Source organism: Chlorocebus sabaeus, chromosome 1, assembly GCF_047675955.1.
Source record: "Chlorocebus sabaeus isolate Y175 chromosome 1, mChlSab1.0.hap1, whole genome shotgun sequence".
NCBI classification, from domain to species: domain Eukaryota; kingdom Metazoa; phylum Chordata; class Mammalia; order Primates; family Cercopithecidae; genus Chlorocebus; species Chlorocebus sabaeus.
Window position 1 is genome coordinate 53,973,958 of NC_132904.1, and position 72,089 is coordinate 54,046,046.

Consider the following 72,089-nt stretch of genomic DNA (forward strand, 5'->3'; position numbering starts at 1 on the left):
AGATCCATCCAAACTAGTGGAAAGTCCAAATTCCCATTATTTCCAAATAGAATAAATACTTTTGGATTTAAGAAAATGATAAATGGAAAAAAAGTTTTTCCACTTCTTCCAAAAATGCCATTGAAATAATAAAGATATAAAAAGAAGAAAAATAGCAACACTAAAAAAAATCAGGAAGAATGTTATGAACCCCAAATAAATGTTGAATTTCTGGAAGATATGAAGCAGACAGGACAAATATAATTCTTGATGTATATTTTTTAACATATGTAACATATGTCTAAATATAAATATTTGATTAATTGAGCAAACTGACAAAAAGACAGTTAGTGCCAAGGGTGAGCACTCAACACAGGCAGAAGAGAATAGGGAAGTAAGTAGATAGGTTTCCCCAAAAGACCTATAGAAAAAAAAGTCAGACTTAGCACAGCAGGAACATAAAAAGTAGGCTGGAGAAAGCTCAAGAGAATTACACTAAAAGACTTACATTTTAGAATTGTGTCACTGTCTCATATGCTAGACCTATAGACCAGTACTTCTAAATGTGTGAGGCCTGTGAGATAAAAATTATTTTCAAAATAATACTAAGTTGTTATTTGCCTTTTTCACTGTATTGACATTTGTTTTGATAACTATTGCGGGAAGTCAGGGACCAGACCCCGAATGGAGAGACTGGCTGAAGCCACAGCAGAAGAACATAAATTGTGAAGATTTAATGGACATTTATCAGTTCCCAAAATTAATACTTTATTATAATTTCTTATGCCTGTCTTAATCTCTGAACACAAATTGTGAAGATTTCTTGGACATTTATCACTTCCCCAATCAATACTCCTATAATTCTTATGCCTGTCTTTACTTTAATCTCTTAATCCCATCATCTTCATAAGCTAAGGATGTATGTCACCTCAGGACCCTGTGATGATTACGTTAACTGTACAAATTGTTTGCAAAACATATATATGTGTTTGAACAATATGAAATCAGTGCACCCTGAAAAAGAACAGAATAATAGTGATTTTCAGGCAACAAGGGAAATAACCATAAGGTCTGACTGCCTGTGGGGTCGGGCAGAATACAGCCATATTTTCCTTCTCACAGAAAGCCTATAGACGGATATGTGAGTAGGAGAAATATCACTGAATTCTTTTCCCAGCAAGGAATATTAATAACTGATAGCCCTGGGGAAGGAATGCATTCCTGGGGGGAGGTCTATGAACAGCCGCTCTGGGAGTGTCTCTCTTATGCAGTTGAGATAAGGACTGAAATACGCCCTGGTCTCCTACAGTGCCCCCAGGCTTGCTAGGATTGGAAAATTCCAGTCTGGTGAATTCTAGTCAGACCAGTTGTCTGCTCTCGAACCCTATTTCCTGTTTAGATGTTTATCAAGACAATGCATGCACAGCAGGATGTGGACCCTCATCAGTAATTCTAATTTTGTCCTTGCCTTGGGATCTTTTATTGCCCTTTGAAGAATGTGATCCTTGTGACTTACTCCCTGTTCGTACATCCCCTCCCCGTCTAAAATCCCTAATAAAAACTTGCTGGTTTTGTGACTCAGGGTCACCATCATGGTCCTACCAATATGTGATGGCACCCCCGGAGGCCTAGCTGTAAAATTTCTCTTTTTGTACTCTTTCTCTTTATTTCTCAGACCAGCCAACACTTAGGGAAAATAGAAAGAACCTATGATGAAATATTGGGGGCTAGTCCCCCAATAGATAATGCAAAAAAAAAAAAACTGTGGGTGGAAAAGTGACTGTACCAACCTAATATAACAGAATAACTGAGATTAGATGATTTATAAGGAACAGAAATTAATTATCTCACAATTCTGAAGGCTGATCATGGCACTGGCAGGTGAAGGCCCAGTTTGCCTGCTTCCAAAATGGCACCTGAGTGCTGTGTTTGTTGGAGGGGAAGAAGGCCAGGTCCCCACATGGCAGAAGAGCAGAAATGAGAGAAAGCCACTCTTGTTCCTGTGAGCCCTTTTATAACGTCATTAATCCATACACCTCCCATACTGTTGCCATAGGGATTAAGTTTTCAACACATGAATTTTAGAGGAAACAATAACATTTAAACCAAAGCAGACACTTAACTGATACTAATAGTCATTATATTCTTTATCGCCAGGTACTCACAGGAGTAGGGGAAAAAAAAAAAAACTGTTTCACATAAGAATGCCCTGGTGAAGCAGTAAAAATGATTAATGTCATCGAAATCTCAACCTTTGGGTCTTTTTAATATTCTGTGTGACCAAATGGGATGTATAAGGCACTTCTATGGAATACCAAAATCTAATGATTCTCTCAAGAAAAAGCACTTGTACAATTAATTGTTTGAGCTGCAAGCTGAATTAGCTGCTTTTTTTATGGAACACCATTTTTTTCTTGAAAGAACAACAGACACCAAACTACAGTAATTCAGAATTGGGTATCTGTCATTTTCTCAAAAATGAATGAAGTGAGTCTGCAAGAAATACAACTGGCAGTATTTGTATCCAATGATAACATTCTAGCTTTCAAGCAAAACTTAGAATTTTGGGAAACTTGTATATGCCACTATAAGCTTGACATCATCCCAATACTATGACTTTTTTTAAATGAAATCAGTGGTAATATTAATGAATGTGATTTTTGATGCTGTACAAAGAAATGTGTCAACATTTGAAAGATATGAATAATTCAATGAACCAATATTTTCCAAATGGCCAGTGCATCATGGTACAAAATCATGCACGGGTAATAGAAATTTTCAAGGTACAAAATAGGGCACTAGATTTTAATGTAAAAGACTACATAACCTTCACTGCTATGGTTTCAGATTTCACGTTGAAACCATCCTTTAAGAAACTAGCTAGGACTCGTCCAGTTTTGGTGTAGTATCAAAGAAGATTATCCCCATTTATCTGAAAAAGTTATTATAATACTCCTCCTTTTTTCAAGTACATATCTGTATAATGCTGAATTTTATTCATATACTTCATCCAAAGCAATATATTGCAATAGACCCATTGCAGAAGAAGATGTGAGAATACAACTGTTTTCTGTTAAGTAGTCATTAGGGAAATTTGTAAAAAATGTAAAACAATGCTACTCTTCTAATTTTTCATAAAATGTGTCATTTATATTAACTTATAGTAGGTTTGCTATTGTGTTTTAGGATGTATCAATTCTTAAAAATTTATCTCATTTCAATTTCTAATACAGCAGCTATCAATAGACATAACACTCACAAAAGCCCTTTGAATCTTCAATTTTTAAGTATGCAAAGTGGTCTTGAGATAAAAAATGTGGAGAATTAGTGCTGTATTCATTCCATGTTTGCCATGGCTAGGGGTAAAAAGGAGACGGGAGGGCTGGAAAAGTGAACATTGATAGTGTCCCAGTTGCAACCCTAGTGGGAGAGTTGCACATCAAGGAAGTGACATCTCTTAACTTTATCTGCTACTTGGGTAAATCTCTTCATACCATTTATGGGGCTAAATTTCTTAAGAAACATGAACATCCCTAAGATCCATCAGTAGATGCTAGAAAGTGATCATTTGAGAGCAGGTTTAGGGGAGAAAATGAAAGCATTCCCATACAACCCACTCATGTGCAGAGCTGCTGGCCTGGCCCCATACAAATTTGAGAAAAGTAGGGAGATCAAATGATAATGAAAAGAGAAGAAAATCACCTGCTGCCAGTTTATGACTCCCTACCCTTAGACAAACGTACCATGAGTTTGTATACCCTGGCAGGTACTTTCTTCCCCTAGCGCCCTACGATTTACAAGCCCTGAGTTGTAAAGATGGTAAAGTAGTAATATGCAGGATTTTCAGGCACAGACAAAGCCTCAGAACAAGCATTTGGATTTTTACAGATGATGATGGTTAAGCATTTAATCACCAAGAGTTCTATGTATTAACCAAGGTTTGGTGCATTTATGTACAAGAAAAAGTTGGTATTGAATTTTGTAAATTTAGATATATATGAATCTGCTACAAGATACATTCTCCTTCAGACTATCACAAATTTTCTTTTCCTTTTAAAAGTGACTTCTTATTTTCAGTGAAGGAAACAAATTATTACTATGTCAGTGATAAGGTCCTTCAGTAAATCAATAATGTTTCAGTAATTCTGAGAACACGTAAATCATTCTACTAAAATTATCAGTGAAATGGCTTGGCTCTCCAGAAAAATTCAAAGTAGTTTCTTTGAAGAGTGATAAAATTAACTACTTTCTCTATCTCAATTCTGGTGACTTAATTTGAAATTTTTAAAAGGTTGTCATTGGTGGAGTTACAGGTCCTGGGAGAATTGGAAAAATGGAAGTCCTAACTGATAACACATTATCTTAGTTTCTTGTATAACTGCCCTCATTTTTCGTCTTCATTTCAGTAACTAAGAGTTAGGATTTGAGAACACCTGGGCCAGGTCTGCTATTATCTTCAGCAATCTTTGAAATTCCCACCTCTCCCTAGAGTAGCTAGACAAAATTTTGCGGCAGTTAGTGGCAAAAATAATAGAGATCTGAAATGCAAACACTTTTCACTTCCTCTAGCAATTCCTCTTGCTCCAGGAGAATAGGACTTCATGTGTGTTTATGAAAGAAAAGTGGGCAGAGAAATATTATTAAGGTGAATAAAAGGTGGTATTATGTCCAGTTCAATGCCAATATCTTCCGTGATCATTCCTGGGCTATAAAGAACAGACACCACAGAGCTTGTCAAGGATCCTCTTATCTTCCTCACTAATGTTTTTCTTTATGCTTTAGGGAAGGAAATCTCCTCTGAGATTTCTTGAAAGATGTAGGAGAGAGAAATGGGTACACTGGTCTCATATGAAAATCTATTCCAACATTCCTACCTCTTTAGCTTTTGGAGTCCTTTCATATATTATGCAAGAGAAGTTCTGGCACCAAACTTCATTGAATGTTGGCCATCAGTGAGTCAAAAATTTAGTCATTCCAGCAAGCTATTAGAGCCATTTCTAGCTTTATCTAAAACATTAAATCTAGACTATCTAGTAAATGTTCTCATATCAATATATTAATCCCGAGACAAAATTATATTCTGTTCCTTTTAGCCTAACACCCTTGGAATCTATTCTCACACATATTTTCTTGGTTTCTTCTATATGAATTATCAAAATCCTGCTTTTTTTTTTTTTGGTATAGGCCATTTCTACCCAGGTCTGAATCCCCATTCTGTTTGATCATGCTGAGCTCTAACTCAAGTTTAGGTCTAGACTAAAAAATAATCAGCAGTGGGGATGGGTCTTGAGGATAATAAGTATCCCTCGTAAGTCAACTGCTTCAGATGAATTGATTATAGAGTTTTCAAGAAGGAAAGGTCAATCTTCTCTGGTTTTTCGTTTGTTTGTTTGTTTGAGATGGAGTTTGCTCTTGTTGCCCAGGCTGGAGTGCAATGGTGCGATCTCGGCTCACCGCAACCTCTGCCTCCCGGGTTCAAGCAATTCTCCTTCCTCAGTCTCCCGAATAACTGGGATTACAGGCATGTACCACCATGCCCGGCTAATTTTGTGGTTTTAGTAGAGATGGTGTTTCTGCATGTTGAGGCTGGTCTCAAACTCCTGACCTCAGGTGATCCACCCACCTTGGCCTCCCAAAGTGCTAGAATTACAGGCGTGAGCCACCTCGGCCGGCCTTTCCAGCCACCCACACCCTTCCCCGCCCTGCGAGACGGAGTTTCAGTCTTGTTGCCCAGACTGAAGTGCAATGGTGCAAGCTCGGCTCACTGCAACCTCAGCCTCCCAGGTTCAAGCGATTGTCGTGCGTCAGCCTCCCAAGTAGCTGGGATTGCAGGCATGTGCCACCATGTCTGGCTAATTTTGTATTTTTTTTAGTAGAGACGGGGTTTCTCCATGTTGGTCAGGCTGGTCTCGAACTCCCGACTTCAGGTGATCTGCGCTCCCCAGCCTCCCAAAGTGCTAGGATGACAGGTGTGAGCCACCGTGCCTGGCAATCTTCTCTGTTATAAGAGGGGCTGCTTCTGCTTATTCTGAGAGACTTGGGCATTTAGCTTCAACCAAGTCCAGTGCAAGTCTTAGAATCCTGCTTGCTCCCAGTGCCCTGATTGTCACATAAATGATTTAATGAGTCTCTAAATTTAATTTCCATTTTAATTCTGCAACCCACCTAGTTATATTTTTAATAATGACCTTATAGCTATAAGAAATCAGAAACTTTTTTCAAAGTTGCTATAGAAGTTCTCTGTCTGAATTTGACTTGAACTTAGGCTTCAAAGCCTTCAATTTGTCATTTTCTGTCTGTAAGGTTTCCAGTGCAGTCATAGATGTCATTCCACTCACAGTCCTTGTTGTTATCTGTACTACCACAATGGTAAAAGGCAACAGCCACTTGATCCCTGAAGACAACTACTTCAATAGGTACTTTTTCCCAAGAAACCATAGATGATACTTTAATTAATCATGATCCTACTTACATTATAGATTACCAGAATCTTGTTTTCCATTGGCAAGGAACTAAGCACTTCATTCAAGGCCAGCAATATCTACAAATTAATCTCAGAATTTTTGGAGGAGTGAAAAAGAATGAATATACTACTTTCATAATTAAGTGGTTCTGAGCTGGCATATAATGAGCAGTCCCTCTTTATGTCAGAGTCCAGTCAGAAAAACAAACAAACAAAAAAATACATTAGGTATTTCAATGGAGGAAATTTATTTATTACAGGGAAATTGGTTACACAGGCATTAGAAGGCTGAAAAAGCATGATACAAAGGCTGAAAAAGCAAAAGTCCTCTAGAAATAATAACTTCAGGAAACAGCTACCACCTCTAAGGCTGGAGGAACAAAAGGAAAAATATGAAGTAACCAGAACTTAGAAGCCCAGAATTGCAACCACAATCTTTGTGGAAGGTAGAACCATCTGGCTGCTGTTGGTAATCTCTGAGTAGGTAAAGGCAGAATCACTGAGGCTGATTCCGGTAGTGCTGAAAGAAGCTGAAGGCTAGAACCAACTGCCACTGCTGGGGCAAGTGCCTCTAGGTGAAGAAGCATTGCTGGCCCTGTAAGCAACATTAACAAGAACAGAAAAAACAGGAAACATGTTCTCCTCTCCTTCTGCCTCCCAGTCTCTCTCTAGTGACCCCTATTGGCAGAACCGAACAGGAAGCAAGCTTACAAAGAAGTCTGAGAAACAGTTTGAAGATAACTAGTCCCATCATTACAGGGAAGAGTACAGAAGGTAGATTTAGAGGTGAGGGGCAATAGGTAAATGACTTGAACAGATGGTGTTCATGCTCAATGTTTCTATTCTGAACAATTTTGAGATTTGGTGTTAAAGCACCTTCTGGCCAGGCATGGTGGTTTATGCCTGTAATCCCATCACTTTGAGAGGTGGGGTTGGGGTGGGGATTGCTTGAGGTCAGGAGTTTGAGACTACCCTGGGCAACATAATGAGATGCTCATCTCTATTTTTTAAAAAAGAGAAAAAGGGCCCAAGGCCATATATCTGTTTCATTCCTAGAAACTCTCCACAGCATCAGAGGAAGACTGCAAATCTTTTGGTATTACTTTGCCTATGTGGGCTCTTTTTTGGTGCCATATGAATTTAAGAATTGTGGTCCTACATTCACAGATCATTCCTAGCCTAGTGAAAACAGAGAAACAGGAATAAACAACAATATTAGTTTGAGTAGCTGGAGAGGATCAGAGGAGTACTTAAATATTCTTTGCTCTCCTCTCAACCCCAGAAATTAAAAGAATAATTGTAGTATTTCATAAATAAGAAGTATTAAGCTCGAAGTAGTTTCCTAGTCACTGACTTACATCATGAACATTAGACACTATAATTCTCAATGTGCCTCAGTTACCACATCTGAAAAAAATGATGATAATAATATCTACCTCACACCAATCTCTTCAGAAATCTTATAGGGAGACGTTACTGTGGATAACATCAAGTTAGCAGGCTAAGTATCTGTAAAGATTAGCACAAACCTGATGTCAAAGCTGGAGGACAATAGACCATGAAAATGAAAGAAGAAATTTCTGGCAAGTCTCAATTACAAATATGAATTTTAAAACGATAAATAATGTATTACCTAATTAAATCTAACATTATAATATTTTTAAAAATCAATTCATCGTGACCCAACAGGATTGATTCTAAGAACGTGAAGTTGCCTCAACACTGGGAAATGTATAATGAAATTAATTACATAAACTCAGATTGAAGGAGAAAATCATGTATTCATCTTGATAAATGCTAAAAACAGTATTTTAAAGATTAAATACTTATTTCTAATTTTAAAAAGAGAAATTCCTTCACAAAGAATTATTAGAAGCCTACACAAAATATCATGCTTTCATGATGAAACACTGGAAGTATTCTCACTAAAGTCAGGAACAAGACAAGGATACCTGCTGTGTCATCTCCAAGTTTAGACTATACATTGTAGACAATGAGATTTGATAAGAAAAGTAATTAAGAGGTACCAATATGAGAAAGGGAAATACTATTTATAGCTGAAATATTAGAACTAATAAGATATTTAGTAAAGAATGGGCAAATACAAGATCAACACATAAATTTGTGGAAATATACAAGCCTCCTAGATTCAATCAGGAAGAAATAGAAACCTGGAACAGACCAACAATAAGCAGTAACAATGAATGAGTAACTTTTAAAAATTGCCAACAAAAAAAAGTCCAGGACCAGATGGATTCACAGTTGAATTCTATCAGACATTCAAAGAAGAATTGGTACCAATCCAACTGAAACTATTCCAAAAGTAGAGAAAAAGGGAATCCTCCCTAAGTCATTCTGTGAAGCCAGTATCACCCAAATACCAAAACCAGGAGACGACTTAACAAAAAAAGAAAACTACAGACCAGTATCCCTGATGGACATAGATGCAAAAATCCTAAAAAGAAAAAAAAAAAAAACCTAGCTAACCATATCCAACCACATATCAAAAGATAATACTTCATGATCAAGTGGGTTTCATACCAGAGATGCAGGAATGGTTTAATGTATACAAGTCAGTAAATGTGATACATTACAGAAACAGAATTAAAAACAAAAATCATAGGATCATCTCGATAGATGCAGAAAAAGCATTTTATAAAATCCAGTATCACTTTATGATAAAAACGCTCAACAAAATAGGCATAGAAGGGACATAACTCAAAATAATAAAAACCATATATGACAAACTCACATCCAACATAATACTGAATGGGGAAAAGTTGAAAGTACTCCCCCCGAGAACTGGAACAAGACAAAGATGCCACTTTCACCACTTCTATTCAACATACTACTGGAAGGGCTGGCTAGAGAAGTCAGACAAGAGAAAGAAATAAAGGACATCCAAATAGAAATAAAGGAAATCAAACTGTTGCTGTTCACTGATGATATGATCGTATAACTAGAAAACCCTAAAGACTCTCCAAAAATCTCCTAGATCTGATAAACGAATTCAGTAAAGTCTTAGGATACAAAATCAATGTACACAAATCAGTAGCCAACAACCAAGCTGAGAACCAAATCAAGAACTCAATCCCTTTTACAACAGCTGCAAAATGCAATACAATACTCAGGAATATACTGAACCAAGGAAGTGAAAGATCTGTGCAAGGAAAACTATAAAACATTTCTGAAGGACGTCATAGATGACACAAACAAATGGAAACACATGCCATACTAATGGATAAGTAGAATAAATATTGTGAAAATGACCATACTGCCTAAAGCACTCTACAGATTCAATGCAATTCCCACCAAAATGCCATCATCATTCTTCACAAAACTAAAAAAAACAATTCTTAAATTCATATGGCACCAAAAAAGAGCCCACATAGGCAAAGTAATACTAAGCAAAAAGAACAAATCTGGAGGCATCACATTGCCTGACTTCAAATTACACTATGAGGCTATAGTTACCAAAACAGCATATTATTGGTATAATAATAGGCATGTAGACCGATGTAACAGAATAGAGAATTCAAAAATAAGACCAAATGCTTACAGCCAACTGATCTTTGACAAAGCATACAAAAATGTAAACGGGGGAAAGGATACTCTATTCAATAAATGAAGCTGGGAAAACTGGCAAGCCACCTTTAGAGAATGAAACTGGATCCTCATCTCTCAGCTTACACAAAAATCAACTCAAGATGGATCAAAGACTTAAATCTAAGACCTGAAACCATAAAAATTCTAGAGGATAACATCAGAAAAACTCTTCTAGACATTGGCTTAGGCAAAGAATTCATGACTAAGAACCCAAAAGCAAATGCAACAAAACAAGAATAAATAAATGGGACCTAATTAAACAAAGAGCTTCTGCACAGCAAAAGAAATAATCAACAGAGTAATCAGACAACTCACAGAGTGGGAGAAAATATTTGCAAACTATGCATCCAACATAGGACTAATAACCAGAATCTATAAGGAACTCAAACAAAGAAAAAAAAATAAGCCTATTGAAAAATGGGCAAGGAACATGAATAGAAAATTCTCAAAAGAGGATATACAGGCTGGGCATAGTAGCCTGTAATCCCAGCACTTTTGGAGGCTGAGGTAGGTGAATCACTTTGGGCTCAAGAGTTCAAGACCAGCCTGGGCAACATGATGAAAACCTATCTGTACAAAAATTAGCCAGGTATGGTGGCTCATACCTGTAGTCCCATCTATTTGGAAGGTTGAGGTTGGAGGATCAGTTGAGCCCAGAAAGCAGAGGTTGCACTGAGCTGAGACAACACCACTGCACTCCAGCCTGGGTAACAGAGTAAAACTCTGTCTCAAAGAAAAAAAAAAAAGAAAAAAGGAGGCAATAAACATATGAAAAAATGTTCAACAACACTAATTATCAGGGAAATGCAAATTAAAACCACAATGAGATACCACTTTAATCCTGCAAGAATGGGCATACTTTAAAAGTCAAAAATCAATAGATGTTGGTGTGGGTATGGTGAAAAGGGAACACTTTTACACTGCTGGTGGGAATGTAAACTAGTACAACCATTAAGGAAAACAGTATGGAGATTCCTTAAAGAACTAAAAACAGAACTACCATTCAATGCAGCAATCCCACTACTGGGTATCTACACAAAAGAAAACAAGTTGTTTTATGAAAAGACACGTGTACATACGTTTATAGCAACACAACTCACAATTGCAAAAATGTGGAACCAACCTAAGTACCCATCAACCAACGAGTGGATAAAGAAATATGGTGTATATTATATATATACCACAGAACACTACTCAACCATAAAAATAAAATAAAATAATGTCTTTTGCAGCAACTTGGATGAAGCTGGAGGCCATTATTCTAAGGTAGGTAACTCAGGAATGGAAAACTAAATATCATATGTTCTCACTTATAAGTGGGGCGGAGCTAAGCTAGGAGGATACAAAGGCATAAGAATGAATTAACAGAATGTTGAGACTTGGGGTGGGGGAAGGGTGTAAGGGAGATAAAAGACTACATATTTGGTACAATGTACACTGTTCAGGTGGCAGGTGCACCAGATCCCAGAAATCACCACTAAAGAACTTGTCCTGTACTCCAAAAACTATTTAAATGTTTTAAAATTAAAACTTTTTTAAAAAGATCAACACACAAAATTCAGTAACTAGGGACTTTCATCTGCCCATACTGGCAGAGTACCTTGGTTATACTAACCCTCGTTTAGATAACAATAATAAAATCTGGAAAAAAATTTAAATTATTCAAAGGCACTGGAGGCTGGGTGTGATAACTCACACCTGTAATCCCAGCACTTTGGGAGTCTGACGGGGGCAGACCACCTGAGGTCAGGAGTTCAAGATCAACATGGTGAAATACCATCTCTACTAAAAACCCAAAAATTAGCCGAGCATGGTGATGCACACCTGTAATCCCAGCTACTCGGGAGACTGAGGCATGAGAATTGCTTGAACCCAAGAGGCAGGGTGTGAGCCGAGATCGTGCCACTGCACTCCAAACTGGGCAATAGAGTGAGCCTTCATCTCAAATAAAATAAAATAAAGTGCCTGACAGATAAATAAGTGCTTAATAAGGCAACGAGGGGAATTGCTAAAGGCCAGGAGTTGTAGACCAGCCTGGGCAACATAGCAAGACCCTATCTCTATGAAAAATAAAAACTTAGCCAGGCCTGGTTGTGTATGCCCATAGTCCTAGCTACTTGGGGTACTGAGGCAGATGGATCCCTTGAGCCCAAGACATTGAGGCTGCAGCGAACTATGATCACGCTACTGCACTCTAGCCTGGGTGACAAAGATAGACCCTGTCTCAAACCACACACACACACACACACACACACACACACAAACACACACACGAAACAACACCTCCAAAGGAACACAATAATTCTCTGATAACAGATCTGGAAAAAAAAGGAAATTTATGAAATGCTTGAAAAGAATGAGAAACTCAGTGAGTTACAAAAGAACACAGGTAAAAAACAGAAATCAAGGAAACAATTTATGATTGGGAGGCTGAGGCAGGCAGATCACGAGGTCAGGAGATCGAGATCATCCTGGCTAACACGGTGAAACTCCGTCTCTACTAAAAAAAAAATACAAAAAATAGCTGGGCATGGTGGTGGGTGCCTGTAGTCCCAGCTACTCGGAAGGCAGGAGAATGGCCTGAACCTGGGAGGTGGAGCTTGCAGTGAGCCGAGATCATGCCACTGCACTCCAACCTGGGAGACAGAGTGAGACTCCATCTCAAAAAAAAAAAAAAAAATTCAACAATGCAATAGGTATCATTTAATAAAAAACAAATAGGTGACCGAGCGTGGTGGCTCATGCCTGTAATCCCAGCACTTTGGGAGGCCGAGCTGGACAGATCACGAGGTCAGGAGGTCAAGACTATCCTGGCTAACCCAGTGAAACCCCGTCTCTACTAAAAAATACAAAAAAATTAGCTGGGCATGTTGGTGGGCACCTGTACTCCCAGCTCCTCAGGAGGCTGAGTCAGGAGAATGGTGTGAACCCAGGAGGCGGAGCTTGCAGTGAGCCAAGTTCACTCCACCCTGGGCAACAGAGCCAGATGCCGTCTCAAAAAAAAAAAAAAACCACAACACACAGAAATCCTGGAACTGAAGAATTCAATGAATGAAATAAAAAATACTAAAATACTATAGACAACTTCAACAACAGACTAGATTAAGCAAAAGAAATAATTTCTGGCTGGGCACATTGGCTCATGCCTGTAGTCCTAAGACTTTGGGAGACCAAGGTGGGCAGATCACTTGAGGTAAGGAGTTTGAGACCAGCCTGGCCAACATGGTGAAACCATGTCTCTACTAAAAATACAAAAATTAGTTGGGCATGGTGGCACACACCTGTAGTCCCAGCTACTCAGGAGGCTGAGGCAGGAGAATCACTTGAACCCAGGAGGTGGGGGTTGCAGTGAGCTGAGATTGCGCCACTGCACTCTAGCCTTGGTGATAGAGTGAGACTCCATCTCAGGAAAAAACAAAGGAAGAAAGAAAAGAAAGAAAGAAGAAAAGAAAGAAGGAAGGAGAAGGGGAAGGGGAAGGGGAGGGAATTTCTGAACTTGAAGACAGCTCAGAAAAAAAAAAAAAAAATGAAGAAAGCCTACATAACATATAGAACACCATAAAGTGACCAAATGTTCAAATTCTGGGAGTTTCAGAAGGAAGAGAAATGAGCAAAAGCATAGGAAATCTATTTAACAAAATAATAGCTGACAACTTCCCAAGTCTGGCAAGAGATTTAGACATCCCAGATACAGCTCAGAGATCCTCGAATAGCTTTGACCGAAAAAGGTCTTCTCCAAGACATATTATAGTCAAACTGTCAAAAGTCAAAGACAAAGAGAGAATAAAAGGGCAAGATAAAAGCATCAAGTCACGTACAAGGGAATCCCCATCAGTCTAACAGCAGATTTCTCAGCAGAAACTTTACAGGCCCGAAGAGAATAGAATGGTATGTTTAAAGTGCTGAGAGAAAAACACTATCAGCCAAAAATACTAAACCCAGCAAAATGAAGAGAAATAAAATGCCAGACAAGCAAAAACTGAGGGAATTCATCACCACTAGACTGGTCCTATAAGACAGGCTTAAGTCAGTCCTATATCTGAAAGCAAAAGGACAATATTTGCCATCAAACAAACACATGCAAATGTAAAACTGGTACAGTAGATACATAAATAAGAAAGAGAAAGAAGTCAAACATTACCACTACAGAAATCCACTAAACCTCAATGATAAACAGTAAAAGAGGAAGAAAGGGACAAAAGATATACAGACAAGCACAAAACAACAAAATGACAGAAATAAGTTCTCACATATAAATAATAATTTTTGTTTTGTATTTGTTTGTTTTTAGACAGTCTCACTCTCTTGCCCAGGCTGGAGTGCAGTAGCATGTTCTCGGCTCACTGCAACCTCCACCTCCCAGGCTCAAGCAATCCTCCCGCCTCAGCCACCTGGGTAGCTGGGACTACAGGCGTATACCACCATGCCCGGCTAATTTTTGTATTTTTTGTAGAGATGAGGTTTTGCCATGACATCCAGGCTGGTCTCAAACTCCTGGACTCAAGCAATCATCCCACCTCAGATAAAGAACAATGTTATCTCCATTATCTGGCAAACGGCTTTACTAAATCGGATGCCCAATAAAGAAAGAAAATGTTGATGAAAGTGAACAAATAAAAATGGAATAGGGAGTTTCCTATCACTCATTGATTGTTATGATACCATTTGAATTAATATATCACAGTAACAGTTGCATCACATCAAAAAAACTATATGATTATCTCAACAGATGTAGATAAGCATTTGATCCCTTCACAATAAAAAACTCTCAACAAATTAGGCACAGGAGGAACATACCAAAACATACTAAAGGCCATATATGACAAACCCACAGCTAACCTACTCAGTGAGAAAAGCTGAAAGCCTTTCCTCTAGGAACTAGAACAAGACAAAAATTCTCACTTTCACTACACTTATTCAACATAGTACTGGAAGTCCTACCCAAGCAATCATGCAAAAGAGAGAAATAAAAGGCATCCAAATTGAAAAAGAGGAAGTGTGGCTGGGCACCGTGGCTCACGCCTGTAATACCAACACTTTGGGAGGCCAAGGTGGGCAAATCACCCGAAGTCAGAAGTTCGAGACCAGTCTGGCCAACATGGCAAAACCCCGTCTCTACTAAAAATACGAAAATTAGCCAGGTGTGGTGGTGCGTGCCTGTAATCCCAGCTACTCAGGAGGCTGAGGCAGTAGAATCACTTGAACCCAGGAGGCAGAGGTTGCAGTGAGCAGAGATTGCGCCATTGCACTCCAGCCTGGGAAACAAGAGCAAAACTCTATCTTAGGAAAAAAAAAAAAAAGTAAAAGAGGAAGTCAAATTGCCCCTCTTTGTAGATGACATGATCTTATATATAGAAAAACCTAAAGGCGCTGCCAAAAAACTTTTAGGACCAATAAATGAAATCAGTAAAGTTGCAGGATACAAAATCAACATACCAACATCAGTAGCATTTTTATATACCAATAACAAACTACACAAAAAACAAATCAATAAAATAATCCCATTTACAATAGTTACAAACAAAATGCCAAGGAATAAATTAGCCAAGGAAGTGAAAGACCTCTACAAGGAAATCTATAAATTACCAATGAAAGAAATTGAAGAGGACACAAAAAAATGGAAAGACATCTCATCCTCATGAATTGGAAGGATTAATATTGTTAAAATGGCCATACTACTTACGGCAATTTACAGATTCAATGCATGCCCTATAAAAATACCAATTACATTCTTTTTGTTTTTTTTTTTTTTTTGAGACGGAGTCTCGCTCTGTCGCCCAGGCTGGAGTGCAGTGGCCGGATCTCAGCTCACTGCAAGCTCCGCCTCCCGGGTTCACGCCATTCTCCTGCCTCAGCCTCCCGAGTAGCTGGGACTATAGGCGCCCGCCACCTTGCCCGGCTAGTTTTTTGTATTTTTTAGTAGAGACGGGGTTTCACCGTGTTAGCCAGGATGGTCTCGATCTCCCGACCTCGTAATCCGCCCGTCTCGGCCTCCCAAAGTGCTGGGATTACAGGCGTGAGCCACCGCGCCCGGCCACCAATTACATTCTTTATAGAAATAGAAAAAAAAAAAAAAAAAATCCTGGGCTGGGCGTAGTGGCTCACGCCTATAATCCCAGCACTTTGAGAGGCTGAGGCAGGTGGATCACAAGGTCAAGAGATAGAGACCATCCTGGCCAACATGGTGAAACCCTGTCTCTACTAAAAATACAAAAATTAGCCGGGTGTGATGGCAGGCACCTGTAGTTCCAGCTACTCAGGAGGCTGAGGCAGGAGAATCACTTGAACCTGAGAGGTTGCAGCGAGCCAAGATTGTACCACTGCACCCCAGCCTGGTGACAGAGCAAGACTCCGTCTCAAAAAAAAAAAAAAAAAAAAAAAAAAAAACCCTAAAATGCGTATGGAACCAAAAAAGACCCTGATTAGACAAAGCAATCCTAAGCAACAAGAACAAAGCTGGAGGCATCATACATACAAAAATCAATTCAAAATGAATTAAAAACATAAACTTAAGACCCAAAATTATAAAAAATACTAAAAGATAAAATAGAGGAAATGCTTCAGGACATTAGTCCAGGCAAAGATTTATGGCTAAAACTTCAAAAACACAGGCAACAAAAACCAAAAGAGACAAATAGAACAATATTAAACTTCAACAAAGGACTAGCATCTAGAATATGTAAAGAATTCTCATGCCTGTAATCCCGGCACTTTAGGAGGCCAAGAAGGGAGGACTGCTTGAGACCAGAAGTTCGAGACCAGCCTGGGGAACATAGTGAGACTCTGTCTCTAAAAAATACAAAATTAGCCAGGCATCCTAGCTACTTGAGAGGCTGAAGCCACATGATCATTTGATCCCAGGAGTTTAAGGTTTCAGTGAGCTATCATTGCACCACTGTACTCCGGCCTGGGTCGCAGAGCCTGATCCTGTCCCCCCACCAAAACAAAAAAAAATTCCTAAAACTCAACAGTAAAAAAAAAAAAAAAAAAAAAAAATCCAATTAGAAAATAAACAAAAACAAAAGACATGAAGAGACATTTTATCAATTAAGATATACAGATGGCAAATAACACATTAAGAGATGTTCAACATATTAGCCACAGGAAAAAATGCAAATTAATACTACAGCGAGATATCACTATGCACCTACTAGGATGGCTAAAATATAAATTGTAACAATGCCAAATATTAGCAAGAATGTGGAAACACCTGATCATTCATACATTGCTAATGGAAATGTAAAATGGTACAGCCAAAGTGGAAAACAGTTTTTCAATTTTTTAAAAAGTTAGACATAAAATTACAATCCATTATACCATGCATATAATTGCACTCTTGGGCATATATCCTGGAAAATGAAAACTCATGTTCACACAAAACCTGTACCCCAAAGTTTATAGCACTTTTATTCATAATAGCCAAAAACTGGAAATAACCAAGATGTCCTTCAACATGTGACGGGTTAAACAAGTTGTGGTATACCCATACCATGGAATACTGATCAGCAATAAAAAGGAATGAACTATTGTTATATTATCTTGGTGAATCTCCAGAGAATTATGCTAAGTGAAAAAAATTTCAATCTCAAAATGTCATCTAATGTATATAAATGATTCCACTTATTATAACATTCTCTGTAGCCCAGGCTGAAATGTAGTGGCATGATCTCAGCTCACTGCAACCTCTGCCTCCAGGGTTCAAGCAATTCTCCTGCCTCAGCCTCCTGAGTATCTGGGACTACAGGGGCTGGCTAATTTTTTGTATTTTAGTAGAGATGGAGGTTTCACCATGTTGCCCAGGCTGGTCTCAAACTCCTGAGCTCACGCAATCTGCCTGCCTTGGCCTCCCAGTGTACTGGAAATACAGGCATAAGCCACTGTACCTGGCCTACATAACATTCTTGAAATGGCAAAATTACAGAAATGCAGAACAGATTAGTGGTTGCCGGGGTTAAGTGGGAGTGGCAGAGAAATGAATGTAACTATAAATGGACAACACCAAAGATTCTTGTGGTGATGGAAATTCTCTTTATCTTGATTGTATCAATGTCAACATCCTTGTGATATTGTACTGGAGTTGTATAAGATGTTACTACTGGGAAAAGGAAAAATGTTACTACTGGGAAAAAAATAACTGAGATCTCTCTATTATTTCTCACAACTGCATGTGAATCCACAGTTATCTCAAAATAAACCGTTTAAATGTTTTAATCTACGAGGAAAAAAAGAACTGTAAAAAGTAAGAGCAATTTTGGGAGTGGAAAGTAGGAAGGGAGTCAAAACAAGAACAGCAGAATGTTGATCATTGTTGAAACTTTGGGGTGAGTACGTGGCAGCTCATAACTATTCTGTTTATTTTGTATATATTTGAAATCTTCCATAATAAAAGAAAAATTAAATTATCAGGTAGGATATAGAAAAAATATTAATAATAATAAATAATAACTTCTCTCATCAATAATTAACTATTAGAAAATAGAATTTTACAACTGTATTCATGATAAAAACCGTAACTATAAAATAACAGAGAATTAACTGTGTAATAAACATTAAGACTCAGATAAAGAAAATTACATAAATATACTGAAAATCCTAAAAAAAAAAAAAAAAGACAAAAGCAGACCTAAATGGTGGCCTAAATAAATGGAAAAACACACCATGATCCAGACTGAAAAGACCCACTACTATAAAAATGCCAACTCTCCTACATTTAATGTATGATTCTTAACCAAAATCCCGGTGTTGTTATTTATAGAGCCTAAAAAGCTCATTCTAATGTTACTATTGAAGAAAAAATGCACAAGATTTTGCCCTGCAATTTAGGGGGGAAAAAAGAATGAGGAAAAACATTGTATATCAGATATCAAGATAGATTATGCAGTTACAGAAAACAGTAAAAATTAAATAATGCAATATTAATACTGAATTAGGCAAATGGCTCTGTCTAGAAACAGAATCAAGAATTACGAATCTTTGATATTTTTGAAAGATGGCATTTCAAATTACTGGGATTAAAATGAACTAATTAGCATATTTGAAGCAACTGGCTAAACATTTGGTAAAATAATAAAATAGGTTCCTTTCTCATAGCTATTCAGAGTACACCTCACAAGGATTAAAGAGCACTTGATGCTTTTAAAAATAGCAGAAACAATATGAGGACACTATTTTATAATCTTAAGGTAGGGGTGATAGAAGAGTTTCCTTCTTAAGAAGACACAAATCCCAAAAGTCACAAATGTGTGAGGCAAAGTAGCAAACATCTGCCTCTGGCTAGCCACACGGTCCGCCCTTGCTGTGAAGAACCACGTTTGCTCATTCTGCTTGTCAGCATAAACTTCCCAAACCCCTGACTCAGTGACTGAGCTCAGCTCTCTGGAAAAATGCTTGAAGACCATAAGTAGGATAGAGCACAGTTTCCCACGTCTGAATCACTGCATTTGTGGAAAAGATAAGTTCAGTGAGCCCTTACCTTTTCCTATCCATAAGATAACATCTGACAGGATTAATGAATATGCCTCTGTGATCTATAACTGAATGTACTCTCGCTCCTGGACTTTGATGAGATTTTGCACTAATGTAACCTCTGAGCACTTTTAGGTAACTTCCAAGCACATGCAGAACCTCCACCGCCTGTATAGAAGCTGAGGGCTGAAACGCTGCTTTGGAGCAGTCTAACAGAGACTCTCTGAAAGACTCTCCTGGGTTGCAATGCTCAGTAAGACTCTGAATAAAACTAACGTTGTAACTTCTGAGAATTAACTAATGTTAATTCTTTAAAAGCCTGACTTTTTTTTTCTTTAGTTGACAAATGAAAAGATTGATTTCATTATTTTATTTTATTTTATTTTATTTTATTTTATTTGAGACACGGTCTTGCTCTGTCACCCAAGCTGGAGTGCAGTGGTGCCATCATGGCTCACAGCAGTCTCAACTTCCTGGGCTCAAGCGACCCTCCCTGCTCAGTCTCCCAAGTAGCTGAGACTATGGGCATGCACCACCACACTGGACTTGATTTCATAAATATTAAAATTTTTTTCTTCAGCAAGAAAAAAGATAACAATGTAACAGCAAGCTGGGAAACATACCTAACCCAGTATTCATAATCAAAATATTTTAAGAGATTTTACAATCAATAAGACACAGACCAGCCTGGGCAATTTAGTGAGACCTCGTTTCTACAAAAAAAATGGAAGTAATAAATAAATAACAATTAGCCAGACATGGTGGCATGTGCCTGTAGTCCCAGCTACTTTGGAGGCTGAGGCAAGAGGATCACTGGAGCCCAGGAGATTGAGGTTGTAGTTAGTCATGACTGCACCATTGCACTCCAGCCTGGGTGACAGAGTGAGACCCTGTCGAAAGAAGAAAGGAAGGAAAGAAGGAAAGAAGGAGAGAAGGAAGGAAGGAAAGAAGGAAGGAAGGAAGGAAGGAAGGAAGGAAGGAAGGAAGGAAGGAAGGAAGGAAGGAAGGAAGGAAGGAAGGGAGGAAGGGAGGGAGGGAAGGAAGGAAAAGAGAGAGAAAGAAAGGAAGGAAGGAGAGAGAGAAGGAAAGAAGGAAGGAGAGAGAAAGAAAGAAAAAGAAAGAAAGAAAAGAAAAGAAAAGAAAAGAAAGAGAGAAAGAGAGAAGGAAAGAGAAACAGAAACAGAAACTCACCCCATGGGGAAAATGAGAATGTCTCTGAACAGGCAGTTCACAAAAGAATAAATGTAAATGGTTGATAAACTTACAAAAAGATGCTCAACCTCATTAGTGGTTAAGAAAATTAAAATGCATTTTTAATCTGTTACATGGCAAAATTTAGAGAGACTGATAACTATACAAAGCAATGTTGACCATAGGAGAAAGACACTCTTGTGTGCTATTTATGGAAGTACATTGGTAAAGCTTTCTGGGGTACAATTTAATACATATCTTTTCAGCGTGAAAGTTTAAGCCATGTTAGAAATCTAACCTACAGCAATACACACATAGATGTGCAAAGATATATATATAGGACATTCATTGTAGCGTTGTTTCTAATGTTGAAAAATTAGAAACAACTCAAGAATCTTTTCCTAAGGGAATGATTAAATAAATCAACTGGGAAACTATGCACCTATTAAAAAGAAAGATTTACATGCTGACATGAAAATTTCTTCAAGGCATATTGATAAGGTCAAAACATTATAAATATTTTATAAGTTGTGGAATAATTTATAAAATATTTATATCAGTCATATACATTAGTATGTATACATATACATCTGGATATATACAAAACAATTAACTGTGATTACCTTTGGTTAATGGGGAGAATGGGATGGGAGGACACAAAATGAGAACTTTTTTGTGGTATGCTCAATTCTGCAAGTAAAAAAAAAAATCACAGTAAGAATGATTTATTGTGAAATGTTCGTAATTAGTTTTTTGTTATAGAATATATGTTACATGGGAGGCACTCAAAACCTCAAAGTAATGATACTGCATAAATTCCAGGCACTGATATTATCATACTTATTATTATTGTCAGCGTTCTTATCCTCCACAACTATCAACACTGATATGTCTTTCATCAGAGAAATTTAAACAAGATTTACAAATAGAAGTTCATTTAATCACAGAACACACCTTTGAGGCAAGGCTATAATTCCAAAATACAGACATAATAAATGACTTACTCAGAGTCTCAAACAAGTCAGGAAATGATCCAGAGCCAAGATTCCACTCTCGTACAAATAAATATATATACTGGCTCTCAGCACAGTACTATAAATAATCCCATCCGCTGGCATTTCAGTCTCTCCCCAAGTAATTGAGTGTTTAAATGACTTGTAAACCTTCACTTTGGCTTTAAAAATTGTCTATATCTAGCATTCTTTTTAAAGGGGTGGCTTTTAAAAGTTTAACATCAACCTTCCCGAGAAAGTTAAGGGAGTAAGATTAGTTTTCACCTTCTATAAGAGGGTAACTCTGGAAGAACACAGTGTTTTTCCAAATGACAGTTCTGACTATATTATTTAGCCCAAGATCAATAACTTAGCAGAACTACTCGGTAACTGCATTATCCCAATCCTGAAAACTTTCTTAAGAAAAGGAAATACAATCCCAGCACTTTGGGAGGCCGAGACGGGCAGATCACAAGGTCAGGAGATCGAGACCATCCTGGCTAACACGGTGAAACCCCGTCTCTACTAAAAAATACAAAAAATTAGCCGGGCGAGGTGGCGGGTGCCTGTAGTCCCAGCTACTCGGGAGGCTGAGGCAGGAGAATGGCGTAAACCCGGGAGGCGGAGCTTGCAGTGAGCTGAGATCCGGCCACTGCACTCCAGCCTGGGCGACAGAGTGAGACTCCGTCTCAAATAAATAAATAAATAAATAAGAAAAGGAAGTATAAAAGACACTGATCTGAATCAGGAAAACAGATCCAAGCACTGCCTATTCCAAAAACTGTATGTTGCATATAGTTTTGCATAACCCCATCAACTTCTCTAAACCTCAGATTCCTCATTCCTTGTAAATAGGGATGAGAATACCTCCCTGCTTAATTAAATAAGTTGTCTCAAGTTTCAAATGAGAGAGCGATTGTGAAGGTACTCTGTAAAGTTCCAGACAAATGATTATTAATGGGCCAGGTACAGTGGCTCACACCTGTAATCCCAGCACTTTGGGAGGCCAAGGTGAGCAGAGCACTTGAGCTCAGGAGTTTTGAGCCCAACCTGGGCAACATGGTGCAACCCCATCTTTACCAAAAACACCAAAAAAATAGCTGGGAGTCGGGGTGGGCACCTGTAGTCCCAGCTACCAGGGAGGCTGAGGTGGGAGAATCACTGGAGCCCAGGAGGTGGAAGTGGCGGTGAGCCAAAACTGTGCCACTGCACTTCAGCCTGGGTGACAGAGTGAGACCCCATCTCAAAAAAAAATTATTTTAATTAAATTAGTATTATTTGAAACTTGGGTTCTCAATACAAGTAAACCTGTCCTTCTCCCCAAAAATATGAAAAAATGTCTGATTTGTAATATTCAAGCCTCTCAATTTGGGGCCCAATAATTTGTTTTTTTTCTAGACCAACAGTTTCAACTGCAGTGTCTAGAAAAGGAGTATATGACATTTCTGAGGTGTGTCATGATTTAAAGTAACAAAGTGATTAGCTTTTTATAAATTAAAGAGAATTACACTAGAGATGTTGCAATATCTGCCACAGTTCTTTTCTGAGTGAACTGCCCTCCTTCACCTTCTGCTGTACCTGCTGTACACACAATCCTGCCTTTTTAATTTTTTTGAGACGGAGCCTCACTCTGTCGCCCAGGCTAGAGTGCAATGGTTCAATCTCAGCTCACTGCAACCTCTGCCTCCTGGGTTCAAATGATTCTCCTGCCTCAGCCTCCTGAGTAGCTGGGACTACAGGTGTGCCCCACCACATCCAGCTAATTTTTGTATTTTCACTAGAGACAGCATTTCAGTATGTTGGCCAGGCTGGTGTCAAACTCCTGACCTCAGGTGATCTGCTCACCTCGGCCTCCCAAAGTGCTGGGATTACAGATGTGAACCACTGTGCCAGGCTTGTTTGTTTTGTTTTGTTTTTTGAGTCAGAAGTCTCACTCTGTCACCCAGGCTGGAGTGCAATAGTGTGATTTCAGCTCACTACAACCTCCACTTCCTGGGTTCAAGCAATTCTCCTGCTTCAGCTTCCGGAGCAGCTGGGATTACAGGCTTGCACCCCATCATGCCCAATTAATTTTTGTATATCCCTGCTCTTTTTTTTTTAACCACAACCAGATCTGAATTAAAAGGTGAGCAGTTGGGGAGTTGCCCAAATGATTTATCTGAAAGGGGCACTAAAATATCACTGGAATAATCAGTAACTATAGAGCCAATTAACATTTGCATAGGCAAATTCTTACACAAGTAGAGGAATATAAAATTTTTCCTGCTTCAGGGAAGTGGAAACTAAAAACAATAGTATTAATCTTTCAACCTAAATAACAGAGGGAGGCTGTCTAGAAGAAAATGATGTTTATTTGGGAATAAAGCATTCCAGTGTGAATATGTGTGCTATAGTAAAACTATGTGCACATTCAGGGAGGTAAGGGAAGACAAAAGTTTTTAAAGGGAAAAATGTGGAGGATTATAATTATTTTGAGACAATTATCTTTGGCTACAAAGATCAGTAGCAAGGGTGACACCAGTCCAAGATTGCACAGGGAGTTGCTGGGCAAATGTCCTTGAAGAAGTATTTTTTGTGTAAGATTTTGACAGCGTTTGTGCAAGGTTGTGGTTTTGCAGTGTTTTGTGACAGTTTTTGTTAGCAGGCATCTGTGCATGAGAATCCTCTCTTAATGGCCTTCCTGGGTTCTACTTCTCTGTTTTTTGTTTGTTTGTTTGTTTCCCCACACACACTAGGGACTCTATCTTGATTCTGACAATTTTCACAAACCTAAGAGTTATTGGATTTATTTTTGTTGTTGTTGTTTGAGACAGGGTCTTGCTATGTTTCCCAGGCTGGCCTGGAACTCCTGAATGGCATAAAATGTTACAAGGCATTGCATCTGAAGAAGGAGCCAAGAAATGTTTTTTTTTTTTTTTTATTGTCTATAATACTTTTAGTTGTACTTGAATTTTTACACTCTATGCTTGCATTGCTTGGATTAAAATTAAAACAAAACAACAAAAAGAATACCTCAAACTTGGGCCTTTAAGCCAGAACAAGTAAACTATACATCACAAGATCACCAGCTGAGGAGAGGGAGTTCCAGATATTCCTGACCATAGTTGCCTTACTTTCCACCTAGTAAGGGAGACCACCCCTCATATCATCTTATGCCCAATTTCTGCCTCCAAAGAAAGAAGAAGTAAAAACTAAAAGGCAGAAATGAAATCCAAAGGCAGACAGCCCGGTGCCACACCCTGGGCCTGGTAGTTAAAGATCGACCCCGACCTAATCGGTTATGTTATCTGTAGAATACAGACATTGTATAGAAGCGCATTGTGAAAATCCCTATCTTGTTTTGTTCCGATCTAATTACCCGGTGCATGCAGCCCCCAGTCGCATACCCCCGCTTGCTCAATCACAACCCTCTCACACGCACCCCCTTAGAGTTGTGAGCCCCTAAAAGGGACAGGAATTGCTCACTTGGGGAGATTGGCTCTTGAGACAGGCGTGTTGCCGATGCCCCTGGCCAAATAAACTCCTTCCTTCTTTAACTTGGTATCTGAGGAGTTTTGTCTGCCGCTTGTCCTGCTACATTTCTTGGTTTCCTGACTGGGAAGCGAGGTGATTGGCGGATGGTCGGATGGTCGAGACACCTCCTTAGGCTGCTTAAGCCTGCCCTGTGGAACATCCCTGAGGGGGACTCCAACCCTGAGCAACAGGGTTCCTGAGAGTGCTCCTGGGTAGGCATTTGTCCCAGTGGGATGCCTCACCCGAGCAGGGTGTGGCAGGCCCCCGTGGAGGATCAGAGCAGTGGCTGAACACCAGGAACGAATGGGCACTTGGAGTCTGGACATCTAAAACTTGGTAAGACTAGTCTTTGAAACTTGCCCACTCCATTTGAGTGGAAGCGTGGCCTGATCACCCAGGGTGTGCCTTTATCGGCACTTTGGTTTTGGTTTTGACTTGGTTTGAATTGCTTGACATGATTGGTCTTGGGAACTTGCCTACTCCATTTGAGTGGAAGCGTGGCCTGATCACTCACGGTGTGCCTGTACCAGCACTTCGGTTTTTGTTTTTGACTTGTCTTGGATTGCTTGATACTTTGGTTTTGACCTGGCTTGGATTTCTGGATACTCTGATTTTGGTTTTGATTTTGGTTTGGTGTAAACTACAAAAGTGTGTGTGTGCCCTTTTTACCCATTCTTTGTTTTGTGGTGTGCGTGTGGTGTGAGCATGGTGTTTTGTCTCAAGGAAACGTGGGTGAGGCACAAAGTAAGCCCACCCCACTAAGAGCTATGTTGAAAAATTTCAAGAAAAGCATTTAAGGGAGACTATGGAGTACTATGACACCAGAAAAAATTAAAACTTTGTGTAAGATAGATTGGCCAGCATTAGAGGTAGGTTGGCCATTAGAAGGAAGCTTGGACAGGTCCCCTGTTTCAAAGGTATGGCACAAGGTAACCTGTAGGCCAGGGCACCCAGACCAGCTCCAGTACATAGACACTTGGTTACAGCTGGTTTTAGACTCCCCGCACCTAACACACAGTGGTTGAGAGAACAGCAGCATAGCGGCTGGCAGAGGCAAGGAAAGACCAGCAGAGAGAGAGAAAGGAAAGAGACAGATGAAAAGAGGCAAAAAGAGAGAGGAAGAGACAGAGAGGAAGAGACAAAGAGGGAGTCAAGGAGAGAGAGAGAGAGAAAGAGATAGGCAGAGAGAGAGAGAGGGACAGAGGCAAAAGGAAAGTCAAAGAGAGAGAGACAAAGTCAAAGAGAGAAAGATGATTTAACATTAACCACTGAAAATTCCCTTAACCCAGCAGGTTTCCTAACAGGGGATCTAAATCTTAATTACCATACGAAGGTCTGACCAGACCTAGGAGGAACTCCCTTCAGGACAGGACGATCATGATTCCTCCTGGGTAATTAAAAAAAAAAAAAAAAAAAAAGCCATCATACCAATTCTAATTTGGACAAAACAAGGTCTTATTAATAGCAAAGCATAATTAAAATCCCAAACACAAGGTTTTCAACAAAAGTAAAGTTTGCTGAAAGTTAACAATGTAACATGTATTACAGTAACTTCTATTCTTGTGGCCTTAGACAGTCTAGTCCACAGACATGAAAAAAAGTTCACTTTGGAAAAGAATGGTTATCATCTTCGGAAAAAAAAAGGGGAAAAAAAGTGGAGGGGCAGAATTTATATAAAAGAGCATTATATGGTAAATTCTTGTCTGAAATAAATTAACTGTTGTTTTAAAAAAGAAATGTTTGTAATAAGTCAAAAAGTTAAGGCATGTCTAAAAGTTGCCTGTAAAAGTCGTGAAAAAAAGGTTATAAAAAAAGTGTTTAAAAAATTTATGCAAAAAATATTGTATAATTTAAAAGTAACTAGGCCTCCTGAATGTAAAACTATTGGGAAAAAAAAAACAAAACAGTTTATGTATAAGGTGTATAAGAAAAGTAAAATATACCTTTAGCAAAAGGATTATAAAGAGGTATAAGAATGTATATTTTTATCTACATTAAAAAGTTTTTTAAAAAATCATTGTTTTGAAGGTTTAATCAAGTTTTAAAACATTAATTGTAAAGAAAATTCTGTGTGTAAACATATTAGCTAAAGTTAAAGAAGTATCATCCAGTTTTTCTGTGAACTGGACATTAAAGTAAAAGCATAACAGGTTTTTCTTAAAGCACCAACCTGCTCTTTAGCAAAAATTATAAAAGGTTAAAAAGAGTCTATAAAATCTTACCTTATGGTGAAATATTAAAAATTAGATAAATATGTCTACAAGGTTTAACATTAATAACACACTAATATAAAGATAAAATTTAGCTTATCTGGTATAAAAATTACACGAGAAGCATTGTTAAATGTAAAATAGTATTTGGCTTTCTTTGGTTTAAAAACTAATAAAAATAGGCGCTAAAGGAAATTTCTCAGTAAAAAGGCACTAAGGACTATAAAATCCACTGCCAAGGTCCCCACATTTAAAACAAAAGGTAAATTTCTTAGAAATTACATACTTGGTTTATCTTCCACTTTCCTTTCTCTCAAAAACTAAAAGTCTTTTAGCACATGTACTACCCCTAGAATTTTTGGTAAACCAGCACCAGCCTGAAGATCACGTTCTTATCGAAAGGTGGAAAGAAGAAAAACTGGAGCCAGCCGGGGAAGGACCCTACCTTGTGCTGCTAACCACCAAGGCTGCTGTTCGTACAGCAAAAAAGGATGGACTCATCACACCCGAGTCAAGAAAACGCCACCCCCTCCAGAGTCGTGGGCCATAGTCCCAGAGGAAAACCCTATCAAACTAAAGCTAAGAAAAATCTAACTCTTTTCATCTATTCTATTACTCTTTCTTCTTTCCTCATTCTATTGCTGACCATCTAGTTATTAACATAACCAAGTCAATTTCGCCTCAAACTATTGCATTTAATGCTCGCCTTGTTATACCCTGTGGGGACTTGCCAAGTCAAAGATAGCTCTCTACTTCAGAAAAGTACTTCTGTCCCTCCTGACTCTCCTCAGACTGGGCATTAGTAAACTAGGACCATTTAATCCAGTGAGATTTCGATAAAGACCCCAGTGCCAACCAGGAGTCTTGCCCCCTGATGTAGAGCTTTCATGCCATAGTTGGTCCAATGTTCTGTGGACCACTAAAGAACAAGGATGGACTGCCCCAGCCTTTTTTTGTAATTTCCTAAAACCATACATTCATTTTACTAGAGTATCATAGAAGTTAAAGACTTAAAACAAACTCTAGCAATTAAGACAGGATACCAAGATGCAAATGCCTGGTTAAAATGGATCAAATATTCCATCTGCACGTTAAACAAAAGCAATTGTTATGATTGTGTACCTGGCAGGCCAGAGGCCCAGACTGTCCCCTTTCCACTAAGGTGGTCCTCCAGTCAACCAGGCATAGGCTGCATGGTAGCTCTTTTCCAGGATTCTACAGCCTGGAGTAATAAGTCATGCCAAGCTCTCTCTCTGCTATATCCCAAAGTCCGGCACCCTGCAGGTCAGCCCCCGAGGGCCATCCAGCCTTCGTCTCCCAACACTAAGTTCACTTTGTGTCTCTCACGACAGGGAGGAAACTTAGCATTCCTTGGAGACCTGAAGGGATGCGATGAGCTGAAGAATTTTCAAGATCTTATCAATTGGTCAGCCTAGTTACTAATGCCCAGTCTGAGGAGAGTCAGGAGGGACAGAAGTACTTTTCTGAAGTAGAGAGCTGTCTTTGACTTGGCAAGTCCCCACAGGATATAACAAGGGGAGCATTAAATGCAATAGTTTGAGGTGAAATTGACTTACTCCGAGCAGATGTATGGTGGTATTGTGGTGGATCTTTACTAGGCACTCTGCTGAATAACTTGAGTGGCACTTGTAGTTTAGTCCAATTGGCTAACCCTTTCACCCTGGCATTTCATCAACCAGAAGAAAAAAAAAATTAGACATCGTAAAGTGAGAGAAGCCCCTTATGGATCTTTTGACTCCCATGTCTATTTAGACACAATTGGAATCCCACGAGGAATACCAGATCAATTTAAAGCTTGAAATCAAATAGCTGCAGGATTTAAGTGAATATTTTGGTGGGTGACAGTTAATAAAAAATATAGATTAGATAAACTACATGTATTACAACCAACAGCAACGAGGTTTTCATGAGTTAAAAGAAAAACTCATGTCGGCCCCAGCCCTGAGGCTACCTGACCTGACAAAACTCTTTACACTCTATGTGTCAGAAAGAGAAAAAAAATGGCAGTTGGAGTTTTAACTCAGACTGTGGGGCCCTGGCCAAGGCCAGCGGCCTATCTCTCAAAACAACTAGACAGGGTTTCCAAAGGTTGGCCCCCAGGTCTAAGGGTCCTAGCAGCAATGGCTCTGTTAGCACAAGAAGCAGATAAACTAACCCTTAGGCAAAACCTGAATATAAAGGCTCCCCATGCTGTGGTAACTTTAATAAATACCAAAGGACATCATTGGTTAACAAATGCTAGATTAACCAAGTACCAAAGCTTGCTAAGTGAAAATCCCCACATAACCACTGAAGTTTGCAAACATCTTAAACCCCACCACCTTGCTCCCTGTATCAAAGAGCCCAGTTGAACATAACTGTGTAGAGGTGTTGGATTCAGTTTATTCTAGCAGGCCTAACCTCCGAGACCATCCTTAAACATCAATAGACTGTGAGCGGTACGTGGATGGGAGCAGCTGTGCCAACCCCTGCAAAGTGACTCTGAAGAAGACGAAAAGCCCTGCTCCAGTCACACCTGGAAGCTGACTGGTCCACGCACAGCCAAAGCATGAGAAAACTCATTGCAGGACTCATTTGCCTTAAAATTTGAACTTGTACAGTAAAGACTTCAACTGACCTTCCTCAGACTGAGGACTGCTCCCAGTGTATACATCAAGTCACTGAGGTAGGACAAAAGGTTGCTATGGTCCTATTTTTTTACGGTTATTATAAGTGTACTAGAACTCTAAAAAGAACTTGTTTGTATAATGTTATTCTATACAAGGTACATAGCCCAGGAAATGATCAACCTGATGTGTGTTATGACCCATCTGAGCCTCCCATGACCACAGTTTTTAAAATAAGATTAAGAACTGAAGACTGGTAGGGGCTCATAAACGATACGAGTAAAGTGTTAGCCAAAACAGAAAAAAAAAAAAGGCGGTGCCCAAACAAGTCACCTTAAAATTTGATGCCTGTGTTGTCATTAATAGTAATAAGTTAAAAATAAGGTGTAGTTCTCTTAATTAGAAAACAGGCTATATGGCAGAAAATAAGTACATCTGTCGTAAATTAAGACTGTGTGGAAATAAATGTAAATACTGGTCTTGTGTCATTAGGCCACTTGGATTTAAAAAAAAAAAATGAAAAGGATCCAGCCCACCTTCAGAAAGGAAAAAATGGCCCTTCCTGCACTAAAGGACAATGTAATCCCTTAGAGCTAGTAATAACCAATCCCCTTGATCCTCACTGGAAAAAAAGGGGAACGTGTAACCCTAAAAATTGATGGAGCTAGACTGGATCTTCAAGTAAATATCACGGTTTGAGAAAAAGTTTATAAACGCTCTCCTGAGCCAGTATTTCAAACCTTCTATGATAAACTAAAAGCGCTAGTACTAGGAATTCCAGGAAAAACAAGAAATTTGTTTTTGCAATTAGCCGAGCATGTAGCCCAGTCTCTCAGTGTCACTTCATGTTATGTATGTGGAGGAACTGTAATAGGAGATCAATGGCCATAGGAAGCCCGAGAATTAGTACCTACAGACTCAGTTCCTGATGAATTCCCGGCTCAAAAGAATCACCCTGATAATTTCCAGGTTCTAAAAGCCTCAATTATTGGACAACATTGCATAGCTAGAGAAGAAAATTCACTCCCCCCGTAGGATGACTTAGTTGTCTGAGACAGAAACTAAGTATAATAGTACCACAAAAACAGTCACTTGGTGGAGTTCAAATCACACAGAGAGAAATCCATTTAGTAAATTCCCAAAGTTGCAAACTGTGTGGACCCACCTGGAGTCCCACCAGGACTGGACAGCCCCCACGGGATTATACTGGATATGTGGGCATAGAGCTTATGCCAAATTACCTGACCAGTGGGCAGGTAGTTGTGTTATTGGCACTATTAAACCATTTTTCTTCCTACTGCCCATAAAAACAGGCAAACTCCTGGGCTTCCTTGTCTAGGCTTCCCATGAAAAGAGAAGCATAGTTATAAAAAATTGAAAAAATGATAAATGGCCCCCTGAGAGAATCACACAATATTATAGGACTGCTACTTAGGCACAAGACGGCTTGTGGGGATACCGGGCCCCCATTTACATGATCAACCAAATCATACGGTTACAAGCTGTCTTAAAAATAATCACTAATAAAACCGGCAGAGCCTTGACTATTCTGGTCTGGCAAGAAACTCAGATGAGAAATACTATCAATCAAAATAGATTAGCTCTCGACTACTTGCTAGCAGCTGAAGGAGAGGTCTCTACGAAATTTAACCTTACTAATTGCTGCCTACACATAGATAATCAAGGGCAAGTAGTTATAGACATAGTTAGAGATATGACAGAACTGGCACATGTGCCCGTGCAAGTGTGGCATAGATTTAATCCTAGGGCCATGTTTAGAAAATGGTTCCCAGCACTAGAAGGATTTAAAACTCTTATAATAAGAGTTATAATAGGAACCTACTTACTGCTCCCTTTTTTGCTACCTGTACTTCTTCAAATAATAAAAAGCTTCATCGCTACCTTAGTTCACCAAAATGCTTCAGCACAAGTGTACTATATGAATCACTATCAATCTGTCTTGCAAGAAGACATGGGTAGTAAAAATGAAAGTGAGAACTCCCACTATTGAGTGAGCGTCTCAAAAGTGGGGAATAAGGGAGGAGACCACCCCTCATATCATCTTATGCCCAATTTCTGCCTCCAAAGAAGGAAGTAAAAACTGAAAGGCAGAAATGAAATCCACGGGCAGACAGCCTGGCACTGCACCCTGGGCCTGGTAATTAAAGATCGACCCCTGACCTAATTGGTTATGTTATCTATAGATTACAGACATTGTATAGAAATGCACTGTGAAAATCCCTATCTTGTTTTGTTCTGATCTAATTACCGGTGCATGCAACCCCCAGTCAGCACCCCCCCTCCGCTTGCTCAATCAATCACGACCCTCTCACATGCACCACCTTGGAGTTGTGAGCCCTTAAAAGGGACAGGAATTGCTCACTCAGGGAGCTCGGCTTTTGAGACAGGAGTCTTGCCGATGCCCCTGGCCGAATAAACCCCTTCCTTCTTTAACTTGGTGTCTGAGGAGTTTTGTCTGCCGCTTGTCCTGCTACACTAGCACTGTCACTGTGTAACATTGAAAACAAATTTTAAAAGCAAAACCAGTTTTGGGTCAGTGTGGTGGCTCATGCCTATAATCCCAGCACTTTGGGAGGCAGAGGCAGGCAGATTGCCTGAGTCGAGGAGTTTGAGAGCAGCCTGGTCAGCATAGCAAGACCCTATCTCTATAAAAAGAAAAAAAAGAAAAGCAAATCCAGTTTAATGAAAACCTTAAATGCCCAGTTAAACAGTTGATCACCCCAACAATGGGATAACTTTGAGTAAGAAAATGACTTTAGGCTGGGTGCAGTAGCTCATACCTGTAATCCTAACACTCTGGGAGGCTAAGGCAGGAGAATCACTTGAGCCCAAGAGTTCAAGACTAGCCTGGGCAACATGACGAGACCTCATCTCTACAAAAAATACAAAAATTAGCCTGGTGTGGTGGTGCGTGCCTGTAGTCCTAGCTACTCAGAAGGCTGAGGTGGGAGGATCACCTGAACCCAGGAGGTTGAGGCTGCAGTGAGCCATGATGGCACCACTGCACTCCAGTCTGAGCAACAGTGAAACCTCATCTCAAAAAAAAAAAAAAAAAAAAAAAAAGACTTTAATGTCTGTATTTTAGATAAAGTGCTTTTCTGTGTGCAGGATAAATTTGATAGAGATTGACTGGTAGCTAAGAGATTGGTTAAGGAAATTGATAGTAAGCCTAGAGTGATGGCAGAGGAATTGGAGAGAAAATTTGGTCTTAGAGATTAGAACAATTGAGGACTTTTTCTTGTTATTATTATTTTATGTATTATTTATGTATTTTTTATTTTTATAGAGATAGGGTCTTGCCGTGTTACCCTGGTCTCGAATTCCTGGGCTCCGGCAATCATCCTGCCTTGTCCTCCCAAAGTGCTGGGATTATAGGCATGGACCACCATGCCTGGCCAAGGACTTCTCGGTGGCTGATCAGATATAAGGGGCAAGAAAAGGAAATTTAGTAGGTATCTCTCACTTTTCCATCTGCCCAGAATCCCTTCTTTTAGGCACTGCTCACTCACCCACTCCATGAAATTCTGGTGGCACAGCAAATTCATGTCCTCAAAACTGAAGGAGGTATGTCTCCCAAGTTGGCCATTCAGAGCACTCCTTGAATGGCCAGTGTATTTACTTCACAGATATAACCCAAAATGAATGAAACCTTTCTTCCAATGTAGCTGGGGGAATATGCTTTCTCTGTAAGTTTTGGGATGTCAGAGGCCACAATACTGCCATGCAGATAGGGCCTATCAAGAGATAAAGAGTCAGACATGGCTGGGCCTGGTGGCTCACACCTATAATCCCAACACTTTGGGAGGCTGAAGCAGGAGGATTGCTTGAGCTCAGGAGATTGAGACAGGCCTGGGCAACATGGAGAAACCCCAGATCTATAAAAAACACACACAAAAAATGAGCCAGGCGTGGTGTAGTACACGCCTGTATGTAGTGTACGCCTGGTGCCTGTAGTCCCAGCTACTTGCACAGGGCTGAGGTCAAGGAGGCTTGAGCCCAGGAGGTCAAGGCAGCAGTGAGCTGTGATGGCACCACTGCACTCCAGCCTGGATAACAAAGTGAGACCCTGTCTCAAAAAAAAGAAAAAAGTTTATTTATACATAGGCAAAATATATTGAAATTGTAAAATCATATGTCACAATCCTTTAAGCTCAATGTATAAATATTATGTCTATTTATAAATTGTCTGGAGCTGCATGGCCCGGCCATAGCGATCATAACTGACGACTGACGCCTGAGCTCTATACATTTCCACTTTATGCCTCCCTAGATTTACTTTCTTCCTTGTTCTGCTGTCTCATACGCCAGTACAAAATGGCACTCTTCCGGGTTCTTCATCACCCATTTTCCCGCGCCCGGGAAAATGATCAACTTACAGCGCAGGCGCCATCCCGCGCCCGGGAAAATTACCAACCGACGGCGCAGGCGCAACATGACGTCCGACCGAAGAAACCAATACCTACCTGGCCACGCCCACCGCAGGGCCACCATCATCGCCCTGGCCCAACCTCCACCCCTGCCGGTCTATATAAGGCATTACACTGCCACCAATAAACGAGACTTGATCAGGATACTGTCTTGTCTCCATTTCTCGTGTCTCTTGTCCCCCTGAGTTCCCACTCCCTCTTCTAGGGCCTACATTGACGATCCCGCAGGACGGGACACGTGGCGCCTCAACGTGGAGCCTGGAAACAAGGGATTCCGTGAGGAAGAGGACGCGAAAGAACGGTCGACCGTCAAGGTGAAACTAAACTCCTCCGATCACCGCGGGAACCTGCCGCGTCAGAATCGAAGGTAAGTGACGCGTTCGAAATGGGACAAGAATTAAGTCAACATCAAATCTATGTAGGACAATTAAAAGAGGCTTTAAAGATACGAGGAGTAAAGGTTAAAGGTAATGATTTGTTTAAATTTTTTGATTTTGTAAAAGACACTTGCCCTTGGTTCCCACAGGAAGGAACTATTGATATTAAAAGATGGCATAGAGTAGGAGATTGTTTTCAAGATTATTATAATACTTTTGGGCCAGAAAAAATTCCTGTGACCGCCTTCTCTTATTGGAATCTCATTAAAGATTTGATAGATAAAAAGGAGGCCGATCCACAAGTCATGGCCGCAGTCGCTCAAACAGAACATATTCTAAAGGTTAGTTCCCGCTCTAACCTCACAAACCCTCCGCAAGATATGGAGGAGGATCTCATTTCCCTTGAGAGCGATGATGAGGAAGTCAAGTCTCCTTCTGTAACAGATAAAGAAATGTTACACAAAAACAAACAAAAAAAAATCCGGTTTTACAAACACCTCAAAAAGAGGAAGAAACTAATAAGCCTGATCAATTAAACATAAATTGGGATGATTTAGAGGAAGAGGCGGCTAAATATCATAACGCCGACTGGCCTCCCTTTACTTCACGCCCACCCCCATATAATGGGACACATAATGGGGCTTCTGCACCCATTGTTATGGCAGTAGTAGATCCCAAAGAAGAATTAAAACAAAAAATAGCTCAACTAGAAGAACAAATTAAACTTGAGGAGTTGCATCAATCATTGATAATTAGGCTCCAAAAATTAAAAACAGGAAATGAAAAGATACCTAACCCAGATGTTATGGAGGGTTCCCTGCGCCCACCTCAGTGGCCTGGACAGCATGTTCCAAGAGGGGGGTTAGTTGCTAGCCGACATAGAGAAGACTCCTCCCCCAAAGACATCTTCCCAGTTACTGAAACCACAGATGGGCAAGGACAAGCTTGGAGACATCATACTGGGTTTGATTTCACTATCATAAAAGAGTTAAAGACTGCTGCTTCTCAATATGGGGCTACTGCTCCATATACTCTCGCAATAGTGGAATCTGTAGCCGATAACTGGCTCACTCCTACAGATTGGAATACCTTAGTTAGGGCAGTTCTCTCTGGGGGAGATCATTTAATTTGGAAGTCAGAATTTTTTGAAAATTGTAGGGACACAGCTAAAAGAAACCAACAGGCAGGAAACGGCTGGGATTTTGATATGTTAACTGGTTCAGGTAACTATGCAGACACTCAGGCCCAAATGCTATATGATCCTGGCTTGTTTTCACAAATCCAGGCAGCTGCTACAAAAGCCTGGAGGAAACTCCCTGTTAAAGGAGACCCAGGGGCCTCACTCACAGCAGTCAAACAAAGACCAGATGAGCCGTTCTCAGATTTTGTACACAGACTCATGACTACGGCAGGTAGAATTTTTGGAAATGCAGAAACAGGTGTAGATTATGTTAAACAGTTGGCATATGAAAACGCCAACCCCGCCTGCCAAGCGGCAATCAGACCTTATCGAAAGAAAACACATTTAACAGGATATATTCGCCTTTGTTCAGATATTGGGCCCTCATATCAACAGGGTCTAGCAATGGCCGCCGCCTTTAGCGGTCAAACAGTAAGAGACTTCCTCAATAACAAAGGCAAAGATAAAGGGGGGTGCTTTAAATGCGGTAAAAAAAGGACACTTTGCAAAAGATTGCCATGAAAATCAAAATAAAAATCCAGAAACAAAAATTCCAGGCCTTTGCCCAAGGTGTAAAAGAGGAAGGCACTGGGCCAACGAATGTAAATCTAAAATTGATAGTCAAGGAAATCCTTTATCGTCTCAGCAGGGAAACGGGGTGAGGGGCCAGCCCCAGGCCCCAAAACAAGCATATGGGGTGGTCAGCTTTGTTCCAGCCAGCAGCAACAATCCATTTCAAAACTTAGTAGAGCAACCCCAGGAAGTGCAGGACTGGACCTCAGTTCCACCTCTCACACAGTATTAACACCTGAGATGGGACCACAAACCTTAAATACAGGAATATATGGGCCTTTACCACCTGACACTTTTGGGCTACTCTTGGGAAGAAGTAGTGTCACCATGAAAGGTTTACAAGTCCTCCCTGGAGTTATTGATAATGATTATGAAGGAGAAATTAAAATCATGGCCAGAGCTATTAACAACATTATTACTGTCCCTCAAGGGGTTAGAATAGCACAGTTAGTTTTGCTACCCTTAGTTAAAACAGATAATAATATCCAACACTCTAACAGGAATACAAAAGGTTTTGGATCATCAAATACATATTGAGTGCAACCAATTACTAACCAAAAACCCTCTCTAACCTTGTGGTTAGATGGAAAAGCATTTACAGGACTAATAGACACAGGGGCCGATGTAACCATCATTAAACAAGAATATTGGCCCTCTCATTGGCCTACCACAGAGACTTTAACTCACCTGAGAGGAATTGGACAAAGCAGTAATCCTAAACAAAGTTCTAAATACCTAACATGGACAGATAAAGAAAACAATTCAGGCCTCATTAAGCCATTTATCATCCCTCACTTACCTGTTAATCTTTGGGGACGAGACCTGCTCTCCCAAATGAAAATTATAATGTGCAGCCCAAATGATATAGTTACTGCACAAATGCTAACTCAGGGATACACCCCTGGTAAAGGTCTTGGAAAAAAGGAAAACGGTATTCCACAGCCTATACCAGTCTCAGGACAACTTGATAGAAAAGGGTTTGGAAATTTTTAGCTCAGGCCACTGACATACCTGCACCCCAAAAGTGCGCTGACCCTATTACTTGGAAGTCAGATGAGCCCATTTGGGTTGATCAGTGGCCTTTACTTAATGATAAGCTAAGTGCTGCCCAACAGTTAGTGCAGGAACAACTGCTAGCAGGACATATTACAGAAAGTAATTCCCTTGGAATACACCTATCTTTGTCATTAAGAAAAAGTCTGGCAAATGGAGACTCCTACAAGATTTAAGAGCCATAAATATCACTGTGGTCCTTATGGGTGCCTTACAACCGGGACTGCCCTCACCAGTTGCGATTCCTCAAAAATATTTTAAAATCATTATTGACCTTAAAGATTGCTTCTTTACAATCCCCCTTCATCCTGCTGATCAGAAAAGGTTTGCCTTTAGTCTTCCATCTATAAATTTTAAGCAGCCAATGAAACGTTACCAATGGAAAGTCTTACCTCAGGGTATGGCCAATAGTCCTACCTTATGTCAAAAATATGTAGCCGTTGCTATAGAACCAGTCAGAAAAATATGGACACAAATGTATATTATACACTATATGGATGATATTTTAATAGCAGGACAGATTGGTGAACAAGTCTTACAGTGCTTTGCCCAACTCAAACAAGAGTTGACAACAGCCGGACTGCAAATAGCCCCGGAAAAAATACAACTACAAAATCCATATACCTATCTTGGTTTTCAAATTAACGGACCCAAAATCATTAATCAAAAGGCCGTTATATGCCGTGACCATCTAAAAACTTTAAATGATTTCCAAAAATTACTGGGAGACATAAATTGGCTTCGACCATACCTAAAACTTACCACAGGAGAGTTAAAACCTCTTTTCGATATATTGAAAGGAGACTCTAATCCAAAATCCCCCAGGTCCATTTCCAAAGAAGCATTAACGGCACTCCAACGGGTAGAAGATGCCATTACAACACAATTTGTTACCAGTATTGATTATTCTCAGCCATTAATATTCATTATTTTTAACACAGCAATAACCCCTACTGGTTTATTCTGGCAAAACAATCCCATTATGTGGGTACACCTGCCTCCTCCCCCAAAAAGGTTTTGTTGCCTTATTATGATGCCATAGCTGATCTAATTATCTTGGGAAGAGAAAACAGTAGAAAATACTTTGGAATAGAACCCTCTACCATTTTACAGCCCTACACTCAATTACACATCCATTGGCTGTTACAAAATACAAAAGCCTGGCCAATTGCTTGCGCTTCTTACACTGGCACAATTGACAACCATTACCCACCTAACAAACTCATTCAATTTTGCAAACTTCATGCGTTTGTATTTCCTCATATTACCAGTAAGGAACCTCTCAATGACGAATTACTAATTTTCACTGATGGATCTTCCACAGGACTCGCTGCTTACACCTACAATAATACAATTGTCAAATTCCAAACCACTTATACATCAGCTCAGCTAGTCGAATTACAAGCCATAATTGCAGCATTATCAGCTTTCCCTTGTCAGCCACTTAATATTTACACAGACAGCGCCTACCTGGCTCATTCAATACCCCTCTTAGAGACCGTGCCGCAAATTAAACATATTTCAGACACAGCTAACCTATTTCTACAATGTCAACAACTTATTCAAAAAAGGACTACTCCCTTTTTCCTTGGACATATTAGAGCACATTCAGGATTACCGGGACCTTTAGTACAAGGTAATTCAACAGCTGACATGGCAACAAAAACCATAGCCACAGTCACTACAGACAATTTACAACAAGCACAAAAAGCACATGCCCTACATCATTTAAACGCCCAGACCTTAAGACTTATGTTTAAAATTACTAGAGAACAAGCCCGACAAATAGTTAAACAATGTGCCAACTGCATAACTTATTTACCCGTTCCTCATCTAGAAGTTAACCCTCGAGGACTCATCCCCAACGAAATTTGGCAAATGGACGTTACACATCACTCAGAATTTGGCCAACTAAAATATATTCATGTATGCATAGACACCTATAGTGGGTTCATTATTGCAACTCTCCAGACAGGAGAGGCCACCAAACATGTCATAACTCATTTGTTACATTGCTTTTCCATCTTAGGTATACCCAAACAAATTAAGACAGATAACGGTCCTGGTTACATAGCCAAAACTTTCTTACAATTCTGCAACACCCTACAAATTAAACATATCACAGGCATTCCCTACAATCCCCAAGGACAAGGTATAGTAGAAAGGGCCCATCTGTCATTAAAAACTATTATCGAAAAAATAAAAGGGGGGAGCTGGTACCCCATGAAGGGTACCCCCAGAAACATACTTAATCATGCCCTCTTTATCCTTAATTTTTTAAATTTGGACAGTTACGGAAAATCTGCTGCCGACTGTTTCTGGCATCCTGAATCTCAAAAACAGTTTGCAATGGTTAAATGGAAAGATCCACTCGATAATTCATGGCATGGCCCTGACCCAGTTTTAGTTTGGGGAAGAGGCTCAGTATGTATTTTCTCACAAAAAAATGATGCAGCCAGATGGCTGCCCGAAAGATTGGTAAGACAAATGAATCATAACCATTGTCAATCCAGGGAAAACAATCCTCCCTGAGAAGTTTCTTCCCTTTTGTTTTTCAGAAAATGAAGCCCAACATGAGATTCTTTTGGAAAATAATCATTTTATATAACATAGTGACAGTCTATGCAGGTTTTGATGACCCTCGTAAAGCAATAGAACTAATACGAAAACAACATGGCATATACTTATCTACCCACAAATTGGACAGGGCTTTGTGTTCTAGCCACTCTTCTCCCCGACATTGATATCATCCCTGAAGATGAACCTATCCCCATCCCCGCTATTGAGCATTTTATATATAGACCAAAGCGGGCCATACAATTTATTCCCTTGTTGGCTGGACTGGGAATCACCACTGCATTTACAACAGTAGCTACAGGCCTAGGAGTCTCACTAACCCAATATACTAAATTATCCAATCAATTAATTTCTGATGTACAAACCTTATCCAGTACTATACAAAATCTACAAGATCAGGTAGACTCATTAGCTGAAGTAGTTCTCCAAAATAGAAGAGGTCTAGAGGGATCTGTTTGGCTTTACAGGAAAGATGCTGTTTTTATGCTAACAAATCCGGGATCGTTAGAGACAAAATAAAGACCTTACAAGAAGAGCTAGAAAAACGCAGAAAAGACCTGGCCGCCAATCCGCTTTGGACTGGACTCCACGGACTTCTCCCTTATCTCCTACCATTTCTAGGTCCTTTACTTACCCTTCTACTCTTTCTCACTCTTGGGCCTATAATCCTTAATAAGCTTATGGCATTCGTCAGACGACAAATTGAGGCCTTCCAGGCCAAGCCTATACAGGTCCATTATCATCATCTTGAGATGTCTGAACATGGTGAGTCTTATCCGCCCTTATAAGACCACCTCCCCTGTGAGCTGAACTGGACAGTCAATGACAGGTAAGAGGACACCACCCCCAATTGAGCCTAAGACAGGAGGGCCGCCCTTGCTGCTGCCTAATCCCATGACAGGCTTAAAAGGTGGTGATGAGTTGACCCAACCTAAGACAGGCGCAGTTCCCGAGGGGCTATCTCTCATCATGAAATAATAAAAAAGGGGGACCTGTCCAGAGCTGCGTGGCCTGGCCATAGCGATCATAACTGACGACTGACGCCTGAGCTCTATACATTTCCACTTTATGCCTCCTCCCTAGATTTACTTAACTTCCTTGTTCTGCTGTCTCATACGCCAGTACAAAATGGCACTCTTCAGGGTTCTTCATCACCCATTTTCCCGCGCCCGGGAAAATGATCAACTTACAGCGCAGGCGCCATCCTGCGCCCGGGGAAAATTACCAACCGATGGCGCAGGCGCAACATGACGTCCCACCGAAGAAACCAATACCTACCTGGCCACGCCCACCGCAGGGCCACCATCATCGCCCTGGCCCAACCTCCACCCCTGCCGGTCTATATAAGGCATTACACTGCCACCAATAAACGAGACTTGATCAGGATACTGTCTTGTCTCCATTTCTCGTGTCTCTTGTCCCCCCGAGTTCCCACTCCCTCTTCTAGGGCCTACATTGACGATCCCGCAGGATGGGACAATAAATCTCAAAATTTTTATATAAAAACATGGACAATCACTTTCACTTATGCTCTGCTATGGTTTAATTCACAAGCATTAACAGACTAAATATTCCTTAAATATTTAACATCATTTGCATAATCAACTAATCACATTTTCTTAAACATTTTAAACTACAATTACAAATGTAATATATCTAACATCTAGCCAGTGAAATTTTTATAAACACATAACTCTTGCAAATATAATACCAATAAACCAATCATACATGTGGTCACGAAATTCCCTTAAATGTTTCATACATCTCGAAGGCTGACAAAGCACACAACACCTCAATAATGATAACTTTCACAAAAACAATGAAACTATGTTAATTTACCATCTTTATATTAAAGGTTCCAAATTGTGGCCCACGTGAAGATGCGTCACTCAGCTATTCCTTCAAGCAAGGACTCTGCCCTGCTTAGGACCTCAGCTGCAGTCATGCCGTTCCCAGGGCAGCCCACATCTAGTAACTGAGGGAGGAAGGGAGGAGTATAAACGTAAGGGTGACACACTCTGACCTACAATACTGGCTACATAGTTTTCTGTCTCATGATCTGCTTCTGGAAAACCTAGTGCAACACAAATTAACTCATAAAACCAACTTGAACACAATTGTCATCTCAGATGTCCTACAGCAACTGAGGTTGCAAATTTGGGGTTTCAGTCACAATTTTTGTTACTCCTTCCAGCGATTATTTGACTTGAGCCACAGGTTAACAAACTGAGTCCTTTTTTTTTCCCCAAGAACTGAGAGAGGTACTGAGTCCTTTTTAATGGTGAGGCTCAGCCTCCATCCTTAATACATTACTGTAATATTATTCACAATAGTTTTCTGCCTAATATAAATCAAGTATGCACACAAACACAGTTTGTAGTTCCCACAACCAGCATAATATCTAATCTAGGTTCTGCCACTAATTAGTTCTTGGAACTGGGGTAAGTTATTTACCTCTTTGTGCTTAATTTCCTTATCTGTAAAATAAGGTTAATCATCTAATAAAATTGTTGTGAACAGTAAAAGACTTAATACATTTACAAGTGTATAGGCCAGGCCTGGTGGCTCATACCTGTAATCTCAGCACTTTGGGAAGCCAAGGCAGGTGAATCGTTTGAGCCCAAGAGTTCGAGATCAGCCTAGGTAACATGGCGAAACCCCATCGCTATAAAAAAATACAAAAATTAGCCGCACATGGTGGCATGCACCTGTAGTCCCAGCTACTCAGGAGACTGAGGTGGAAAGATCATTTGAGCCCAGGAGGCTGAGGTTGCACAGAACCAAGATCGTGCCACTGCACTCCAGCATGGGCAACAGAGTGAGACCTGACTCAAAAAGCAAAAACAAAAAAAGCATATACAATAGCTTCCCAGCCTACACTATGTATTTAATAAATTCTAGCTATGTATTACTGGTCTGAGTTCTACATTGTATTTTTTCTTATCTGTCTTATCTCATCAACATTCTATAATAATTTGACAAAACGATAACAAAAAAGTTACGTTTCACGAACTTTAATTATGAGACACTTCAGATTTGGGGCCCTATATTAATCCATTCTCACACTGCTATAAAGAAATACAGAGACTGGGTAATTTATAAAGGAAAGAGGTTTAATTTACTCAGTTGCCCATGGCTGGGCAGCCTCACAAAATTTTCCAATCATGGAGGAAGGGGAAGTAGGCACGTCTTACAGGGCAGGTCTTACATGGCGGCAGGTGAGAGACAGCATGTGAGACCGCAGGAAAAACTACCATTTATAAAACCATCAGATCTTGTGAGAATTCACTTACTATCAGAACAGCATGGGAGAAACCATCCTCATCATCTAATCACTTTAATCCCTCCATACATGGGGATTATAATTCGATGTAAGATTTGGGTAGCGACACAGAGTCAAATCATATCAGGACCTAATTCCTAAACTTTAGATGAACTTATTTAAACCCTACTCCACCTATCAGTTTAGTATTCTGGGTTTTCCCTCTTCCTGAAGATGTAAACTAGATGTGTAAAGATTGGTTTGGGAGCCTATTGCAAGGACAAAAAACCAAACACCACATGTTCTCACTCATAGGTGGGAATTGAACAATGAGAACACTTGGACACAGGAAGGGGAACATCACACACCGGGGCCTGGTGTGGGGTGCGGTGAGAGGGGAGGGATAGTGTTAGGAGATATACCTAATGTAAATGATGAGTTAACGAATTGCAGCACACCCACATGGCACATGTATACATATGTAACAAACCTGCACATTGTGCACATATACCCTAGAACTTAAAGTATAATAATAAAAATAAATAAAAAATTAAAAAATTGGTTTGGAAGCACATGTGTAAAATGTTTTTATAAAATATGAAACAAGAAAACATATTATTCCAATATTATTCCGAAGCGAGGCAACTCCTGCAATTACAAAATAAAATCCTTTGCTCTTCAAGCAAGATTGTACCCCCTTCCCAAAAACGATATATGCATTTATGGTTAAAGTTCAAATGAAACTGATTTAATAGGAATAATTTTAAAATAATAATGAGAATATACGGACAGCTTACTATAGAGTGAGATGAGGTTGTAAATGACTTTAAAACATTTGGAACTAAATGTCAGTCCTAGGAAATTGTCTATGCACTCCTGTAAATTGTCTTATTAAGGGTTAGGTTTCTTTCAACAGTTTAGATATTTGATCAGAAGCATACTGAAGAAAAACGAAAGCTGCTCTTGCTTTTGACCCCAAGTTGGGAATTTTCTGTCATTGGCGCAGTGCCTGAAAATACGATCCAATCTTCATTTAGTCATTTCTACGGAGTCTGGAAAGGCTAAAATATTGCAAATAATAGGACCTACTCGTACTTTCCCCCCTTAAGAAGCGTATCTATTTCAAGGTGCCTATTTGGAAAAACAGATTCCAGGTCTCCACCACGCAACTTAACACAAAATGAAAGCACACAACCTGCAGCCTTTGGCTGTGGTGTTTCTAAAAACAAGGAAGGGCACACAACCATGGCTTAAAATATCCGAAAGCTGCAGCCCACAAAGAGTATTTCAGGGCGGGCTGGCCGTTCCCTCCAGGCAACCGTTCAGTGCAGGCGGCCCGGCGTTCCTGCGGGGAGGGCGCCACTGTGATGCAAAGACATCAAGCGGACTTTCTGCTTGCCCGTGGACGCCGCTGTCCCTATCCAGTCCTGTACTGCGGCTCCCCAGACTACTTCGGGCCACCCAAGAGGTCTGGCGGGGTCTGCGCCAGATCAGCGCCCGCTCGTCAGGCTCAGCTCTCCGCACAGCCGAGGCCGGCCAGGCCCCTAGACACTCCGTCGTCGGGTGTGGGGCGGAGAAGCAAAGGGCGAGTTTTCTTCCCAGATTCCAGTGGGAAACCAAGAAAAGGAGGTGGCGGCTGTGTAAACTGGGCCCGGGGTAAGGCCTCCGGGAACAAAAGAGGTGGCGAACGCACAGCAGCCGAGGTTCTGCGTGCTCCTTTGGGGCCACCACGAATCCCCGTTAATCACCCCCATCCGGGCCGAGCGCCAAAAATGATGAAAATGCAGATTCATGGGTTGCACTCCAGCCCTACGGTATCACCAACCGTATCTGGCATTACCCAGGAATCTGCATTCCCCACGAGCGCCCGGGCCGACGGGGCTAGTAAAGTTTGGGAACAATTGCTTCATACCCAGCAGGTCCGCTATCACCAAGGTAGCACGGCCACTGCAGCTGCGGCTGTGGCTACGGCTGGGCTGCGCCTCAACCGACCTTGGTCCTTTCCTTTGGTCCCGCCCCGCTGCTCAGCGCGGATTGGTGGCGGGATACAAATCTGGCGCTGATTGGGCGGCGGTAGAGTCGCTCGTAAAGACTGTAAGGTTCGGGTCCTCTAGAGTGCTAAATTTATCTTCAGACCAGCGACCGCGCCAGCCGCGAATTGGATATCTATGGAGATGGCCTAGGCGGTATCCCTGAGCTGAGAGCATCACCCTGTCCCCGAATCCTTCTTTCCTCTGTTTTGTTTTTCATTCCCCTCCCCCTCCAGTCCACGACGACTGGCTGTTGACCCCGTTCAGGCCTCGGTGAAGGTGAGGAGCAGAGCCGCCGCCGCGGCTAAGCGGTGCGCTGTGAAATGGCCGCTTCCTGGAACTGCCTAAAATGGCGGTCGCGGGCTCAGCTGGGGACCGCGGCGCTGCTGTGCAGCCCAGCCGCGCCGAAGACCGTTCTCTTCATCGCTGATGGAGATGAAATAGAGAGATGGTGTTGGGTGCTGAGACGTTTTCATGTGGTCTTTAGCGGAGGCGGCCGCCGGGGGACGCGAGAGGAGTCCTGAGGCGAGGGTGGGCTGCTACTGGTAGGGAGCCCCCCCAGTCGTGGCGGTCTGTGGGCAGCGCGCACCTATGACAGAGAGGAGCTGAGGGATAGTTGGCCCTGGCTGCACATCCAGGTGACCGTTTAACAAAGCATTTAGGTGTTGGAAGGAGCATCCTTTCCCGCCTTTCTGGCTGGCCTGCACTCAGATCCTGCCCTCCTGCCCTAAAGGTATTGTTCCCAGCCGGAACCGCCCGAGGGTAGGGGAGAAAGGATTGTGATACCTGTCAGTTTGCCCAGAGGGAGATTACGGAAGTTTTCCGCGCTCTTCAGGGAGTGGAAAGGAAACTTTACTCTCAGAGGAGTAGATTCTTTGTCCTCGAGCAATTCGGGGAAACACCTTTGAAGAGGTGGGGATGAGGACCTCCTTTCTGAAAACAAAAGCTTCCTACTCGTCTGTGTCTTTCTCTGGCAACGAGGGAGAGGGATCCTAATCTTTTACGTGAACCAGCAGCTCCACAAAGTTCCCCGTTGCAAAATCCAAATGGAGCCTGTGGAAGGAGAATCTGCTTTTTTGCTCCCAATAAGAAGTAGGGCTTTCTGCTGTTGCTAGTATGAGACCCTTGACTTTCTGGCAGTTGTAACCCATTGTTCATTTGTTTCTCTGCATAGCCCAACTCCTAGTAACCAGATTATTTAGTAGTTGGGGAATTAAAAGTATTCAGGAACACACAAGTAATGGCTAGACACATGGGCTATGCAGTCACACTTCTTGGGCTCTGAACTTGGTTTTTCACTTACAAGAGGTGTAGCGAAATATGTTAACCTGTGTGTATCTACCTCTAAAATGGGGTTATTAATAGTCCTTGTCTCTTCATCGATGAGATAGTCTATATGAGGGATTTAGCAGTAATTGGCATACAGTAAAAAATCATCTCTCATTAAACATTGTTTACCTGAGGAGATTGGTTATTGGGGGGCTAAAAATGATTGTAGTGAAAGGATTGTTTCATGTAGTAGTTCTATGTATAATTCCATTTTAGATTCAAGGCCTAGTTTTAGAGACATTGATGAGGCTGTACTTTTAAAAATTAGATTTAGTTTTAAGTTCTTGAAAGTGTGTTGTTGTTGTTGTTAACATGTTTCTATGAAGTCAGTAGGTGGGGGAACATCTCAAAGCAGCCAAATTGCCAGCATATTGAACAGGATGAAAATGTTAGAATTTTTACTATGCTAAGCATCTTCTCTCAGTCCAAGATCTGCATTGCAGTAAAGAATCACTCACACTGCTTAGATCCAGAAAGAATAAACCCTTCTTACGGGTTTATAGTTAGTTCTTGTTACTGTGTCTAATTGTAATTTTTCTCGTTATAGGCTTTTGGTTACTCCCCTTCCCACCCCATTCCTTAATTTTATTCTTTTGAAGAGTGCATTTCAAGCTGCCAAGGTGGAGAGAGGGATTACAGAAAGGAGAACACCTTATTTCAGGTATCTTACCTTCTACCCCTTAATAGGAGAACCATTTTGACTCAGGATCTAACATGAGAATACAAAATTTACTCTATAGCCAGGTTATAAAGTTTAAATCAAAAGTAGCTATACTTGGATAGACATAATTTGTATGCCTTAATTTATAGAGTGAACAGTATTCTTTAGCAATCCTTAGATTGCATTATTCTTTTAATATTGATTTGTTTTATTATATGAAAAATAAACCTCTTAAATGAGAGTTTATATTTTTTTAGATCCCAGTTAAGTCTTCACCTGTTGTATAAATAGAATGCAGAGTAATTTGTAAAAATATACGTTACTTTCATTGAGTCTTAATTTGGATAATATAAACATTTATATAATTTAAGTCCAGAGAAACAGTACCTAACTTTTGATATACAATTTATTCTTCATTGTTAACATAGCATTTAGGATACAGTAGAATTATGTTTATGTATCTCGTAAAACTTGGAACTGTCTGTGTATTTAATTCTCTTCTTCAGAATTGTTGCTAACCCTGAAGGGACTTCAGATACATAATAGTATCAACAACTAATACATCTAATGGCAGTAGGCATCGAAAGCTAAAAGAGATTTCACAATACTACATACCATGAGACAGGGCTGATAAATCGTGGCCCATGCTGTCTGGTTTTGTACGTAAAGTTTTATTGGAACACACCCGTGCCCGTTCTTTCATGTATTGTCTATGGCTGCTGTCATGTTACAACTACACAGTTGAGTAGTTGCAACAGAGACTATATGGCCCTTTACAAAAAAAGCCTGCCAACCCCTGCCATGGGACGTATTCTTCAAGGTCCCTTTCTTAAAAGTATGTATAACAACTCTTAATAATTTCTTGGCTCAATGATTCCCAAATTATGTTTTATAGAAAATTAATATTCTCTAAGTTAATAAATGTTTTGAGAAAAAGATTGAAGCTAATAGTAGTTTTTCTTTATGGTTGATTTTAATATGTTTAAATATGAGATTACTAAACTCATTTCTATAGCTTTTATTTTTATGTGATAATCTACCTTTAAGAAAAGGTGTACCATACCTGAGAGCACCAGGAAGTCGCATGAGAGATCACCTGATACATGAACGTATGATGTTCCATCTGCGCATTGATGGATAGGCAGCATTTAGAAATTAACTGATGTGTTGCTGTATATCATCTCTTTGATGATTGCTCGTCTTCTTTGTATCCTGTCTTAAAGTTTCATCACATTTGCGATACTCGATGTCTGTTCTAAATTAACCATGTTTTGTACCACAAACTCATTGCCCATGGATCTGTTGCTGAAACAAGGAAGTCTTAAACAAGAAGTGGAATCTTTCTGTTATCAGATTGTGTCTGAATCAAATGATCAGAAAGTTGGGATATTACAAAGTGAAGATAAACAGCTGCAACCTTCAGTTTCTAAAAAATCAGAAGGTGAGCTTTCCAGGATCAAATTTATATCCAATTCCAACAAAATAACATTTAGTAAAAAACCAAAAAGAAGAAAATATGATGAAAGTTATTTGTCTTTTGGATTTACTTACTTCGGGAATAGAGATGCACCTCATGCTCAGTGTGTATTATGTAAGAAAATTTTATCGAATAGCTCTTTAGCCCCTAGTAAGCTTCGAAGACATTTGGAAACTAAACATGCTGCATATAAAGACAAAGACATAAGCTTTTTCAAGCAACATCTTGATTCACCTGAAAATAATAAACCCCCAACACCTAAAATTGTGAATACAGATAATGAAAGTGCTACAGAAGCATCATACAATGTAAGTTACCATATAGCATTGAGTGGAGAGGCTCATACTATTGGAGAATTGCTTATCAAACCTTGTGCAAAAGATGTAGTGATGCGGATGTTTGATGAACAATATAGTAAAAAGATAGATGCAGTACAGCTATCAAACAGTACTGTTGCACGTCGAATTAAGGATCTAGCTGCTGACATTGAAGAAGAGCTTGTTTGTAGACTGAAAATTTGTGATGGGTTTTCACTGCAACTAGATGAATCAGCTGATGTTTCAGGACTTGCTGTGCTGCTTGTGTTTGTTCGTTATAGGTTTAATAAGTCTATTGAAGAAGACCTACTCCTGTGTGAATCTTTGCAAAGTAATGCTACCGGTGAAGAAATATTCAACTGTGTCAACAGTTTTATGCAGAAACATGAAATTGAATGGGAAAAATGTGTTGATGTTTGTAGTGATGCTTCTAGGGCAATGGATGGGAAAATTGCCGAGGCTGTCACCTTAATAAAATATGTGGCTCCCGAAAGCACCAGTAGTCACTGCCTATTATATAGACATGCACTAGCAGTTAAAATAATGCCTACATCTCTAAAAAATGTGCTAGACCAGGCAGTACAAATCATCAATTATATTAAAGCTCGACCACATCAATCCAGACTATTAAAAATTTTATGTGAGGAAATGGGTGCTCAGCACACAGCACTTCTTCTAAATACAGAGGTGAGGTGGCTTTCTCGAGGTAAAGTTCTTGTAAGACTTTTTGAACTTCGTCGTGAACTTTTGGTTTTCATGGATTCTGCTTTTCGACTATCTGATTGTTTAACAAATTCGTCTTGGCTGCTAAGACTTGCGTATCTTGCAGATATTTTTACTAAATTAAATGAAGTTAATTTGTCAATGCAAGGAAAAAATGTGACTGTTTTTACAGTATTTGATAAAATGTCGTCATTGTTAAGAAAATTGGAATTTTGGGCCTCATCTGTAGAAGAAGAAAACTTTGATTGTTTTCCCACACTCAGTGATTTTTTGACTGAAATTAATTCTACAGTTGATAAAGATATTTGCAGTGCCATTGTGCAGCACCTAAGGGGTTTGCGCTGTACTCTGTTAAAATACTTTCCTGTAACAAATGATAATAATGCTTGGGTTAGAAATCCATTTACAGTTACTGTTAAACCAGTTTCATTAGTAGCACGGGACTATGAGAGCCTGATTGATTTAACATCTGATTCTCAAGTGAAACAGAACTTCAGTGAACTTTCACTAAATGATTTTTGGAGTAGCCTAATTCAGGAATACCCAAGCATTGCAAGGCGTGCAGTGCGTGTACTTCTTCCTTTTGCTACAATGCACCTGTGTGAAACGGGGTTTTCATATTACGCTGCAACAAAAACAAAATATAGGAAAAGACTTGATGCTGCACCACATATGCGAATCCGACTTAGCAACATTACACCTAATATTAAGCGGATATGTGATAAAAAGACACAAAAACACTGTTCTCATTAAAATTGGAGGAGTTTGCATGTCTCATGATAACCAAATGTAAGATGAAAATAAAAGATGATTTACTTCATCTCTGGTATTTGGGGGTTTTAAATAAAATAATTCAATTTTTTATACTATTTAGATTTTAAGAAAGCTAAAGAATCAAAAATTTTAAACATATTGTGTTATTATTGGTATTTCTTTACATTGTAATTGTAAAGGGTTCCGTGATCATAACTGGGAAATAGTGATCCACAAGATGAAGTCCCAGTCCCTTAGCATCTCTCTTCAGGATCTAATCCCTACCAATCTTTCCCTGTCTACCCTGCAGCTCTCCAATCCCATGGAACTTCTTGCCTTTCCCTAAATATATCACACTGTTTTATGGTTTCAGGTCTCAAAAAACGATTCTGTCCCCGTCTTACTTTCTGATAGGCTCCTAATTGCTTCAACACTTTGACTTGTAGATACTTTCATTCTCTGTATCTTCCTGTTTTGATCCTGTTTCACACTTGTATTTAATGTTTGTGTCTGTCTCTACTGTGAACTCCTTGATGGTCTCATGGTTGCCAATGTTTTCAGACTGAGCTCTTATCGAGTCTCATCCAAATCTGTATCTTCATTATGGAGTCTCATCCAAATCTGTATCTTCATTATCTGGAAAAAGACTTTACTAAATTAGATGCTCAGTAAAGGCAAAAAGTGTTGGTGAAAGTGAACCAACAAAAAATGGAAGAGGGGATTTCCTACATTCATTGATTGCTATGGTAGCAGGTGTATGCATTGCTACCCTTTGGGTTTTTTGGCTCACTTATTCTATTAACTAGAGTTCAATGTGGCCATTATGCAGAAGTCATCAAGGAATGTCATAGTTTTATGATTCAGGCTGAACTATTGAGGGAGAGGGGATGAAGTATGAAGAGCGTTTTCAGATACTTTTTTTTCTTAGTTCCTATATAGATTATTGTAAATTCCACATATAGTATAAATTAATGAGACTTTACTGTAGTCAGAGATGCTTAGACCAGAAATCAGTTTGTTCTTATAATACTGTAAATTCCTGACTGAATTTCCTGTCTCTGGGCTACTTTTGCTATGTCACGTCATGCAGTACAGTTCACCAACTCAGTGTTAAATATTTATGTTACTCCTGTAGTCAAGAAGTCACGTCATGCAGTACAGTTCACCAACTCAGTGTTAAATATTTATGTTACTCCTGTAGTCAAGAACTACTGTAGATAACCATTATTTAATCTCATTTGTTGAAACTTCTGTTTTAGGGAGTAGAGGTACCACCCTCCACCATTAAGGCAGAATGTGGTAAAATGACTAGGTTCAAGTACCTACTTTGTAATGTACAATAATCTGAACTTCTTGAATCTCAGTAGTTTCATCTATAAAATTACAATTATGCCTCCTTCGAAGGGTTGTTATGAAGATTAAATGTGAGTGTATAAATGTAAAGCTCTTAACAGTAGATGATCAGGATAGGTGTACAGCATATATTAGTTCTGTGCCACATCCAACCATGTTTCAGTTAAACTTGAATCTACACTTCACACTTGTAATCTGAATTTTTATTTTCTGGAGACTCCAGTTTACCAGACCATGGGACATTTCCTGATCCAAGGCAACAAGATTACACACTTCTAGCCCAGGATTTTCCCCCTTATTGCCTTATTAAGCACTTATTTATCTGTGAGGAACTTTATTTTATTTTATTTACTTATTTTTTCGAGACAGAGTCTCGCTCTGTCACCCAGGCTGGAGTACAGTGGCACGATCTCGGCTCACTGCAACCTCTGCCTCCCGGGTTCAACCAATTCTCGTGCCTCAGCCTCCCTAGTAGCTGGGATTACAAGCATGTCCCACCCCTACCCCCACCCCAGCTAATTTTTGTTTGTTTGTTTGTTTTGATACAGAGTTTCACTCTTTCCCCCATGCTGGAGTAAAGTGGTGTGATCTTGGCTCACTGCAACCTCCATCTCCATCCACCCCGCCCTGCCCCTCGGCCAGGTTCAGGAGATTCTCCTGCCTTAACCTCCCGAGAAGCTGGAATTACAGGCGCATGCCACCACACCTGGCTAATTTTTCTATTTTTAGTAGAGACGGTTTCTCCAACATGATTTCTCCATGTTGGCCAGGCTGGTCCCAAATCTTGACCTCAGGTGATCCACCCACCTCGGCCTCCCAAAGTGCTAAAATTGCAGGCATAAGCCACCACACCTGGCCTAATTTTTGTATTTTTATTAGTGACAGGGTTTCACCATGTTGGCCAGGCTGATCTTGAACTCCTGACCTCAGGTGATCTGCCCACCTAGGTCTCCTAAAGTGCTGGGATTACAGGCGTGAGCCACTGCTCCCAGCCTGTCAGGCACTTTGATGGTTGCTTTGTATTTATCTATAATCTTTACAACAATCTCATGGGATTCAGTCATTTTTGGACTTGCCCTAGGTCATAAGTAATTAGCAGAATTTAGTTTAAAATAAGTCTCTCCCAAAGACAGTGCTTTTTCCCATCACTGCCTTCTGAACTTTTCTAAGACTCAGTGACTTGGAAGTACAGCCTGAAACTCCCTTCTAGAATCTAGACATTTCTTTGAAGTTTTGCGTGTACTTCTAAATTCACCCAAAATTGACTGTCTAATTTAAAATATGACTGCTGCTTTTCATGTAAAATATAGAGTAAATTGCTGTCAACTACTAATTCCTTAGAAGATGTATCATAATTTCTTGTATATGCAATGCTTTTTATTTATTAGTCCGAAAATTATACCCTAGTTTGAGAAGGATGTGCAGTGCCTTAATATCTGTCCAGCATGTACCTCAAGCCTGGTAACTAGACTCCTGTGATTGCTGACTTTGAGCCATTGATTAGATTATTTGTCCAAGATGTCAGCCTCTTAAAATATAAACCATTCTTGTTTTCCAGTTCTTTTCCCTAATCTTGGAGAGTCTAGATTCCTGCATTTAAGTCCAAGTCCATTATCTGGGACCCTGCTGTCTGCTACTAGACCTTTTTAATGCTGACCCTACCCATCTTGGTTCTTGATGCCAACTGTTCACCTCATCTGTAACGTATCAGGACTAAATTATGGATACATGCATGGCTAGTGAGAATGGACGTTTAGCACCTGAAGGTGGGTCTGGTGGACAACAGACAAGTTGAGTTCCAGATAGCAACTAGTTCTAGATTACCCTAACCTAAATGTAGTTTACGTGAATGAATCCCAAAAAGAGGATTATTTTCCTTTTTATTTAAACCCTACCTGCCCTTCAGAATTGGCTGCTTATTCTCTAAATAAAACCAAAGGAAACCAAGTAACAAGCACTGCCAGCCTCATTTCCTTCCATACTTCCAAAGCCCTTTGGTTACCCTTCTACCACGGTAATGTCCCTGAGACTAATAGCGAAGCATTCTCTGGAGCTGGAGGGAAACCTCTAACAAACCCTTTTACACAAAAGAGAGAACAACTCTTAGAGGAAGAAATGAATATCATTCCATTTAATAAATGGAAGAGCTATTTGGGGACTAAATTATATTCTCATGGCACCCTCACATGGTAGCTACTCTTCCAACTGATGCATAAAACAGTAAAATTCCCCTGATGTGTCCAACCCAAAAGGACTTTCCCACTTTTAATCCCTATATTTACAATAATTGAAATTGCCTTGATTTCTTAATTATAATTATTTCATAAGTTAGTCTTGCCCTATCACCACACATACAAAAATACACCATAAGCTCTTTGTAGCTATGATGGGTCATTCATAAATCTTAGTAAATTTCTAATAATATGAAAAGTAAACAGTGAATTGAGTTTCCTAGCTTAAAAAGTGAAGTATTAAGGTAAAATACAATTCCTACTATATGTAACATTACGAAAATTAACTTTGGCCCAGTGCAGTGGCTCACGCCTGTAATCTCAGCATTTTAGGAAGCCAACATGGGCAGATCACTTGAGCTCACAGGTTTCAGACTAGCCTGGGCCACATGGCAAAGTGCCATCTCTACAAAAAAAATACAAAAGTTAGCTGTGTGTGGTGATGCATGCCGGTTGCCTTAACCTCACTTAAATAGATAAGGCAGTAACAAGTCTTTGGTTTTCAGACACTTCAAAAGCAATATTTGTTTTTTTAGAGACAGGGTCTCTGTTATCCCAGCTACAGTGCAGTGGCATAATCATAGCTCACTGTAACCTCACTCCTGGGCTCAAGGTATCCTCCCACCTCAGCCTTCTGAGCAGCTAGGACTGCAGGTATGCACCACCATACCCAGCTTTTTTTAAATTCTTTTTTCAGAGACTAGGTCTTGGTATGTCACCTAGACTGGACTGGAACTCCTAGCCTCAAGCCATTCTCCCGCCTCAGACTTTCCAAGTGTTGGGATTACAGGCATGAGCTACCAGCCAACAGCATTTCTTTAATAAATTCACCTGTTGCCTTAAAAGTGCAGCTTTGCTGCCCAAAATATAAGTCACCTACAGTTCTTGAAAGAATTTGTCAGCTATGTAAACCTAGTTGCCTCTGGAACTTACATGTTTGTTTACTTTTGTTTTTAAAAGTTGGCATAAGTATACTGTTAATTAGTACAATGGAAAGAATTCTTAAGTGGGTGTCAAGAGATGTGTTCTGCTACTAATTAACTGTCTTAAGTAAGTTCACTCTTCTCTCTAGGCCTTAGTTTCTTAAGTGAAAGGTTTTGAACTAGAATGAGCTTTCAGCTTGGCATGGTTGTTCACACCTGTAATCCCAACATTTTGAGAGGCCAAAGGAGGATTCTTTGAGGCCAGAAATAATTCAAGATCAGCCTGGGCAACATAGCAAGACCCCATCTCTAAAAAAAAAAAAAAAAAATGGTAATTAACTGAGCATGGTGGCTTGCACCTGTAGTCCTAGCTGTTCCGGAGGCTGAGATGGGAAGATTGCTTGAGCCCAGGAGTTGAAGACCAGCCTGGGCAACATGGCTATACCTTGTCTCGACAAAAATAAAAAAATTAGGAGTGGTGATACATGCCTGTGATTCTAGCAACTCAGGAGGTGAGGCAGGAGAATCACTTGAGCCCAAGAGATAGAGAATGCAATGAGCTGTGATTGCATCACTGCATTCCAGCCTGGGTGACTGAATGAGACCCTGTCTCAAATAAATAAATAAATAAATGGACTGAGTTCTAAAGTTCCTGTCACATAAGATCAAAATTTAAACATAAGTAAAGATTAGGGTGATAAGATGTACACTTTCCACCAACCAAATGATAAAATGTGAGTTTCTCCATCATGGATACTTGTTGGATGGAAAGAATGAAATACTTTTTTGGAATGGATAAATACTTTGAAATTTAGAAGACATTGGAGGGGAAATGAAAATGTTTGGTTATGACTGTATTGGAATCCAGTAACTAAAGTGTCGAGCAGGCTGTAGTGGAAATTGTGGGCTATCTCCCCAGCATGTATTTTCCTCTTCTAAATCATACTCTGATTTTACTTCAGGTATCCATTCTTTCCCTACTTAATCAAAAGCTGACCCTACTCCAGTTTTAGGAGTCAACTTGTTTTGTCTAAGATGGTAGCTTTCAAACTTTTTTTGACGCCAATCCACAAGTAGATTTTATCTTGTGATCCAGGTGTGTTTGTATGTATACACCAAAGTTTCATAAAACAGTACTAACTCATCATATATTTTATGCAGTTTCAAATTTTATAGTCTAGTTAATTTTTTCAGTAATGGTTATAACCCAAGACTTAATTTCCTAATTCATTCTCAGGTTATGGACCACTGTTTGAAAGACACTGGTGAGTGTAATGCAATTGCCCTTAGAAAAATTGTTGAGAAACCTGGTTAAAAGCCTGCTGGAGGTATAGTATTACTCTGACCACAGAATTGGTCCAGGAATAGTATGTGATTCAATACAAACCAGAGAAAAGCAAGGGCAATAGTATGGGGGCTTTAAAAAAAGATATTTCCTCACTCTTAAGGAAAAGATAAGTGTCCTGTGTATCTGAGAGCAAGAATAATGCCACTCTAGCTGCCCAGCTGTGGTTAAAGCCACAATACAACGAAGAGGGCAGAGGCCTCATATGGTAATCTGAGTGCCTACATTTGTCTCTAACTTGCTAAAATTTCAGGCATGCTGAAAGAAATATCAAACTTAGACTAAATCTATCTATAGCAACGCCAAGAAACAAAAAAGATGTGTTTGCTCTCAAAGAATTTACATTCTAGTGGGAGAGAGAGACTGTAGTAAGTGCTACAAGGAAATTTTTTCAAAAGAGTAAATGAAGCAGGGTCTTAACTGCAAGTGATCTAAGAAGGTCTTTCCAAGGAAATGAGATTTGAGCTGAGACCTCAGTAATAAGAAGGAGCCAATCAAATGAAGATTGGGGAAAGAATATTCCAGAGGGAAAGAAAGCAAGTACAAATACCCTGATGCAGAAAAGAGTGAGGTATGTCTGAGGAATGCATCATAGAAATTGTCAGTAGGTAGGAAGGATGCAGGGCACTCAGGGTCTTATAGGCCAGTATAAGGAGTTTGGATTTTATTTCAACTGTGTTGGGAAACCACTGTGGTTCTCAAACGGGGAATGGGTAGGGGGTAGGTTATTTCCTCTAGGGAGTATTTACAAATGTATGAGGGAATTGAGGGAAGAGCTATTGTAATGAGTATTTTAGACCTGTTAGTATCATATACCCTTTCTTTTGAGAAGCCCAAAACTTTGATGATATTGGGACCCTCAAAAGACTTCTGAGGAGATCCAGCAGTTTAAGGACCCCACTTTAGAAAATACATATATTAATTGGAAGATTCTGTATCTTAATTTTAAGACAGGGATCATACTTTGAACCTCTTTTCATCCCACATAGCACCATGTTAGGCTCCTTGAGACTGTTAAATTGGACAACTACCCAAATTTGGGAACATGCAAAATTTCATTGTCATTACCTTTTGTTGTAAAGAAGTGTAGTGCATTGATCAAACAAAAGCCTGTGATCTATAAAAAACGCCGGAATTTGACTTGTTTTGTTTTTGTTTTAGTTGAGTGAAGGCATGAATATTTGCTAAGCCGCCTCTAGTAACTCTTTAAGTTGGCTTGCTACCACCATGTCCTTTTGGCTGTCACAAATCTTTCCCCACTCTTCTGTTCTTTTGGGAAGAGGAACCCAGAATTCTTAATGGGTAGAAGAGCAAAGACTCACCCCTTACGAATTTCACTGTTGGAATTATTTTTTTAATTTTTAAATTCCCTCCAACTTGAATCACTTTGGATCATACGATTTCAAGACTTCCTGTAGCCCCTGTCATCCTGCCCAAAGTGTGTAAGGAACCCTGATCTGAATAATATAGCACTGAGTAAGCTTGGAATAACAGAAAAAGATTTTATTTCAAGGCTTTTCTCAATGCTACTAAAACAATAAGGATCACTCTGGATGTCCATTTCCAGAGCACTTCCTAGTTGTTAGGCAATTAATTCTGGAGTAGATTATACAGCCATTTTATAGCTATGGAAGAATCACCTAACCTTCCAGAAGCACTTTGGGACTTTTACAGGAGGCCTTTAAAATGCAAAGTGTTGTTTTTGCTATTCTTAGGTGTACAAATGTAAAGGTTAGACATCACTTCTTATATTCTAAGAAGTAAAAAATGGTATATTGTCAAAGTCTCAAGTTTTTGGAATTCTTGACGGATTTTCCCAGGTTCATTCAGTAACATTTATGCACCTTTTTTTCCCCTCAACCAACTGCCTGTTTTGAAAGGCAGGAGTGAAGATGACTGTAGAATACATACCTTAACAGAAATTTCACTTTGCAAACACCCATCCCAGCTTTTTAAAATATTTATGGTATATCAAAGAACCATAATTTGACTACTCAGCTGTCATCAGGAACTAAGCTGACATCCCTTTTCATTTTATTTTTTAATCTCATTTATGTTGAAGGACTAGCCAACATTCCTTTTCAGAAAAAGACTTTGGGGGCAAAAAAAAAAAAATTTCTGACAGTCATACTCTGTACTTATTTTAGAAAATGAGCTGCTCTCAGGCCTCAGTATCCAGTCAAATATAATATAGAACTCTAGTCTGTTTTGAGTCCTACTACAATAATATTTTCACAATAGACTGACTACCAGTTATGAAGTTCTCACATTTGTCCTGTATGCATCAAGTAATTCCAGCAATTCCTAAATAGTGCAGCACCCCCGAACTCTACCTATTCTATTTCTGCTTAATTTTGTACTCTAGGAAAAAAGGCAGAATTTCACCAACTAAACTTTATGCAAGAACATGAGAGAGAAATAGTGCTTAGACTTTGTTAAGGCTTGAAGTTCAAGACACAAACTCTATTGTGAACATCAATGAACAATTGTTTGGTGTATGTATGGAGCATTTACTTGGTAGTTAGCCAGTGAAACACTGAAACATACAACCATGCCTCTGCCTTGTATTACATCACTGCTAGTGAAATGGACTTAGGAATCTGGACAAAGTTAATGTAGCATTTCCAAGTCATAAAATATTTTAAAACATGCTAATTCAGACTAAAGAAATGTTTAATGAAAAGTTTAAATTGTTATTTCCAATTTTATAGAGTAGAACAGGGAATGTAAGATCTGTGAGGGCAGGAACCTTGTCTTACTTATCCACCTCTGTATTCTCAGGGCCTAGAATAATGCCTGATGCCTAATAGTTCATTAATAGATGTATAGTATCTGTATGTGAGTGGTGGGAAAAGGACTAGGTTTGACTCTGAGCTCTGACACTTTCCCGTGTGGACCCTTGTTCAAGTCACTTGAATTCTCTGACCCTCAGTTTCTTCATCTCTTTTAAGAGGAATAATATGTTATTCTGTGTTTTACAGCCCTGATCTGAGAATCAAATAATGTAATACATGTAAAATCCCTATATAAAATGTTATAGCATTATTTAAAATCATTATTTTAAGACTAACAATGTTATAACACAATATTGCCTGGTAGAAATTTTTGGTAGACTTATTTACCCTTTTTTGGTTTTTTGGGGTTTTTTTTTTATCACATATTGGATGCCAGATGCTTTATATATGTATTTCATTTAATCATAATAACAACTCTGTGAGGTAAGCTATCAACCCCATTTTAGAGATGAAGAAACTAAGGCTATGTGTTAGTTACCTATTGCTTAATAAATTGCTCCAAAATGTAGTGGCTTAAAACATCAACATTTATTACCTCAGTTTCTAAACGTCAGGAATCAGGTGGAGCTTAGCTTCAGAGTCTGTCACTGGCTGCGATGAAGGTGTTAGCAAGAGCTGCAGTCATTTCAAGACTCCACTAGAGCCGGGCACGGTGGTTTACGCCTGTAATCCCAGCACTTTGGGAGGCCGAGGCGGGCGGATCACGAGGTCAGGAGATCGAAATCATCCTGGCCAACACGGTGAAGCCCCATCTCTACTAAAAATACAAGATATTAGCCGGGCATGGTGGCGGGGGCCTGTAGTCCCAGCTACTTGGGAGGCTGAGGCAGGAGAATGACGTGAACCCGGGAGGTGGAGCTTGCAGTGAGCCATGATCGCGCCACTGCACTCCAGCCTGGGTGACAGAGCGAGACTCTGTCTCAAAAAATAAAAATAAATAAATAAATGAAAAGACTCCACTAGGGAAGGATCCACTTCCAAGCTTACTCCTGTTGGCAGGATTCGGTTTTTTGCAGGCTGTTGGAAGTTCCTTGAGACGTGGACCTCTACAGGGCAGCTCACAACATTCCAGCAGGCTTCATCGAAGTGAGCAAGTGAGAAAGCACCAGTAAGACCAAAGTCATAATTTTTTGTAACTTAGTTTTGGAGGTGACATCCCACCACTTTTGTTACATTCTATTCATTAAAAGCAAGTCACTAGGTCCAGCCCATATTCAAGGTGAAGGTATTGCACAAGGGCATGAATACCAGGAGGCAGAAATGACAGTGAGCCACTTTAGAAGGCGTCTCCCTCAGGATCAGGGTGCTCAAGTTGCTTATCCAGTTTTACAAAGCTAATGAGTAGCAAACCTGAGATTCCAGGTTACATCTGTCTGACTACAAAGCACACAGTGTTTCATTTCAATATAAATACATAGAATTGTATATATATATTTATTTTATATTATTTTATGTTTATGGTTAGCATAAACTTGCCTAGGAATGAATTTTTCTAAAACATTAAAAATGTTTGGACGGGCACGGTGGCTCATGCTTGTAATCCCAGCACTTTGGGACGCTGAGGCAGGCACATCACGAGGTCAGGAGTTCAAGACCACCCTGACCAACATGGTGAAACCCCATCTCTACTAGCCAGGTGTGGTGCTGTGCGCTTGTAATCCCAGCTACTCAGGAGACTGAGGCAGGAGAATTGCTTGAACCCGGGAGGCAGAGGTTGCAGTGAGCAGAGATGGCACCACTGTACTGCAGCCTGGGCAACAAAGCAAGACTCCATCTCAAAAGAAAAAAAAAAAAAAGTTTGTTTTCTGTTGTAGCATAAGTTACCTTCATTCCAACTTTTTCCTAGGATTGTTCATCCTAATCAATTTTCTTAATAGATAGGGATAGTTAAATATTTTTCATTCTTGGTTTGTGATGATAAATTCCAAGTTTTCGTTCATATTTTTAAAAGCACACAAAGTAGAAGTTACGTCTCAACAACACTGTCTGAAGAAAATAATCTGGTGGATATGCTAGTATTACTAATAGACCTGTGGAGAGCATTTCTTTCATTTGTTAATTCACAGTTTAATGGGGTACAGGGACATACATTTGTAAATAACGATAAAGATTTATGCAGGACCTATGTAAGTTCAGAGAAACATGATGAAGGAAGTGTGAGTCAAAGACAAATTCATAGAGAGAAATGCTGTATTTGAGTCTTAAACCATGAATCTGAATTTATGAGGTGACCAAGGCACTATTATTTTTTGGTTTTTTTTGAAAGCCCTCCTGTTTTTTTAAGAGACAGGATCTCACTCCAGGCTGGAGTGCAATGATGCCTTCATAGCTCACTGCCACCTCAAACTCTTGGCCTCAAGTAATCCTCCCACCTCAGCCCCCGAGTAGGACTATAGGTGCACATCACGATGCTCAGCTAATTATCAATTTTTTGTAGAGATAGGGTCTTGCTATTTTGCCCAGGCTTGTCTCGAATTTCTGGCCTCAAGGAATCCTGCCTCGGCCTCCTAGAATGCTGGAATTATAGATTTGAGCCACCACGTTCAGCCTGCTCAAGATTATTAAAGATTATCAGAGCCCAAATTACCAGCAGACTTGGAATTTTGAGGAGTCTCTGAAAGAAGGGAGATAGGATGAAATTGGCAGAGTAATAATTCAGGCTCAGAAGTTATAGATGGAGTAGGGGAGCAGGAGGCAGGGGTGGAGATGGCATAGTGTCCTAGAACAACTATAAAGGATAACTTTTGGGGAATGGACTTTGAAACCTCTGGTTGGGTTGGCTCCTTCCCTCATTCATTCTTCAAAGCCAAGGGTACCCCAGAATGGCATTTGCCCCTAGTACAGTGACTTTGGAAACTTGGGGCCAATAAGCCAGGCAGTACCCCAATGGCTACACTGTGTCCAGGAAAGGAAGCCTCATTTCACACTCAGAGTGTTAGCTACTGGCATACCCTGTCCAGGATTAAATTTTATCCTTCCCTCACAATCACTAGAGCAAACTATGATAAACAGAAGTGGCATCATACACAGAGAACAGGAAATAACAAGATGAGAACAAAATAAGGAACAATTAGCCAGGTGCGGTGGCTCACACCTGTAATCCCAGCACTTTGGGAGGCCGAGGCGGGCGGATCATGAGGTCAGGAGATCGAGACCATCCTGGCTAACATGGTGAAACCCCATCTCTACTGAAAATACAAAAAATTAGCCAGGTGTGGTGGCAGGCGCCTGTAGTCCCAGCTACTCGGAAGACTGAGGCAGGAGAATGGTGTGAACCTGGGAGGCAGAGCTTGCAGTGAGCCGAGATGGTGCCACTGCACTCCAGCCTGGGTGACAGAGCAAGACTTCGTCTCCAAAGAAAAAAAAAAGGAACAACCAAATGCCCAAGGAAGACCAGTACCATGAAAACATGACACCAGTCAACAAACAAAAAGCAAGTAGTTATCAGAGTAAACAGAGGAGGATCTTTGAAATGATGATTATTAATAATTAGTGCATCCTGGTGTGGTGTCAGGCATTCTTCTAAGCACCTCACATATTTTTTTAGAATTTAGTTTGTATACAGAATATCCCCAGAGGAATAGGAGAGACTATTGTAATGATGAAAAAGAACCAGTTAAATAGATTGTTACCATTTTTAAAAAATTATGCCCCCGTGGTGGCTCATGCCTGTAATCCCAACATTTTGGGAGGCCAAGGTGGGTGGATCACTTGAGCTCATGAGTTTGAGACCAGCCTGGGAAACATGGCAAAACCTCATCTCCACAAAAAATAACAAAAATTAGCTGGGGGTAGTGGTGCACACCTGCAGTCCCAGCTACTCAGGAGGCTGAGGTGGGAGGATGGCTTCAGCCCAGGAGGCAGAGGTTGCAGTGAGCTGAGATCACGCCATCGCACTCCAGCCTGGACATAGAGCGAGACCTTATCTCCAAAAAATAAATACAATACAATACAATAAAAAAAGTGAAAGGTGGACTAAACAGTGAATGGACTTCTTCAATGAAGAGCAAGCTAGCCAAACTGGAACAGTAAGCTAAAGAGTTACTCCAAAAAAAACAAAGATAATCGTGGAGGGTGATTTCAGAGACATGTAAAATAAATGCAGGGATTCCAGTATCTCATAGTTCTAAAGAGAGAGACATGAGATCATTTTAGGGAGGAAATATTAAAGAAGTGATAAAAGAAAAGTCCATGGCTGGGCACAGCGACTTACACCTGTAATCCTAGCACTTTGGGAAGCTGAGGCAGTAGGATTGCTTGAGCCCAGGAGTTTAAGACTAGCTTGGGCAACACAGTGAGACCCTGTCTCTATTTTTAAATACATATGTATTTTTAAAATGTTATAAAGAAAATTTCCTGGTATTAACTGTAGTGTAATTTATAAGATTTATTTAATGTCATTTGCATCTAAAAAAGGAGCAAACATTATTTTAGTGCATCTTATTTTTTATTGCCACATTGCATCAAAAATTTCATCACTTCATGTGTTTCTAAATTGCATATTTATGTTTGCATAATTGTGCTTATTTTAAAACTTTATATATATATATTTAATAGAGATGGGGTCTCAGTATGATGGGGTCTCACTGTGTTCAAGACTGGTCAGTCATGAACTCCTGGCTTCAAGCAGCCCTCCCACCTTGGCCTCCCAAAGTGCTAGGATTGTAGATGTGAGCTACCATGCCCAGCCTAAAGTTTTTATTTTGAAATAAAGGTAGACTGGCTGGGTGTGGTGGCTCATGCCTGTAATCTTAGCACTTTGGGAGGCCGAGGCGGGCGGATCACTTGAGGTCAGGAGTTTGAGACCAACCTGGCCAACATGGCAAAACCCCATCTCTACTAAAAATAGAAAAATTAGCCAGGTGTGGAGGCAGGCTACTGCCAGCTACTCAGGAGGCTGAGGCAGGATAATTGCTTGAATCCAGGAGGCAGAGGTTGCCGAGCCGAGACCACACCATTGCACTCCAGCCTGGGAGACAGAGCAAGATTCCATCTCAAGTGGATAAAGTTAGACTTACCGAGAAGTACAAATACCTTCACATAACGTCCCCTAATGTCAACGTCTTACATAATTATAGTATAATTATCAAAATTAATAAACGTAAGTACAATACCATTGGCCAAATAACAAATACACCTCATATAAATGAGAACCAAAACAAGTCAATGGGAATGCTTAACCTATATAGATAGAATAAAGTAGATGGGTAGCTACTACATCTTTATTTCTACAACTGGTCTTGTAAACTACAACATCCTTCATTATCTATTCCATCTTCGTATTGCCAGCATCTGCAGCTGGTTAACAAACTTCCAGTTAAGAGGAACCATTCTTGGATTTTCTGGGTAGAACATGTCTCCCTTGGATAAAGAGTTCTACATAGGCAAAGCTCAAAGTTGTGAAAATAGAAAGTGAAACATTTTGTGAGTGCATCAGTGGGTATCATAGTGGGCAGTGTTTGTCTCAAGCCTGGGTTTCCCAGCAGATATAGATAAGGGAAAAACAGCGCTTTATGTTGGTTGTTGGTTCACAGCACATTGCTGTAGCACAGGAGTTGGCATACTTTTTTCTGTAAAGGACCAGATAATGAATATTCCAAGCTTTAAAGACCACATATGATTGATGTCTGTCATGTATCCTTTTTTCTTGTTATTGTTACAACCCTTTAAAAGTGTAAAAAAAATTCTTAAAAACTGTCCAAAAATAGGATTTAGGCCATATTTGCCCTCAGACTATAATTTGCTAATCTCTGCTGTAGGGCAACATCCTAACTTTGCAAAGCATTCCTTCCCTGCTGGCAAACAAAAGACACATACACACAAATGTTCATTGCAGCACTGTTCACAATAGCAAAGACATGGAATCAACCTAAATGCCCATCAATGACAGACTGGATAAAGAAAATGTGGTACATATACACCATGGAATAGTATGTGGCCATAAAAAAGAATGAGATCATGTCTTTTGCAGGAACATGGATGGAGCTGGTGGCCATTATTCTTAGTAAACTAATGCAGGAACAGAAAACCAAATACTGCATGTTCCCACTTACAGGTGAGAGCTAAATGATGAGAACACATGGACACACAGAGAGGAACAACAGACACTGGGGCCTACTTGAGGATGGAAGGTGGGAGGAGGGAGATGAGCAGAAAAAATAACTATTTGCTTAGTATCTGCGTGACAAAATAATCTCAACAACAAACCCGTGACATGAGTGTACCTGTATAACAAACCTCACGTGTACCCCTGGATCTAAAATAAAAGTTAAAACAAAATTTATTGGGGCATGACAGGCACAGTGTTTCATGCCTGTAATCCAGCACTTTGGGAGGTCGAGGCGGGCAGATCACCTGAGGTTTGGAGTTTGAGACCAGTCTGGACAACATGGAGAAACCCCATCTCTACTAAAAATACAGAAATTAGCTGAGTGTAGTGGTGCATGTCTGTAATCCCAGTTGCTTGGGAGGCTGAGGCAGGAGAATCGCTCAAACCCAAGAGGCAGAGGTTGCAGTAAACTGAGACCGGCCACTGCACTCCAGCCTGGGTGACAGAATGAGACTGTCTTAACAAAAAAAATTATTGCCAACTCAATCCTATTTGGTTTCAGTCACCAGTTGAGTCTAGTTTTTAATTAATCAACTAAGCATAACCAGAACACTTAAAGCTACCTGAACTAGTACCAGAATCTTAGATAAATGTTCTCATATCAATACATTCAGCCCAATCTAAAATTATGTTCCTTTTTCCTTGATCTTGCATCTTCAAGAGTGTATTTCTACATATATTCTCCAGCTTTTTGCCAATACAGTTTAGCAAAATCTTGCCATTCTTTTGGCATGTAATCCTTCTCTTCCCAAACTTACTTTATTGTTGGTCCTTTAGAGCAGCAGTCCCCAACATACTTGGCACCAGGGACTGGTTTCATGGAAGACAGTTTTTCCATGGACCAGTATGGGGGCTTGGTGGGGAGGGGTGGGGGTGGGATGATTCAAGCTCATTACATTTATTGTGCACTTTATTTCTATTATTATTACATTGTAATATATAAGGCAATAATTATACAACTCACCATAATGTAGAATCAGTGGAATCCCTGAGCTTGTTTTCTTACAACTAGATGGTCCCATCTGGGGGTGATGTTAGACAGTGACAGATCATCAGGCATTAGATTCTCATAAGGAGCATGGAACCTAGATCCCTCGCATGTGCAGTTCACAATAGGGTTTGTGCTCCTGTGAGAATCTAATGCCACTGCTCATCTGACAGGAGGCAGAGTGCAGGCGGTCATACAAGCAATGGGGAATGGCTATAAATACAGATGAAGCTTCACTCACTCACCTGCCACTCCCCTCCTGCTATGCAGCCTGGTCCTAACAGGCTGGGCACCTCTGCCTTACAGCATGTGAGGATCTGACTCAATGTACAGGTCTGGAGTTAGTTGTAGGAGATAGGATATAGAAGAGGAAAATTGCCATCCCTGTGCAAGATGAGACCTTTATTATCTATTATTGTGTGACACATTACCCAAAATTTAGCAACTGAAAATAACAAGCAACATCTCACAGTTTCTTTAGGTCAGGAATCTAGAATTGGCCTAGGTGGGTGATTCTGGCTCAGGTTATCTCATAACATTGGTGTGAAGATGTCATCTGGGACTTGACTGGGGTTGGAGGATCTGCTTTCAATATGGTTCACTCACATACTTGGCAAGTTTGTGCTGGGTCTTGGTAGCAGGCCTCAGTTCCATGCCATTTGAACTTCTCTGTAGTGTCTTTACAACATGGCATCTGGCTTTCTCTAGCTCTAAGGCAGAAATGACAGTATCTTTTATGACCTAGCCTCAGAACTCATACAACATCATGTCTGCAATATTCTATAGGTTACACAGGTCAACGCTATTGAGTATTGGAGGAGGCTACATAAGGGCATTTAATACTAGAAAGTGGAGATCACTGGGGCCTTCTTGGAGACTGACTACTGAAGGATCACAATATGGTTTTTGATATGGCTTTTCTGTGTCCCCACCCATATCTCATCTTGAATTGTAGGGACCAGTTGGAGATAATTGAATCATGGGGCCAGTTTCCTCCATGCTCTTCTTGTGATAGTAAATTCTCATGAGATCGGATGGTTTTATAAGGGGCTTCTTTCACTTGGCTCTCATTCTTCTCTCTCCTGCTGCCTGTGAAGAAGGATGTGTTTGCTTCCCCTTCCACCATGACTGTAAGTTTCCTGAGAGGTCCCCAGCCCTGCAGACCTGTGAGTCAATTAAACCTCTTTTCTTTATAAATTACCTAGTCTCAGGTATGTCGTTATAGCAGCATGAGAATGGACTAATACAGTTTTCAACAAAGGCAAGACCAGCCTCATCAGAGGAGTAAACAGGCTGCTTCTGTAGGCATGGGACATTCAATAGATTTGGGGAGCATAGGATACCATTTTCATAGTCCTACTCTTTTTCAGTCACTGCCCTAACTTCCACATCAGAGATCAAGTAAAATCATTAATTCTACTTTGGTCATAATTCAGCATTCTACTGAATCAGATTCTGCTTCTAACTTTTGGTGTTTTAGACTTGTGGCTTTAAGGGATTTGTTAGGGCAATCATGGAAAATCCCTGGTTTTCTGAAGTGCTCAGTTAAAAATTTGAAATCTTGGGCCTATAATTTTCTTCAACTTTTCTAGCATAGTTAGAAGCAAGCAGCACAACCCCTGCACTTATATTCCTTGTACCTTCCATAATAGTCCCTCCCAGCAGCCAGTTGGTCCACCAAAACCTTGCCTTTTCCTTTTCAAATGTTAAAAAAAAAAAAAATTGTTTTTTGTTTTTTTCAGATATAGTCTTGCTCTGTCACCCAGGCTAGAGAGCACTGGTGTGGTCATAGCTCACTGCAGCCTTCATGTCCTGTGCTTAAGCGATTCTCTTACCTCAGCCTCCTAAGTAGCTAAGACTATAGGCACATGCCACCACACCTGGCTAATTTTATTATTATTATTGTTTTGAGACAGAGTCTTGCTCTGTCGCCCAGACTGGAATGCATTGGCACAATCTCAGCTCACTGCAACCTCTGCCTTCTGGGTTCAAGCAATTTTCCTGCCTCAACCTCCCAAGCAGCTGGTATTACAGGCGCATGCCACCATGCCCAGCTAATTTTTGTATTTTCAGTAGAGATGGGGTTTCACCATGTTGGCCAACTGGTCTTGAACTCCTGGTCTCAAGCAATCCACCTGTCTCGGCCTCCCAAAGTGCTGGGATTACAGGCATGAGCCACCACACCAGGCCTATTATTATTTTTTTGGGCAGATGGGGGTCTCACTATGTTGCCCAAGATGGTCTCAAACTCCTGGCCTCAAGCACTTCTCCCACCTCAGCTTCCCAAAGCCCTGGACTACAGATGTGAACCACTTCACCCAGCCCCAAAGCCTTGACTTTAATAAACACTTTATTCCAGATGACCAGAGATGATCCTTTTTTAAAAATAAATATATATATATTTATTTATTTATTTTGAGATGGAGTTTTGCTCTTGTCACCCAGGCTGGAGTGCAATGGTGTGATCCCAGTTCACTGCAACCTCCTCCTCCCAGGTTCAAGCGATTCTCCTGCCTCAGCCTCCCAAGTAGCTGGGATTACAGGCGCACGCCACCATGCCCAGCTGATTTTTGTATTTTTAGTAGAGATGGGGTTTTGCCATGTTGGCCAGGCTGGTCTTAAACTCCTGACCTCATATAGTCCACCTGCTTGGCCTCCCAAAGTGCTGGGATTACAGGCGTGAGCCACCATACCTGGCCAAGTTTTCTCTAATAGTAACAAGCTCCTCACTGCCTTCAGATACAACTGGAAAGTTTATTGCTTACAACTTTTCTTATTTCTGCATCAATCCATGTTCAGTTGCATAACAGGGAATCTGGTCAAGTTTAAGCATAAAGGGATTTAAAGCAAGGAATTGAGTGTGTACAAAACTACTGAAAGGACTAGAGGAGCAAAGCTGTAGGTCCAACTCCTTAGAAAAACTTCCACCACTCACAACTCTCTACCATGATTAGAAAATCTCCCACTGGACTGGCACAGTGGCTTACACCTGTAATCCCAAAACTTTGGGAGGCTGAGGCAGGAGGACCACTTGAGCACAGGAGTTTGAGACCAGTCTGGGCAACATAGTGAGATCCCATCTCTAAAAAAAAAAGGAAAAAAAACGGCAGGAGTGTTGGGGCACACCTGTCGTCCAAGCTACTCCAGTGGCTGAGGTGTAAGGACCACTTGAGCCTGGGAGGTTGAAGTTACAGTGCACCGTGATTGTGCTACTGTACTCCAGCCTGAGCCACAGAGTGAAACCCTGTCTCGAAAGAAAGAGAAAAGAATAGCTCCTGCCACCATTGCTGTAGGATTCTGCTGCCATTTTTGCTCTCCACACAACTTACTACCTCTTCTGCTGCTGCTCTTATAGGAAACTACTTGCTCCAGAATCATACAAATCACCTCTGCCAATCCACATAGCAAATTAGAGTCCATGCATCTTTCCTCTCTCCTGACATGACTCGGTTCTGAATTCATTTCTCACAGGATGTATTGAACCAAATCATGGCAGGAATGCTAACTGAAAGGGATTCTGGTAAATGTCACTTGTTAGCTTTCCAGCTTCTGCAGATTAGAAAGGGATTGAGCATCAGTCCACAGCTCTCAAAACATTTTGTTCAGATCAAATATTGTACTATAGAATTGGTTAGTAGAATTGATTATATTAGATTGAGACTTCTTTTAAAACAGAGATAACATTTTATTCATATTTAGAATACCCAGCATTTACCAGTGCCTCCCTCAAATGCAATGCCACAAACACAATACTATTTATGAACTTGTATTAATATTTACTAAGAACCTTTATGTATGTAAGTGAAGACTCATCCTTGCATGATTCCCTTTTTCCGCCAGATGCTACTCGTTGCCTTCACTCAACCACTGGCTGAAACGGAAATTTCCTCCGCATTATTTCTTATCACATCTTAGAAAACACCATCGTGATTGGAAAGATTAAGGATTTAGGTATCAGACAAATTTGTGTTTGAATTTTGGCTTATCCATTTACTAGCTATATAATCATGGGTAAGTTATTAATGCCTCTAAACCTTAGCCATACTGTTAGGATAGAGTAATACTTAACCTCACGAAGTTGTGAGGATAATGTGAGATAGTGTATGAAAGTACCTGGCACATAGTAGACACTTTATAATATTATTAAAATGTCTTCCTCCACCTTATAAATATAATGTTGGAATTGGAAAGAATGTAAGAGTTTATCTAGTCCAGCTGCATAATACTAATAAGCTGAAAGCCAAAGGAGGTGAAGCTTCATGTCTCCCGTTTCTACCTGCTCCAGTTTATCTGGCTCATCTCCTATACATGTTGATATACTATGTCCTATATATTGGCACAGTTGCACCTCAGATCCCTAATAGAAGCTTATTTTAGTAGATTTTCTTATCTTCCCTTTGAGTGAGACTAAATGTGTATCTTCCCTGTTCCACTGGCCCAGAATAGCTTTCTTGTCTTGATCATTGTATCAAGGTCAACTCATTCCTATATGCCTTCTGCTGAAAGGAAAGTTTTCATCCCAACATTCTGGAATCCAAGTGATATGGTTAGGCTTTGTGTTCCCACCTGAATCTCATCTTGAATTATAATCCCCATAATCCCCACATGTCAAAGGAGGAACCCAATGGGAGGTGATTGGATCATGGGGGCAATCTTCCCCATGCTGTTCTTGTGATAGTGAGGAAGTTCTCAAGAGATGTGATGGTTTTATAAACATCTGGCATTTCCCCTGCTCACTATTCTCTCTCCTGCTGCTATGTGAAGAAGGTCCTTGTTTTCTCTTCACCTTCTGCCATGATTATAAGTCCTGAGGCCTTCCCAGCCATGTGGAACTGTGAGTCAATTAAACCTTTTTCCTTTATAAATTACCCAGTCTTGGGTAATATTCTTTATAGCAGTGTGAGAGAACGGACTAATACAGTGAATTGGTACCAAGAGTTTGGGGCACTGCTTACCAAGAGTTTGGGGCACTGCTATAAAGATACTTGAAGATTTGGAAGCGACTTTGGGACTGGGTAACAGGCAGATGTTGGAACAGTTTGGAGGGCTCAAAGGAAGATGGGAAGATGTAAGAAAGTTTGAAACTTCCTAGAGACTTGTTGAATGGTTTTGACCAAAATACTGATAATGATGTGGACAATGAAGTCCAGGCTGAGGTGGTCTCAGATGGCGATGAGGAACTTCTTGGGAACTGGAGCAAAGGGTCACTCCTCCTATGCTTTAGCAAAGAGACTGCTGGCATTTTGCCACTGCCTTAGAGATCTGTGAAACTTTGAACTTGAGAGAGATGATGTAAGACATCTGGCAGAAGACATTTCTAAGTAGCAAAGCATTCAAGAGGTGACCTGGTTGATTTTGAAAGTGTTCAGTCTTATACATTCACAAAGAGATAATTTGAAATTGGAACTTATTTTTAAAAGAGGATCATGCCTATAATCCCAGCACTTTGGGAGGCCAAGGCAGGCGGATCACTTGAGGTCAGGGGTTTGAGACCAGCCTGGCCAACATGGCGAAACCCTGTCTCTATGAAAAATACAAA

The 72,089-nt window shown here is 40.2% G+C and overlaps 1 protein-coding gene and 1 long non-coding RNA gene across 2 annotated transcripts; one reads left to right on the forward strand and one right to left on the reverse strand.

Annotated features, from left to right (window-relative positions):
• Nucleotides 1-41,347: 41,347 nt before the first annotated feature.
• Nucleotides 41,348-45,494, reverse strand: LOC140712235 (uncharacterized). Its single transcript, XR_012093740.1, has 3 exons — nucleotides 45,429-45,494; nucleotides 42,827-42,919; nucleotides 41,348-42,229 (listed from the first exon to the last, which is right to left on the reverse strand). It is a non-coding gene; the product is annotated as an uncharacterized lncRNA (long non-coding RNA).
• A 96-nt stretch (nucleotides 45,495-45,590) lies between these two features.
• Nucleotides 45,591-50,873, forward strand: ZBED5 (zinc finger BED-type containing 5). Its single transcript, XM_008006713.3, has 3 exons — nucleotides 45,591-45,825; nucleotides 47,423-47,536; nucleotides 48,584-50,873. Exon 3 carries the CDS (start codon nucleotides 48,803-48,805, stop codon nucleotides 50,804-50,806), a length of 2,004 nt encoding a protein of 667 aa, XP_008004904.2. The 5' UTR covers nucleotides 45,591-45,825; nucleotides 47,423-47,536; nucleotides 48,584-48,802; the 3' UTR covers nucleotides 50,807-50,873.
• The last annotated feature ends 21,216 nt before the right edge of the window (nucleotides 50,874-72,089 follow it).

Bases quoted from the DNA above. Each gene is read 5' to 3' on its own strand.
- ZBED5 (XM_008006713.3), top strand. From the start codon at position 48,803: ATGTTTTGTACCACAAACTCATTGCCCATGGATCTGTTGCTGAAACAA.